Genomic DNA, 72,089 nt, shown 5'->3' on the forward strand with positions numbered 1-72,089 from the left:
ACCAAATTCGAAGCTTTAGACACATTTGCAAAGATCCTTGCATTCCGTTCTTGCCAGATACAGTACACTGTAGCTACGAAACCCAGTTTACGAGAAAAGTTGACAAAACTTTTGCCATGCCAAGAGACAGTGGCCAATCGAATCCATTCATCCAAGCTTTTTGTCATTCTTGGAATGTCGCATCTGTCACAAACATTCCACCATAATTCTATCTATTTGGCTAGAATTCTTTTCCTACAAGGACATGACAGCTAGTTTTGGGAATTTTCAAGTCTTGCAAGGATATTTAATGGGGCAAAAAAACATAGGCGGTATGGACTCCATATTAATGTGGAATTCTTATGGTGTATGGAAACAATTATTCTATCCTTAGGGTATAAGTCCACATAAGGGGTCCATTAGGGTTTGTTTCAGTCTAGAGTCAATCTAGAGTCAGATTAGTAATTCTTCTTGCTTGCCGCACTTGTTGTGATGCGGACCAGCCCAGAAACACCAGCAAGGACCCATTACATGTTCCAAATGGACCAATGACTCGGTCCAAGACAAAGACATTGAAAGACGCATTGAATGCATTGGTTTTGAAGGTTTCCACCAAGTCAGAATTGGAAGGTCCATTGGAGTATCAAGAGGAGATCCTAGTACATCTTATCCATGTGGAAGAGGGGTCCAATACAACCTTATTTGGGCCATGAGATAAGGGCTTTATTTTATTTTGTTAGCTACAGCCCAAGGCTTGTTTGGGCTTAATTCATACTTTGTTTTAAGCTAGGATCCAAGGCTTGTTTGGATTAAGTTATGGGCTTTTCATTTTTGGGTTATGGGCTTTTCATTTTAGGGTTTTTGGGCCAGTTTTGAGTGGACCTCATATAAGTCCACATAAAGGGTCCATTAGGGTTAACTTTTCAAGAACTATTTAAACTCATGGAGGCCAAAATTTCGGCAGCTTTGATGATTATTATTCTGAATTTTTCAGTTTTAACGTGTGAGAGTGATTCTTGCATTCTTCAGTTCTTGAACGAACTGAATCTGACTTATCGATGTTGGATTCCTCCTGCGGAAGCTAGCCATTTGAATATTTCTGGAAAAATCCTTCTCGAACAGTAAGAGCCGCCGGCATATTTCTCCTTCTTCCACCGTTGGATCAAGCTTATTTTTGGATATGTGATGCACCTGGTTATGATACACATTATGAACGGGGGAGATTAGAAATTTAGCCTCCGGCAACGTTTTCTACATGTTCAACAGAAGGTCGTCATTCTCAGGTCAGTTTCGATATAATTAACATCTACGGAGATCCAACCGTTAAACTGTGCTGATTTTTGAATATGTTATACATAACATGTGTATCTACCTTTGAACCGTTGGGCTTCTTAGACTGAGTTTGTTTGTCCTTAGAACATTCTATCTAGTATTTGTATGCTGCCAAATTGTCTTTGTGTTCTGCTGTTGAATTTGTTCCAATGGTTAGCTCTGACATTGAACAACACAATGGAGTTAAATCTGGACATACCTTACAATTAGAGCTCGAAGATATGCTACATAGTCTTGACATGAATCCTGTGTTGGGTTCTAAAGTTGATGAGTTGAATGCTGGGTCTAAGCAACAAGAACAGCTACACCTTAGCCCCAAATTGAATTTTTTAAATGCTTTGAAGGGCTCTGATGTTGATGACAATAAGGGTAGGATGTCCCTTGATATGAATCCAGTCCGTAACTTGCATTTTGCTCCCCCCGCAATAACTGATGGCCGTGTGACAGTAGCTCCTCCACTTGATGTGTTTGAGGATGGCTGTGAACTTTGGAAGTCCACTCTAGTTGGTCATTTTGTGGGTCAAAAATTACCCTATCCTGTTGTTAATTCTATTGCCAAAAGAATATGGGGCTCCCACGGTCTATCCGAAGTTTTATCTTCTGATAATGGTTTCTTTCTCTTCACTTTTGATTCTGTCGACCGCGCCACAAATGTTCTGGAGAGAGCCCCATGGCATATGGCCAACAGACCTTTGGTGCTTAAACGTTGGCATCCGAACATGCAATTTTTGAAAGATGATCTGGATAGAGTTCCGGTATGGGTTAAGCTCTATAATGTTCCTCTCGAGTATTGGACTGTTAAGGGGTTGAGTTGTGTAGCGAGTGCTATTGGGGTTCTCCTTCATGCTGACCTTACTACATTGTTGCGTAAAAGGCTTAGCTACGCAAGAGTTTGCGTTGAGATAGAAGCTTCGAAAACGCTGGTGAAGGAATACGACCTTCGCTGTCCAAATGGGTTATTCATAACAATTTCAACGGATTATGAATGGGTACCGTCAAGGTGCAATAATTGCAATGTCTTTGGACATACCACAGCGATATGTGCTACCAGTAAAGTTGATGATCGTACAATGGGGGCAGAGGGCAAAAGGAAAATAGGAGCTGTGAACTCTAAACCTACAGATAATAAGCAGAATCAGCTTCAATGGCAGGTAGTTGGTAAACGAAATAAGGGTGTTACGATTGGTGAGAATGATTGTTTGGAATCTAAAGAGCTTAATTGTAATGAGAATGGTTGTTTAGCATCTGCTTTACATATTGCTGATTGTCATACGAATGAAACTGCGACATCAGATGTGCCCAATGCTGGTTGTTATGAAGATGAAAATCCTACCTCTCCTATTGTTTTGAAGAGTTTACGAGCAGACATGGTGCCGGAGGAAGGGGCTGCAGGTACTTCTTTAGATCAAAGTTTAACCATCTGTAATACAATTGCTTATGCAACCATGAACCCTGTTAGTCATGAGGTGAATGTTGATATTGGAGCTATGGGAGGTGATACAGGTAAGGAAGACGATGATAAGGAGTCGTCGTCACTGATCCCAACAAGTCTGCAAAGTCCGATTTCTTCTGATGGGGAAACTTTTATTAATCAGTTAGCTAGCAAGGCTAGAGACTCTCTAGAGAAAAAGAAAATGGGTTCTCCAGGCTTTTCAAAGAAGAGTAAGAAATCTGGCTCTTCGAGGGGGGGCAAGTCAAGGTAATCAGTGTGTGGCTGTTTGGTACTCCTCTCTATTTCCCTATGATTATTGGATGTTGGAATGTTAGAGGTTTGAATGATCCCATAAAGCATTCAGAACTGCGTCAGCTCATCCATCAAGAGAGGATGGTTTTTTTTGGTTTGGTTGAAACTCGGGTTAGAGACAGGAATAAAGATAATGTTTCGCAACTTCTTCTGCGTAATTGGTCATTCTTGTATAATTATGATTTCTCTTGTCGTGGTCGTATTTGGGTTTGTTGGAATGCTGATGTGGTGAAGGTGGATGTTTGCGGTATGTCAGACCAGGCTATCCATGTTTCTGTCACTATATTAGCTACCAATATCTGTTTTAATACTTCAATCATTTATGGAGACAATAATGCATCCTTACGTGAGACATTATGGTCTGATATAGTGAGTCGTAGTGTTGCATGGGAGTCAACCCCATGGATTCTTATGGGTGACTTTAATGCTATCCGCAACCCGTCAGAAAGGTCAGGAGGGTCTACTACGTGGGATGGTCAGATGGACAGGTTGGAAACATGTATTCGAGATGCGAAAGTGGATGATCTTCGGTATTCTGTTATGCATTATACATGGACGAACCAATGTATTCAGAATCTGATTATGCGGAAGCTAGATAGAGTGCTTGTGAATGAGAAGTGGAATCTGCACTTCCCATTGTCGGAAGCGAGATTCTTGCCTGCTGGTATTTCAGATCATTCTCCCATGGTGGTAAAGGTTACTGGCAATGTTCAGAACAGAAAGAAACCATTCAGATTCTTTGATATGTGGATGGATCATGACGAGTTCATGCCATTGGTGAAGAAAGTATGGGATCAGCATTTGGGGGGTTGTCCAATGTATCAGTTGTGTTGCAAACTAAGGAAGCTAAAGCAGGAACTTAAACATTTCAATAAGACTCACTTCTCCAATATATCAGATAGAGTCAAAGATGCAAAAGATCAAATGGATAAGGCTCAACAGGAGCTGCATACAACGCCTGAGAATCCAACTTTACGCATGCGTGAAAGAGATGCTGTGCGTAACTATGGTTCTACGGTCAGGGCGGAAGAGAGTTTTTTCAAACAAAAGGCAAGGATGCAATGGCTTAGCTTGGGGGATCAGAATACTAGCTACTTCCACAAATCAGTAAATGGAAGACAGAATAGAAATAAGCTTCTCTCCGTTACAAGGGAGGATGGGGAAGTCGTTGAAGGACACGAGGCAGTCAAATCAGAAGTAATTGCATACTTCCAGCGTGTGTTGGGAGTGAATCAGATGCCTAGGGTCTTGAACGAGGAAGTGATGCAATCGGCAATTAACTTTAAACTGTCTTCGACTCAACAGCATGAACTAGCACAAGAGGTAACAAGGGAGGAGATTAAGAATGCTATGTTTAGTTTGAAAAACAACAAAGCCCCTGGCCCGGATGGCTTCAACGCAGGTTTCTTCAAAAGAATGTGGCATCTAGTGGGGGAAGATGTAATCAAAGCTGTTAGCTCCTTCTTTCAGACTCGTAGAATGCTTAAAGAAATGAATGCTACATCCATTTCCCTTATCCCTAAAGTTGCTAATCCTACGAGGTTGACAGATTTTCGTCCTATATCTTGCTGCAATACAGTATACAAATGCATCGCAAAGATTCTAGCTGGGAGAATGAAAGTTGTTTTGCCGTCCTTAGTAGGTCCGTATCAGACAGCTTTTATCTCTGGACGGAGAATCAGTGACAATATTCTTTTGTCTCAGGAGCTAATGAAAGGCTATCATAAATCTACGGGTCCGGCTCGTTGTGCTATGAAAGTAGATCTGATGAAGGCTTATGACTCGGTTCGGTGGGATTTCGTTGATGCTACGTTAATAAAAATGGGATTCCCTAGAACAGTGGTTGATTGGATCATGGTGTGTGTTACATCGTGTCAATTCTCAATCAACGTCAACGGTGAACTTGCAGGTTACTTTCATGGGGGTAGAGGGCTGAGACAAGGTGATCCATTATCTCCATATTTGTTTGTCCTTTGCATGGAAATCCTGTCAGGGTTGTTCTGCAATATGAGTGCCAATCAAAACTTCAAGTTCCACTGGAGATGCAAGAAGGACAGAATTTCTCATCTTTGCTTTGCCGACGACTTGATGATATTCAGCAAAGGGGATGTACACTCAGTTCGTATGATAAAAAATGCACTCATAGAGTTTCAAGATCTATCAGGTCTATATCCAAATCCAAACAAAAGTGACATCTTCTTGAGCGGTGTGTTAGGTGCTAAGAGGGAACAGATTATCAGTATTCTTGGGTTTAGAGAGGGGGAGCTTCCTATGAAATATTTGGGAGTGCCTCTTATCTCGTCCAGACTAAAGGCTGTTGATTGTAAGGGCCTCGTGGATCGAATTACCGCTAAAGTACGACATTGGACCTGCAGAACACTCTCTTTCGCAGGGCGAGTACAACTGATGAACTCAGTTTTATTCTCCATCCAGGTCTATTGGGCATCTCTATTCCTATTACCTGGGCAAGTAGTGAAAAACGTTGAGCAAATTATGAGATCCTTTCTTTGGTCAGGTTCAGATATGAGCACTACTAGGGCTAAAGTGGCTTGGGATCAGGTATGTCTTCCAAGAAAGGAGGGGGGGCTAGGCATAAAAAGGATAACAGAATGGAACAAGATTGCCTTGTTGAAACACATTTGGAACCTGTGCAATGACTCGGATGGCTCAATCTGGTCTACTTGGATCAGATCCAATCTCTTGCGAGGTAGGAATTTCTGGACAATCAAGGCGCCAGGAAGCTGCTCTTGGGCTTGGGGAAAGATTCTAAAGCTCAGATCCTTAGCATGGCCAAAGATGAAGCACATTATCGGAGATGGAATGACAACCTCTCTATGGTTTGACAATTGGCATCCTCACAGCCCGCTCGCTGATACTTACGGTGAACGATTCATCTATGATTCAGGTATGGAGCACAACGCGAGGGTGAACGTGCTGATTAATAACTTAGAATGGAGAATTCCTATCACTCATGCTATTGGCTGGCACCCCATTATAGAAGCTATTCCTTCCACATCTACTCCTAAGGGGCAAAAGGATGAGATTGTTTGGTTGGATTCGCCAAATCAGAGTTTCTCGGTCAAAGTAGCTTGGGAACAACTAAGAATTCATCATCAGATGGTTGATTGGCATGACATCGTGTGGTTCAAGAATGCTGTCCCAAGACATGCATTTCTTCTTTGGGTGGCTATACAACGGAAACTCTCAACGCAGGATAGACTTCATCAGTTTGGTATTCATGGTCCCAATAGGTGCTCACTGTGTCTCCGCAATAATGACGATCACAACCACTTGTTCTTTGAATGCTCCTTTACGAAAGCATTATGGTGGAATGTTTGTGACAGATGCGACATCCCAAGAATGACAAAAAGCTTGGATGAATGGATTCGATTGGCCACTGTCTCTTGGCATGGCAAAAGTTTCGTCAACTTTTCTCGTAAACTGGGTTTCGCAGCTACAGTGTATTGTATCTGGCAAGAACGAAATGCAAGGATCTTTGCAGATGTGTCTAAAGCTTCGAATTTGGTTTTTGATCAAATCGAATGTATCATTCGCGATAAGCTTGTTTTGATGAGGAATGTTCAACGAACAGATGAAAACATAAGGATCCAAAGACTTTGGAGGGTCAATAACATGGACTCTTAATTTGATGTTTAGCTGGTTGTTTTTGTACCCCTAGCATATCTAGTTGGTCTAAGTTTTTGTTTTGTTATGTGGCTAGCCTGTAGCCATTTGTTGGTTTTCGTTTCTGTTCACATTGTAAATCTTGGGTATGCCCATTATATTCTTTGTATCATTTTCTTTTAATATATAAGTCAGCTTACCAAAAAAAAAAGAATCTGACTTATCGAAGATTAACTGGCTTCGTGGCGTCATTCTACTCATTCCAATAGTGTTGGTGCCTTGGGGCAGGTTTCCATTGTGTCGCACTCATATCAGACCTATTTCGGCTTTCCGGGATCAGATCTCAATCTTGATTGTGGGTTGCGTGACCACGTGATCACGAGGTTCGCATCAGTTGGTATCAGAGCTAGGCTCCGAAACAAGGTCATATCATTCTGTTATTTTCGTTTTTTTTTTTTGTGTCCCTTAAGTTTTTTAGTGTTTGCATCCATCTTCTTGTTCTTCGTGTCTATGTCATCTAAGCAAAAAAAAAAAGTTTATATTTCATCTTGTTACTGCCTCTAATCATATCAGTTTGTTAAAAAGAAAAAAAAAATCAGAAAGAAATAGAGAAAAGAGTGATTAGTTGAAATTTGAAGGATCATTCAATTTTTGCCGCAGAAACACAAATCTTGGTGAACCATAAGCAAACCACCTCGGAATCAATTTAAACTTCATATTCAGTCTATTGGGGGTGGGATCGCATGATATATCAAATTTGGGCTTATTATGATATTATTTGCTTGAGGTTTTAATTCGAGTTTCAATTCTGCCGCAAAACACTACTCTTAGTGAACCCTAGGTAAAACACCTTGGAATCTATTGAAACTTCATATTCTGAGTATTGGGTATGCGATTGCATCACATATTAAATTTGGGATTATTTTGATATCGGTTTCTGGAGGTTTTAATTGGAGGTTCAATTCTGCCGCAAACTGATCATACAAGGGGTTTGGGTACCTAGACATTATAGAGCGACCTATAAATTGATTTTTGGTGTTTTCATAGTATTGCAATACTAAATATTGAATTTGAGGTCATTTCGAGATCGTTTGGTCTGGGTTTCAATTCTGTTATGTAAAATTGCGTAATAGGTTAGATTTGCCTCGAGTTTCAAAACATGATCTTTGCTGTTTAGTTTTGTCCAAATATTTTTGTTTCTGCTATATTTGGATTATCTAGGAGTCAAGTAATTGTTTTCTTAACATTCGCTTCTGTTTTATTTCGTGTCTTCGTTTCGTCCACAATTCGTACGAATTTGCATTGCTACTCGCAAAATCATAATCCTAGTTTTGTTTTGCTTTGTTTTCAGTATATTTATTGATTCTTGAGTTTGAAAATTATATTTAGAGTGCGCTGCGAAGGCTATTGACTTTGATTTGTTGATTTCAGTTCCTAAAGAACCAAAAGAAAGCAAGTTGTGAGGTAAAAGGCGTAGAGAGCTTAATAGAGTGAAAAGCCTTCATTTTTTGTTTGTGTGATACACGAGAGGTGTGAGGATATATTTGTGCTACTGACCAAATTTTGCAGATTCAAAGAATGTCTGAAAACAACGAATCAGCGACACAAAACGTTGACGTAGCTTTTCAATTGCGATCCATAGGCCAGCAACTTGAGCTGTTGTCTAGGACATACAAGGATCTAAAAGATGAGGTGAATTCGATAAAGCAACAGAATAGTGGGGCTGATCGACGGGGAAATACGGTCTGTATGGCTGCACGGAATGTTAGATCTGATTTTGAAGAGTTTGTTGATGAAAACGCAGATGTGGGAGAAGATGACTATGATTGTGCATCAGCTGGCCAAGGAATCAGGTCTGGACCGAATAGGGCTAGGAGGAATGTGAATTTCCGTGGCATGAGCACTTATGAAGATATGGATGGGGACTTGGACACCATTAAACTGAAAATTCCTACCTTTCAAGGTAAAAACGATCCCGAGGCTTATTTGGAGTGGGAGAAAAAGGTAGATTGGATTTTTGATTGCCATAGCTATTCTGAACAGAAAAAGGTGAAATTGGTGATAATTGAGTTTACGGAGTATGCGTTGATTTGGTGGGATCAGATTGTGATCAGTAGGAGGAGGAATGGCGAGCGACCCGTTCAGAATTGGGGGGAGATGAAAGTCTTAATGAGGAGACGATTTGTGCCAAACCACTATTATAGAGACTTATATCTGAAGCTCCAAGGTCTGAATCAAGGTTATAAGACAGTAGATGAATATCACAAAGAGATGGAGATAGCAATGATTCGGGCTAATGTTGTTGAGGATAGAGAAGCCACCATGGCTAGATTTCTTAATGGGTTGAATCGGGACATTGCTAATGTGGTTGAGCTACAGCACTATGTGGAGCTAGAGGACATGGTTCACATGGCGACGAAGGTTGAGAGACAACTTAGGAGGGGGCATGCTCGGCCAGCGTTTAATTCGGGTTCATCATCATCTTGGAAGCCGAATCTAAAGAGAGAGGGCATTGTCCGCCCAAGATCCTTTGGTTCTTCTAGAACTGAACCACCAAAGGCTAAAGTTGATGTCCCTACTGATGCCAAAGGTAAATCTGAAACTCAACCTAAACGTACTCGTGATGTTAAATGTTTCAGGTGTTAGGGACATGGACATTATGCTTCAGACTGTCCAAACAAGAGAATCATGATGATTAGAGATAATGGTGATGTGGAATCTGAAAGTGACAGTTCTGATTGTGAAGGCATGCCACCATTGGAGGATAGTGATGGGGATGAGTTAGCATTACCGGTTGAGGAGTCCTTGGTTATAAGGCGAACACTTCAAGTTCAGGTCAAAGAAGATGATACTAATGAACAAAGGGAGAACATCTTCCATACGCGTTGTTACGTACAAAGAAAGGTGTGTGGTTTAATTATAGATAGTGGAAGCTGTGTTAATGTTTGCAGTGCCACCCTTGTTAGTAAACTGAATTTGTATACTGCTAAGCATGCTAAACCATATAGATTGCAATGGCTGAATGATAGTGGTGAAGTGAAAGTGACTAAACAGGTTGTGGTTCCATTTTCGATTGGGAAATATGTTGATGAAGTTCTGTGCGACGTGGTACCAATGCAGGCAAGTCACATCTTGTTGGGGAGACCATGGCAATATGATAGGAAGGCAATTCATGATGGGGTTAAAAATAGGTATACCATTGTAAAAGATGGTAAAACCATCACTCTTGTACCTCTTACACCCAAACAGGTGTATGATGATCAAATAAAGCTAAAAAGTGAGCATGAGGCGATGGGGAGAGAAAATCAAGGTGAGGAAAAAGGGGAGAGAAGACCATCAGATTCGGCTAGAACCCAAACCACTACAACCCATTCGGCCACCCATCCAAACACAAGCAAATATTCGGCCAACACTCCAAACAAATCAAACCATTCGACCACAACTCAAAAACACCCAAATCTGGCCGAGAGTGGAGGTAAGACAAGAGGAGTGAAGAAAGTCAGCAAGTGTGATGAGAATTGTGTGGAAAAACTAAAAGAAACAACCCAATTTTTTATGCTAGAGAGGGTGAGGTCAGATCTGCATTTTTCACTAACAAGCCAATGATCTTACTTGTGTACAAAGAGGCTTACTTTAATACTAATGATCTTGATCATATTGTGCCTAGTGTTGCTATTTCTTTGTTGCAGGGATTTGATGATGTGTTCCCCGACGATACTCCTAGCGGATTACCACCATTGAGGGGGATAGAGCATCAGATTGATTTCGTACCCGGAGCTTCAATTCCTAACCGACCAGCTTATAGAAGCAATCCCGAGGAGACGAAGGAGCTTCAAAGGCAAGTTGATGAGCTGATGGAAAAGGGCTACATTCGTGAGAGTATGAGCCCGTGTGCTGTACCCGTGCTACTTGTGCCAAAGAAGGATGGAACATGGAGGATGTGTGTTGATTGCCGAGCCATCAACAACATAATGGTAAAGTATAGACATCCCATCCCTAGGCTTGATGACATGTTAGATGAGTTACATGGATCCTGTATTTTCTCTAAAATTGACTTGAAAAGTGGGTACCATCAAATTAGGATGAAAGAAGGTGATGAATGGAAAACAACATTTAAGACTAAGCATGGTTTGTATGAATGGTTAGTAATGCCGTTTGGACTTACAAATGCACCTAGTACATTTATGCGTTTAATGAATCATGTGTTGCGTGCATTCATAGGTAAGTTTGTGGTTGTGTATTTTGATGACATTTTGATATATAGCAAGAACTTAACTAAGCATCTTGATCATTTGCGTAATGTACTTAGTGTGTTGCGTAGTGAGAAATTGTATGCTAATCTTAAAAAGTGTGCCTTTTGCATGGAGAAAATTGTGTTTCTTGGCTATGTTGTAACTGCACAGGGTATCGAGATGGATGAGGAGAAAGTTAAGGCCATCCGGGAATGGCCTACACCCAAATCGGTAAGTGAGGTAAGGAGTTTTCATGGGTTAGCTAGTTTTTACAGGCGTTTTGTGAAAGATTTCAGCACAATAGCTGCGCCCTTGAATGAAGTTGTTAAAAAGTCAGTTGGGTTTAGATGGGGGGAGGAACAAGAGTTGGCTTTTGTTTTTTTGAAAGACAAATTATGTTCTGCACCTGTTTTGGCTTTACCTGACTTTACAAAAGCATTTGAAATAGAATGTGATGCGTCTGGAATAGGAATAGGTGCTGTTTTGATGCAGGATCAGAGACCTATTGCGTATTTCAGTGAGAAGTTAAGTGGAGCGACCTTGAACTATCCCACTTACGACAAAGAACTCTATGCTTTGGTAAGAGCACTTGAGACATGGCAGCATTACTTGTGGCCAAAAGAGTTCGTAATCCATTCGGATCATGAGTCCTTGAAACATCTGAAAGGACAAGGTAAGTTGAATAGGAGGCATGCAAAATGGGTTGAATTCATTGAAACTTTTCCTTACGTAATCAAGTATAAGCAAGGGAAAGAGAACATCGTAGCTGATGCACTCTCGCGCAGGTATGTTCTTTTACACACCATGAATACTAGATTGTTAGGTTTTGAATATGTGAAGGAATTGTATGATAATGATTCTGACTTTGCTGAGATTTATAATGCATGTGGACATTCGGCTTTCGGTAAGTTTTATTTGATGGATGGTTATTTGTTCAAAGAGAATAGATTGTGTGTTTCTGCTAGTTCTTTGCGTGAATTGTTTGTTCGTGAAGCACATGGGGGTGGTTTAATGGGTCACTTTGGGGTTGCGAAAACCTTAGATGTATTGCATGAGCATTTCTATTGGCCAAAGATGAAAAGAGATGTGCAACGAATTTGTGAACAGTGCATTGCTTGTAGAAAGGCAAAATCTAGAGTACAACCGCATGGACTATATACACCACTACCTGTGCCTACTGAACCTTGGGTAGATATCTCTATGGACTTTGTTTTAGGTTTACCTAGGTCAAAGAAAGGTAGAGACTCTATCTTTGTTGTGGTAGATAGGTTTTCTAAAATGGCGCATTTCATTGCATGCCATAAAACAGATGATGCATCTCATATCGCAGACTTGTTCTTTAGAGAGATTGTACGTTTGCATGGCATTCCTAAGAGTATAGTGTCAGATCGTGATGTTAAGTTCCTTAGTTACTTTTGGAAGACCTTATGGGGAAAGTTGGGAACTAAACTCTTATTTTCGACAACATGCCATCCTCAAACAGATGGACAAACTGAGGTAGTGAATAGAACATTATCCCAACTTTTACGTGCTGTAATTCAAAAGAATTTGAAAAGTTGGGAAGAATGTTTGCCTTTTGTTGAGTTTGCTTATAATAGAACTGTGCATTCAACTACTACTTTTTCTCCTTTTGAAATTGTTTATGGTTTTAATCCACTAACTCCTATGGACTTAATTCCTTTACCTTTTGAAGAAAGGGTAAGTTTAGATGGTGAAAAGAAGGCAAAGATGGTGAGAGAACTCCATGAGGGAGTTCGACTACAAATAGAGAAAAAGAACAGACTTTACGCTTCTAAAGCAAATAAGGGACGTAAACTGGTTGTTTTCCAACCCGGTGATTGGGTATGGGTGCACATGCGTAAGGAACGATTTCCTAACCAAAGGAAATCAAAATTACAGCCTCGTGGTGATGGTCCTTTTCAGGTTTTAGAGAGAATCAATGACAACGCATACAAAATCGACCTTCCAGGTGAGTATAGTGTTAGTGCTACCTTTAATGTTGCTGATCTTACTTTGTTTGACACAGATTTTGATTCGAGGTCGAATCCTTTCGAGGAGAGAGGGGATGATGCGGACCAGCCCAAAAACACCAGCAAGGACCCATTACATGTTCCAAATGGACCAATGACTCGGTCCAAGACAAAGACATTAAAAGACGCATTGAATGCATTGGTTTTGAAGGTTTCCACCAAGTCAGAATTGGAAGGTCCATTGGAGTATCAAGAGGAGGTCCTAGTACATCTTATCCATGTGGAAGAGGGGTCCAATACAACCTTATTTTATTTTGTTAGCTACAGCCCAAGGCTTGTTTGGGCTTAATTCATACTTTGTTTTAAGCTAGGATCCAAGGCTTGTTTGGATTAAGTTATGGGCTTTTCATTTTTGGGTTATGGGCTTTTCATTTTAGGGTTTTGGGCTAGTTTTGAGTGGACCTCATATAAGTCCACATAAAGGGTCCATTAGGGTTAACTTTTCAAGAACTATTTAAACTCATGGAGGCCAAAATTTCGGCAGCTTTGATGATTATTATTCTGAATTTTTCAGTTTTAACGTGTGAGAGTGATTCTTGCATTCTTCAGTTCTTGAACGAACTGAATCTGACTTATCGAAGATTAACTGGCTTCGTGGCGTCATTCTACTCATTCCAATAGTGTTGGTGCCTTGGGGCAGGTTTCCATTGTGTCGCACTCATATCAGACCTATTTCGGCTTTCCGGGATCAGATCTTGATTGTGGGTTGCATGACCACGTGATCACGAGGTTCGCATCATGTTGTGTGTTGGTGAGATAATCTCTCTTGGTTCTCTAAAGAACTGACAACGAATTATTGAAAAACAACTAATTTCATGGCATCATCCTTATACTTCCCATTCATGAATTAATATTCGTTGGATAGGGGTTTTCATTTCCAATTGTGTTGGCGCCTAAATACAAGTTATTTTTGTGTCACATTCCAATCAAACTTGATTTATTTGGCTTTCAAATTCTATCTATTGGGGGTGAGATCACAACATATATAAAATCTGGGCTTATTTTGATATCATTTGCTTGAGATTTTAATTTGAGGTTCAATTCTGCCACAAAAACACTACTATTTGTGAACCATAAGCAAACCATCTTACAATCAATTGAAACTTCAAATTAAATGTATTGGGGTGAGATCGCACCACATATTAAATTTAGGCATATTTGGATATTTGTTTCTTGAGGTTTTAATTTGAGGTTCAATCATGCCGCAAACTGATCTTACAAGGGGTTTGGCAGACATAATAGAGCTATAAGCTAAGATTTTTTGTTTATATATTAAGGTCATTTGGATAGCATTTTCTTTAGGTTCCATAACCAGGTTTTGTTTTGCTATAAGAGATCTGTTTTGTGTTATCTTTTAAAACTTGTTTTGTTTATGTTGATTTTATTCCTGCTAGTATATTATCATATCATATTTGGGATATTTGGCTGTTGTTTGACTCATTTTCATCACTTTCACATTTTTTTTTTTGTTTTCGATCACTTCTGGTCTAAACAAAAGTCAAATTTGTAATTTCGAGTCTAAATCAGTGTTCTTCCTGTCGTAAACTCTATTCTTGTTGTCTTCGTCTTCTTCTATTTTTTCTATTTGTGTCATGTGTTCAACAAGTGAGAGGGAATGAAAGAGGATTGTAGCTCAAGGTTGCAGAAAACTAAGCAATGGTTTTAGGGTTTTAGAACAAGTTGATAAAGTGTAGAAGGTTATTCTTTGATCTTCAAGCTTCATGGAAAAGGAGGTACAATGCCAAAAAAATGAAAGACGAAGGAGAGTCGTTGTTGTTATCATTCAAAAGTATGTACGCATGTGGTTCATGCGGCATGCTTATCTAAAATTCTTATAAATCACTATTTCCATATAATTTTGTTGGAGAAAGGTGTTAGCAATAAGGGAATTCTGAAGGCTTAAACAAGAGGCTAATGAAGTCCTTATACCTATTCAAGATTCGAGGGTGAATCTTCTTGAAAAAGGGAGGAAATGATACGGGTTAGCCTTGTGATACGACCCAAGCAAGGTCAGATTTTGTGATCACATGGTCACAAAACCCACACGCAAAGACAACAATTCCTGGAAAGCCAAGTAAATCATGTTTGATAGGAGTGTGACACAAAGATAACTTGTACCTAGACACCAGCACTATTGGAAACTGAGACCCCCACCAACGAATATTGATTCGTGAACGAGAAGTATAAGGATGATGCCACAAAGATAGTTATTCTTCGATAAGTAAAGCTAGTTATTCTTCGATAAGTCATTTTTCAGTTCTTTAGAGAACCATGGAAGGGAGATTATCTCATGAACACACATACACAAAGTGTGGCAAACAAGAAGTTTTATTAATATGAATTGTCTAACTTACATGTCTGGTTATGCCTTTATTTTATGCTGACTTTAGACTTAAATAAACTCTAATGGACTCCCTTTAGTGGATTTATATGAGGGCAACTTACAATTGACCCAAATAAGTAACAATAACCCAAAGTTTAAAAAGAAAATAATAAAAATCCAAAAATTATCATCTTAAATATATGCTAGAATGAGATTTGTCACCCTTAAGAAGTCCCAAATTCCTCCTATGTTGCTGATTTAATTACTTTCCTTACTAGGTTAGGAAAAGCATTAAATACTCATCCCCTTTTTAGGAACAAGATTTGATCAACTTCCTAACATAATTAGGAGAATAAATTGCTGACTTTTTGATACGAACCTCATGATCACGTGGTCACGCAACCCACACACAAAGACACCAATTCCCGAAAAGTCAAGTAAATCAGGTTTGATAGGAGTGCGACACAAAGACAACATGTACCTAGGCACCAACATTATTGGAAACGGAAAACCCCCACCTAACAAGTATTGATTCGTGAATGAGAAGTATAAGGATGACGCCACGAAGACAGTTGTTCTTCGATAAGTCATTTTTTAGTTCTTTAGAGAACCACGGAAGGGAGATTATCTCACCAACATACACACACAAAGTGTGGCAAACAAGAAGTTTTATTAATCTAAATTGTCTAACTTATATGTCTAGTTATGCCTTTATTTATACTCACTCTAGACTTAATTAAATAAATCCTAATGGAACCCCCTTAGGTGGACTTATATGAAGTTGATGTGGACCAGCCCAGGAACACCAACAAAGACCCATTACATGTTCCAAAAAGTCCAATAACTCAGTCCAAGATAAAGACATTGAAAGAGGCATTGAATGCATTGGTTTTGAAGGTTTCCACCAAGTCAGAATTGAAAGGTCCATTGGAGTATCAAGAGGAGACCCTAGTACATCTTATCCATGTGCAAGAGGGGTCTAATACAACCTTATTTGTGCCATAAAGTGAGGACAACAAAGGAAACAAAAGAATCCTACTACAACTTGGAAACAACATGGGTGGCTACCTTTTCCTTTTGTTTATAGGATTAAGGGGCTGCATGGAAGGCTATAAATAAGCCTTGAATCAGTTCTATAATATTTTACTTCATTCTCTTCTTCTTATGGCAGAACAAGGATTTAATATTAGGGGCTTTATTTTTATTTTGATAGCTACAACCCAAGGCTTGTTTGTGCTTAATTAATACTTTGTTTTCAGCTAGGACCCAAGGTGATGCGGACCAGCCCAGAAACACCAGCAAGGACCCATTACATGTTCCTAATGGACCAATGACTCGGTCCAAGACAAGGACATTGAAAGACGCATTGAATGCACTGGTTTTGAAGGTTTCCACCAAGTTAGAATTGGAAGGTCCATTGGAGTATCAAGAGGAGATCCTAGTACATCTTATCCATGTGCAAGAGGGGTCCAATACAACCTTATTTGGGCCATGAGATGAGGACAGCAAAGGAAACAAAAGAATCCTACTACAACTTGGAAACAACATGGTGGCTACCTTTTCCTTTTGTTTCTAGGATTAAGGGGCTGCATGGAAAGCTATAAATAAGCCTTCAATCAGTTCTGTACTATTTTAGTTCATTCTCTTCTTCTCATGACAGAACATGGATTTAATTTTAGGCACACTCTAATTATAATTTTCAGACTCAAGAATAAAAAAAAAATATACTGAAAACAAAGCAAAACGAAACTATGATTACGATTTTGCGAGTAGCAATGCAAATTCGTGCGAATTGTGGACGAAACGAAGACACGAAATAAAACAAAAGCGAATATTAGCGAAAACAATTACTTGACTCCTAGATAACCCAAATATAAGAGAAATAAAAAGATTCAGACAAATCTAAACAGTATAGATCATGCTCTTAAACTTGATGCAAATCTATCCTATTACACAATTTTTACGTAACAGAATTGAAACCCAAACCAAACGATCTCGAAATGACCTTAAATTCAATATTTAGTAATATAATACTATTAAAACACCAAAAATCAATTTATAGGTCGTTCTTTTATGTCTAGGTACCCAAACCCCTTGTATGATCAGTTTGTGGCAGAATTAAAACCTCCAGAAACGGATATCAAAATAATCCCAAATTTAATACGTGGTGCGATTGCATATCCAGTACTCAAAATATGAAGTTTCAATAGATTCCAAGGTGTTTTACCTAGGGTTCACTAAGAGTAGTGTTTCTGCGGAATAAGGGGATTCCGCTCTCTCTCTCTCTCTCTCTCTAATCTGAAGTGTCCCTGATCTCTTTGGTTCACCATTGGATCGTCACCAAATTTAAGCATGTTTCCCATCGGAACATGCTCTACATCTTGACCGAAGGGATCGTCGTTCCAATCAATGAACTGTGAGATAATGGCCTCGTAATTCTGTGAGATAAGGGCGTGCTGGTGAATGTTGCTCGTTCCAACCTGTTCTACACATTGAATGGACGGGTCTTCATTCCAATCAATGAGGTTAGTATCTCAAACGCAAAATTGAATACAACTCATTTGGAAGTTCATTTGCTTGCTGGTTAGAGAGTGGTGTTGTCGAAGCTCGATCTCCTTTGTTCACCGTTGGATCGTCACCATTTTTTAGTATGTTGTTTGTCTAAACCTGCTATACATCTTGACTGAACGAATCGTTGTTCCAATCAAAGTGCACCAGATACGGGACTCGCAATTCTGTACCATAATGTCTTTGTGTTCTGCTATTGAATCCGTTTCAATTGTTAACTCTGACATTGAACAACAAAATGCAGTTAAATCTGGACATACCTTACAATTAGAGCTCCATGATATGCTAATTAGTCACGACATGTTGAGTTCTAAAGTTGATAAGTTGAAGGTTGGATCTCAGCAACAAGAACAGCTAAACCTTAGCCCCAAATTGAATTTTTTAAATGCTTTGAAGGGTTCTGATGTTGATGACAATAAGGGTAGGATGTCCCTTGATATAAATCCAGTCCGTAACTTGCATTTTGCTCCCCCCGCGATAACTGATGGTCGTGTGACAGTAGCTCCTCCACTTTAGCTAGCAAGGCTAGAGACTCTCTAGAGAAAAAGAAAACGGGTTCTCCAGGCTTTTCAAAGAAGAGTAAGAAATCTGGCTCCTCGAGGGGGGGCAAGTCAAGGTAATCAGTGTGTTGTTGTTTGGTACTCCTCTCTATTTACCTATGATTATTGGATGTTGGAATGTTAGAGGTTTGAATGATCCCATAAAGCATTCAGAACTGCGTCAGCTCATCCATCAAGAGAGGATGGTGTTTTTTGGTTTGGTTGAAACTCGGGTTAGAGACAGGAATAAAGATAATGTTTCGCAACTTCTTCTGCGTAATTGGTCATTCTTGTATAATTATGACTTCTCTTGTCGTGGTCGTATTTGGGTTTGTTGGAATGCTGATTTGGTGAAGGTGGATGTTCTGGGAATGTCAGACCAGGCTATCCATGTTTCTGTCATGATATTAGCTACCAATATCTGTTTTAATACTTCAATCATTTACGGAGACAATAATGCATCCTTACGTGAGGCTTTATGGTCTGATATTGTGAGTCGTAGTGATGGATGGGAGTCAACCCCATGGATTCTTATGGGCGACTTTAATGCTATCCGCAACCAGTCAAAGAGGTTAGGAGGGTCTTCTACGTGGGCTGGTCATATGGACAGATTGGAAACATGTATACATGAAGCGAAAGTGGATGATCTTCCGTATTCAGGTATGCATTATACTTGGACGAACCAATGTCCTGAGAATATGATTATGCGGAAACTAGATAGAGTGCTTGTGAATGAGAAGTGGAATATGCACTTCCCATTGTCGGAAGCGAGATTCTTGCCTGCTGGTATGTCAGATCATTCTCCCATGGTGGTAAAAGTCACTGGCAATGTTCAGAACATAAAGAAACCATTCAGATTCTTCGATATGTGGATGGATCATGACGAGTTCATGCCCTTGGTGAAGAAAGTATGGGATCAGCATTCGGGAGGTTGTCCAATGTATCAACTGTGTTGCAAACTAAGGAAGCTAAAGCAGGAACTTAAACATTTCAATAAGACTCACTTCTCCAATATTTCCGATAGTCAAAGATGCAAAAGATCACATGAATAAGGCTCAACAAGCTCTGCATACAGCGCCTGAGAATCCAACTTTGCGTATGCGAGAAAGAGATGTTGTTCGTAACTATGCTTCTACTGTCAGGGCGGAAGAGAGTTTTTTCAAACAAAAGGCAAGGATACAATGACTTAGCTTGGGGGATCAGAATACTAGCTACTTTCACAAATCAGTAAATGGTAGACAGAATAGAAATAAGCTTCTCTCGGTTACAAGGGAGGATGGAGAAGTCGCTGAAGGACACGAGGCAGTCAACTCAGAAGTAATTGCATACTTCCAGCATGTCTTGGGAGTGAAACAGATGCCTAGGGTCCTGAACGAGGAAGTGATGCAATCGGCAATTAATTACAAACTGTCTTCAACTCAACAACATGTACTAGCACAAGATGTAACAAGAGAGGAGATTAAGCATGCTATGTTTAGTTTGAAAAACAACATAGCTTCTGGTCCGGATGGCTTCAACGCAGGTTTCTTCAAAAGAATGTGGCACATAGTGGGGGAAGATGTAATCAACGTTGTTAGCTCCTTCTTTCAGACTCGTAGAATGCTTAAAGAAATGAATGCCACATCCATTTCCCTTATCCCTAAAGTTGCTAATCCTACGAGGTTGACAGATTTTCGTCCTATATCTTGCTACAATACAGTATACAAATGCATTGTGAAGATTCTAGCTGGGAGAATGAAAGTTGTTTTACCATCCTTAGTAGGTCCGTATCAGACAGCTTTTATCTCTAGACGGAGAATCAGTGACAATATTCTTTTGTCTCAGGAACTAATGAAAGGCTATCATAAAACTACGGGTCCTGCTCGTTGTGCTATGAAAGTAGACCTGATGAAGGCTTATGACTCAGTTCGGTGGGATTTCATTGATGCTACGTTAATAAAAATGGGATTCCCTAGAACAATCATTGATTGGATCATGGTTGGTGTTACATCATGCCAATTCTCAATCAACGTCAACGGTGAACTTGCAGGTTACTTCCAAGGGGGGAGAGGGTTGAGACAAGGTGATCCATTATCTCCATATTTGTTTGTCCTATGCATGGAAATCCTGTCAGGGATGTTCTGCAGTACGAGTGCCAACCAAAACTTCAAGTTCCACCGGAGATGCAAGAAGGACAGAATTTCTCATCTTTTCTTTGCCGACGACTTGATGATATTCAGCAAAGGGGATGTACATTCAATTCGTATGATCAAAAATGCAATCACAGAGTTTCAAGTTCTATCAGGTCTATATCCAAATCCAAACAAAAGTGACATCTTCTTGAGCGGTCCGTTAGGTGCTGAGAGGGAACAGATTATCAGTATTCTTGGGTTTAGAGAGGGGGAGCTTCCTATGAAATATTTGGGAGTGCCTTTTATCTCGTCCAGACTAAAGGCTGTTAATTGTAAGGGCCTCGTGTGTAACAACCCGGCTTTCCAAGCCCAAAACACAGTAAATTTTTTATTTTTTTTTATATATATGCATTCAATCCACATGGTGCTGGCAATCAATGGATCTAAATCCTCACATCATCAAAATATAATCCATGCAATCAACATTTCATTTCAAAGTGAAACTTACACAAACGCGTAATATTAAGGTTGCTTGATTTGAAGTTCATATTAAAAATATATACATAGACATGGGTTTGCAATCTTATCCTACTAATAGTCATCACAATTTTAAACAAAAATGATCTAATAAAAGTTATACATTCAGTACATTGATCCATACAAAATACATTGTGATTTAAAATACATCTACATAATTCCTTGCAAAAGTAGGTTCTCGTGTATCGGGTTTCCTAGGCATCTCGTTGGTGTGAAGTCCCTGCAGCACTACAAACATTTAAGAGAATGCAAATACTTAATAATAATAATAATGGTCAAGGAATTGGCAGCGAAAACTGGGTCGCTGCCGATTTCTATATTGGCAGCGAAGACTGCGTCGCTGCCGATCCAAAATCGGCAGCGGAAACTACGTCGCCGGCAGCGGAATCTGTGTCGCTGCCGATCCAGAATCGGCAGCGGAATCTGCGTTGCTGCTGATTTCTGTATCGGCAGCGAAAACTGGGTCGCTGCCGATCCAGAATTGGCAGCGGAAACTGTGTCGCTGCCGATCCAAAATCGGCAGCGAAGTCACTCTTTTATCCCGGCCATCCATTTGGACGCCATTAGCCAAAGCTAATCATTCTTTGTCCCGGCCATCCGTTTGGATGCCATTAGCCGAAGCTAATCAATCCTTTATCCCGGCCATCCATTCGGACGTCATTAGCCAAAGCTAAGCATTCTTTGTCCCGGCCATCCGTTTGGATGCCATTAGCCGAAGCTAATCACTCTTTTGTCCCGGCCATCCATTCGGATGCCATTAGCCGAAGCTAATCAATCTTTAATCAATCTTTAATCAACATTTAAGCGTTCAACAATCTAATATCGGTTCTAACAATATGATAGTACTCAAGTTAAAATATTTCAAGATTCAACGTAAGAAAAAGAAAGGTGCAAGTCACCTACCTGCTCCACCTGTGGGTCGTTCCTGTCTTGATGATGGTCCAATCCCGACCGCACCACCTAAGACATCAATGGTCACAAATCAGCACAGTTGTATTTATTTTATTTTTGAATCATATTCATCATCACACTTATTTCAAGAGTTCATATGTTCACATTCAAGTGTTCCATATTTTACACCATTATATCATGAAATTGTTACTAACATTTAAATCATTCCTGCCTAGGGGGCTTATTGTAGGAATCGGCAGCGAGAACTGGTTCGCTGCGGGCTGCCCACTTCGGCAGCGAGAACTGGTTCGCTGCGGGCTGCCAGTTCGGCAGCGACACCTGTTTCGCTGTTGCATCGCTGTTGGTGCCCCAGTTTCGCTGCACAACGCACAACTCGGCAGCGAATATCAATTCGCTGCAGGAAGTTCAGTTTCGGCAGCAAACCAGAATTTCGCTGCACAACACACAATTCGGCAGTGAATATCAATTCGCTGTAGGAGGTTCAGTCGCGGTAGCGAAACAGAATTTCGCTGCACAACACACAATTCGGCAGCGAATATCGATTCGCTGCAGGAGGTTAGGTTTCGGTAGCGAAACAGAATTTCCCTGCGCAACACACAAATCGACAGCGAATATCAATTCGCTGCAGGAGGTTCAGTTGCGGCAGCGAAACAGAATTTCGCTGCAGGAGGTTCAGTTGCGGCAATGAAACAGAATTTCGCTGCGCAATACACAAATCGGCAGCGAATATCGATTCGCTGCAGGAGGTTCAGTCTCGGCAGTGAAACAGAATTTCGCCGCGCAACACACAAATCGACAACGAATATCGATTCGCTGCAGGAGGTTCCGTTGCGGCAGCGAAACAGAATTTTGCTGCGCAATACACAAATCGGCAGCGAATATCGATTCGCTGCAGGAGGTTTGGTTGCGGCAGCGAAACAGAATTTCGCTGCGCAACACACAAATCGGAACCATCAATTTCAGCACATAGTTCAACAAAAATTCCAGCAACAACATCACAGCAGAACACATTAAATTTCAGCAACAATCATCACAGCAAAACACATTAATTTCAACAGCAACATCACAGCAGAAAACGTTAAATTTCAGCAACAACATCACAACAGAACACATTGATTTCAGCAACAATCATCACAGCAGAAAGCATTAAATTTCAGCAGAACACACACACACATGCATGCTGGCCTACCTCATAGTTAAAGCTAGCCTTCTACCATAATTGTTAGATGTTCTGAAATTGACTTTATTTCACTTATGTTTGCTAGTTCTCCTAGTTAATTTCAGTTTCCCTCATAGCTGGCTTAGGTCTTAGATCAATTTTTCTTAGGGTTTTTCTTCTTCATTTTCGTTTTTGATCTTAAAGGGGAGAGGAAAGGGAGTTTCATGACCCATACCTTCTGAATTTAACTAAGTTTGAGGATGGTTTGACACTATTCTTTTCTCTTCAGCTGCTGGTTCTCCTCCTTCTTCCTCTCACTTTTTCCAGCTCTCTTTTTCCTCTCCTCTATGCAGCTGCCCACTCCTCTCTCAAGGTCTCATCTCTCCCTCACAAGCTCACAAGGTAATCTCTACTAGTTTGATTCACGTTTCTATTGTGAAAGGGGAAGGGAAGGATGGCATGCAGCTGCTGGTTTAGGAAGAAGATGGGTCATTCTCTCTCCCCTCTTTGTATTTATACTACCCATCAAATGAAATGGGTTGTTTGGGGGTTGGTTTAGGTGTGTCCTTATCCTTGTTTGGTTTATCTAAAACCAGTTTTACCCCTCCCTCCCAGCTCTACGTCACTGTTGATTGAGAAATCAGCAGCGAAAACTGCATCGCTGCTGATCCAGAAATCGGCAGCAGAAACTGCTTTCATCATCATCTCTCTCTCTCTCTCTCTCTAAATATATATTTTTTCATTTGGGTGTTTACATCGTGGATCGAATTACCGCTAAAGTACGACATTGGACCTGCAGAACACTCTCTTTCGCAGGGCGAGTACAACTGATTAACTCAATCTTATTCTCCATCCAGGTCTATTGGGCATCTCTATTCCTATTACTTGGGGAAGTAGTGAAAAATGTTGAGCAAATTATGAGATCCTTTCTTTGGTCAGGTTCAGATATTAGCACTACTAGGGCTAAGTGGCTTGGGATCATCTATGATTCAGGTATGGAACACAACGCGAGAGTGAACGTGCTAATTAATAACTTAGAATGGAGAATTCCTATCACTCATGCTATTGGCTGGCACCCCATTATAGAAGCTATTCCTTCCACATCTACTCCTAAGAGGCAAAAGGATGAGATTGTTCGGTTGGATTCGCCAAATCAGAGTTTCTCAGTCAAAGTAGCTTGGGAACAACTAAGAATTCATCATCAAATGGTTGATTGGCATGACATCGTGTGGTTCAAGAATGTTATCCCAAGACATGCATTTCTTCTTTGGGTGGCTATCCAACGGAAACTCTCAACACAAGATAGACTTCATCGGTTTGGTATTCATGGTCCCAATAGGTGCTCACTCTGTCTCCGCAATAATAAAGATCACAACCACTTGTTCTTTGAATGCTCCTTTACGAAAGCATTATGGTGGAATGTTTGTGACATATGCGACATTCCAAGAATGATAAAAAGCTTGGACGAATGGATTCGATTGGCCACTGTCTCTTGGCATGGCAAAAGTTTCATTAACTTTTCTCGTAAACTGGGTTTCGCAGCTACAGTGTATTGTATCTGGCAAGAGCGGAACACAAGGATCTTTGCAGATGTGTCTAAAGCTTCGAATTTGGTTTTTGATCAAATCGAATGTATCATTCGCGATAAGCTTGTTTTGATGAGGAATGTTCAACAAACAGATGAAAACATAAGGATCCAAAGACTTTGGAGGGTCAATAACATGGACTCTTAATTTGATGTTTAGCTGGTTGTTTTTGTACCCCTAACATATCTAGTTGGTCTAAGTTTCTGTTTTGTTATGTGGCTATCCTGTAGCCATTTGTTGGTTTTCATTTATGTCCTCATTGTAAATCTTGGGTATGCCCATTATATTCTTTGTATCATTTTCTTTTAATACATAAGTCAGCTTACCAAAAAAAAAAAGTCAGATTCAGTTTGTTCAAGAACTGAAGAATGCAAGAATCACTCTCACACGTTAAAACTGAAAAATTCAGAATAACAATCATCAAAGCTGCTGAAATTTTGGCCTACATGAGTTTAAATAGTTCTTGAAAAGTTAACCCTAATGGACCCCTTATGTGGACTTATATGAGGTCCCCTCAAAACTGGCCCAAAACCCTAAACTGAAAAGCCCATAACCTGATCCAAACAAGCCTTGGATCCTAGCTCAAAACAAAGTTTTAATTAAGCCCAAAAATTAAAGAAAATAATAAAAAAACTAATCTGTCATTAAATACCATCAGCCCTTCTTTCCTTGTGGAGCTAGGATGAATAAGGAATCCTTATAAGAAAAGGATTCTGAAACATTAATGAATCACCGCCACACTTTTAGATTATATTGCAGCTCATTAAAGATCCTTGTGGAACTAGGAAATTCCCAAAACCAGCTGCCACATCCTTGTAGGAAAAGAATCCTAACCAAATAGAAAGTCCACAAGTCAAATGGAAGAAAATAACAAAATTCGTACAGCCTCCGTTGACCAGTATTGCGGTTCCTTCCAGACTCAGATTGACTTGAATTTTTAACCCAAAAGAGTAGAACATGTCTGGAGAGTCCACATAAAACGGTTATTGAGGATTATGACTGTTGCCGTGAACCTGGACTGCTGCGCTTTTTACGCCAAAATCCAAATCTGACCTTACTTGGGTCGTATCACAGGGCTGAACCGTATCAATCTCTTTTCTAAGCTTAGCCCTCTCTTTGTCTTCTCAATTTTTGTAGTTAAACTCATCAATCAATCCCTTGATTTATGTGATAGGCCTGCATTTAAAATGAACATTTACCATAAATTAAAGGTATCTTATATTATTAGATATGTTATTATAAAACATGCTCTAGCTAAGGAGTTATTGATATTTCAAGTGCAAAATGATGATATAAAACCTTAATAAAAATACACTTTTAAGTACTAATCACACCCCCCCAACCAGCTTATTACTAGTCCCTAGTAATCAAAGCGTTTAAAATAGAAAAATAATTTTCAAGTTCTATAAAGCAAGACATTCATCATTCATCTTCCATTAATCTATTCAAATAAATAAATTCTCATTAAATTTATATATCTGCTCAATACCTCTTAAATAAAATATTAATAAACCTTTCTTTGTATGTGCTTAATGTATGGGGCTTTTATTAGAAGAAAACAATATTTTGTTCATATATATATATATATATATATATATATATATATATATATATATATATATATATAACTTAAAACACAATACATCTTTAACCCATGCAACGAGCTTAGTAACTCGGCTTGCAGATACTGATACATAGATGATGCAGACCAGCCCAGAAACACCAGCAAGGACCCATTACATGTTCTAAATGGACCGATGACTCGGTCCAAGACAAAGACATTGAAAGACGCATTGAATGCATTGGTTTTGAAGGTTTCCACCAAGTCAGAATTGAAAGGTCCTTTGGAGTATCAAGAGGAGACCCTGTTACATCTTATTCATGTGCAAGAGGGGTTCAATACAACCTTATTTGGGCCATGAGTAAGGACAGCAAAGGAAACAAAAGAATCCTACTACAACTCGGAAACAACATGCTGATGTGAATTATAATCCATCTCGTAAAGTTGAATCTAATATGCAAGAGGGTGCAGATGGTCCAATGACAAGAGCGAGAGCAAAACAACTACAACGGGCCATGACGAATCAAATTGCAATGATTGAAGCTGCTTTGGAGTTAAAAATTAGCAATCAATTTGAAATTGGTTCAAGGGTGCTTATTTGCCTACAATTGGAACTTGGAGATGGGAAAAGCCCTTAATCAACTTGGGCATACTTGTATTTGGATTGATAATGCAAGTGAAGGAATTGATGTTGTTTACGGTCAGAACAGTAGATGGATTTGAACCCGAATTTTAAGTCATCCAATGCATGTGAAAACACGATTTATGTAGGTAAAATTGAAGTTCAGAACGTGATCTTTCTATATTGTCCAACCATGATTGCATTGGACTTTTGTGTCAAAACCCAAGGCTTGTTTGGGCTTAATTAATACTTTGTTTTAAGCTAGGATCCAAGGCTTATTTGGATTAAGTTATGGGCTTCTCAGATTAAGGTTTTGGGCTAGTTTTGAGTGGACCTCATATAAAGTCCACATAAGGGGTCCATTAGGGTTAATTCTTCAGGAACTATTTAAACCATGTAAGCCAAAATTTCGGCAGCTTTGATGATTATTATTCTGAATTTTTCAGTTTTTACGTGTGAGAGTGATTCTTGCATTCTTCAGTTCTTGAATGAACTGAATCTGACTTATTGAAGCTTAACTAGCTTCGTGGCATCATTATAGTCATTCCAATAGTGTTGGTGCCTTGGGGCAGGTTTTCATTGCGTCACACTCCTATCAGACCTATTTCGGCTTTCCGGGATCAGATCTCAGTCTTGATTGTGGGTTGCGTGACCACATGATCACGAGGTTCATATCAGTTGGTATCAGAGCTAAGCTCTGAAACAAGGTCATACCATTCTGTTATTATTTTTTTTTTTCTTTAGTGTTCCCTTAAGTTTTTCAGTGTTTGCGTCCATCTTCTTGTTCTTCAAGTCTGCGTCATCTAAGCAAAAAAAAAAAAAAATTTATATTTCATTTGGTTACTATCTCTAATCATATCAGTTTATTAAAAAGAAAAAAAAACAGAAAGAAACAGTCAAGTAATTGTTTTCGCTAATATTCGCTTTTGTTTTATTTCGTGTCTTCGTTTCATCCACAATTCGCACGAATTTGCATTGCTACTCGCAAAATCATAATCGTAGTTTCGTTTTGCTTTGTTTTCAGTATATTTTTTTGATTTTGAGTCTGAAAATTATAATTAGAGTGCGCCGCGAAAACTACTGACTTTGATTTGTTGATTTCAGTTCCTAAAGAACCAAAAGAAAGCAAGTTGTGAGGTAAAAGGCGTAGAGAGCTTAATAGAGTGAAAAGCCTTGATTTTTGTTTTGTGTGAAACACGAGAGGTGTGAGGATATATTTATGCTACAAACCAAATTTTACAGATTCAAAGAATGTCTGAAAACAACAAATCAGTGACACAAAACGCTGACGTAGCTTTCCAATTATGATCCATAGGCCAGCAACTTGAGTTGTTGTCTAGGAGATACAAGGATCTGAAAGATGAGGTGAATTCGATAAAGCAATAGAATAGTGGGGTTGATCGCCAGGGAAATACTATTCATATGGCTGCACGGAATTTCAGATTTGATTTCGAAGATTTTGTTGATGAAAACGCAGATGGGGGTGAATATGACTATGATTTTGCGTCAGCTAGCCAAGGAATCAGGTCTGGACCGAACAGGGCTAGGAGGAATGTGAATTTCCATGGCATGAGCACTTATGAAGATATGGATGGGGACTTGGACACCATTAAACTGAAAATTCCTACCTTTCAAGGTAAAAACGATCCTGAGGCTTATTTGGAGTGGGAGAAAAAGGTAGATTGGATTTTTTATTGTCATAGCTATTCTGAACAGAAAAAGGTGAAATTGGTGATAATTGAGTTTACGGAGTATGCGTTGATTTGGTGGGATCAGAATCGCGAGTGACCCGTTCAGACTTGGGGGGAGATGAAAGTCTTAATGAGGAGACGATTTGTGCCAAACCACTATTATAGAGACTTATATCTGAAGCTCCAAGGTCTAAATCAAGGTTATAAGACAGTAGATGAATATCACAAAGAGATGGAGATAGCAATGATTCTGGATAATGTTGTTGAGGATAGAGAAGCCACCATGCCTAGATTTCTTAATGGGTTGAATCGGGACATTGCTAATGTGGTTGAGCTACAGCACTATGTGGAGCTAGAGGACATGGTTCACATGGCGACGAAGGTGGAGAGACAACTTAGGAGGGGGCATGCTCGGCCAACGTTTAATTGGGGTTCGTCATCATCTTGGAAGCTGAATCTAAAGAGAGAGGGTACTGTCCGGCCAAGATCCTTTGGCCCTTCTAGAACTGAACCACCAAAGGCTAAAGTTGATGTCCCTACTGATGCCAAAGGTAAATCTGAAACTCAACCTAAACATACTCGTGATGTTAAATGTTTCAGGTGTCAGGGACATGGACATTATGCTTCAGAGTGTCCAAACAAGAGAATTATGATGATTAGAGATAATGGTGATGTGGAATCTGAAAGTGACAGTTCTGATTGTGAAGGCATGCCACCATTGGAGGATAGTGATGGGGATGAGTTAGCATTACCGGTTGAGGAGTCCTTGGTTATAAGGCGAGCACTTCAGGTTCAGGTCAAGGAAGATGATACTAATGAACAAAGGGAGAACATCTTCCATACGCGTTGTTATGTACAAAGCAAGGTGTGTGGTTTAATTATAGATAGTGGAAGCTGTGTTAATGTTTATAGTGCCACCCTTGTTAGTAAACTACATTTGTGTACTGCTAAGCATGCTAAACCATATAGATTGCAATGGCTGAATGATAGTGGTGAAGGGAAAGTGACTAAACAGGTTGTGGTTCCATTTTTGATTGGGAAATATGTTGATGAATTTCTGTGCGACGTGGTACCAATGCAAGCAAGTCACATCTTGTTGGGGAGACTATGGCAATATGATAGGAAGGCAATTCATGATGGGTTAAAAATAGGTATATCATTGTAAGAGATGGTAAAACCATCACTCTTGTACCTCTTACACCCAAACAGGTGTATGATGATCAAATAAAGCTAAAAAGTAAGCATGAGGCAATGGGGAGAGAAAATCAAGGTGAGGAACACCCCATTCGACCACCCATCCAAACACAAGTAAATATTCGGCCAACACTCCAAACAAATCAAACCATTCGATTGCAACTCAAAAACACCCAAATCTGGCCTAGAGTGGAGGTAAGACAAGAGGAGTGAAGAAAGTCAGGAAGTGTGATGATGATTGTGTGGAAAAACTAAAGAAACAACCCAATTTTTATGCTAGAGAGGGTGAGGTCAGATCTGCATTTTTCACTAACAAGCCAATGATCTTACTTGTGTACAAAGAGGCTTACTTTAATACTAATGATCTTGATCATATTGTGCCTGGTGTTGCTATTTCTTTGTTGCAGGGATTTGATGATGTGTTCCCCGACGATACTCCTAGCGGATTACCACCATTGAGGGGGATAGAGCATCAGATTGATTTCGTACCCGGAGCTTCAATTCCTAACCGACCAGCTTATAGAAGCAATCCCGAGGAGACGAAGGAGCTTCAAAGGCAAGTTGATGAGCTGATGGAAAAGGGCTACATTCGTGAGAGTATGAGCCCGTGTGCTGTACCCGTGCTACTTGTGCCAAAGAAGGATGGAACATGGAGGATGTGTGTTGATTGCCGAGCCATCAACAACATAACGGTAAAGTATAGACATCCCATCCCTAGGCTTGATGACATGTTAGATGAGTTACATGGATCCTGTATTTTCTCTAAAATTGACTTGAAAAGTGGGTACCATCAAATTAATGAAAGAAGGTGATGAATGGAAAACAACATTTAAGATATGAATGGAATGTTGATGAAAACATAAGGATCCAAAGATTTGGAGGGACATGGACTCTTAAAGTTGTTTTTGTACCCCTAGCATATCATTGTAGCCAATTTAATTCTTTGTACATAAGTCAGCTTACCAAAAAAAAATGGTTTGTATGAATGGTTAGTAATGCCGTTTGGACTTACAAATGCACCTAGTACGTTTTATGCGTTTAATGAATCATGTGTTGCGTGCATTCATGGGTAAGTTTGTGGTTATGTATTTTGATGAAATTTTGATATATAGCAAGAACTTAACTGAGCATCTTGATCATTTGCGTAATGCACTAGTGTGTTGCTAATGTACTCTCGCGGCGCAGGTATGTTTTTTTACACACCATGAATACTAGATTGGTGAAGGTTTTGAATATGGTGAAGGAATTGTATGATAATGATAATTTGAACTTTGCTGAGATTTATAATGCATTGGACATTCGTTTCTTTTTGGTAAGTTTTTTATTTGATGGAGTGGTTATTTGTTCAAAGAGAATAGATTGTGTGTTCCTGCTAGTTCTTTGCATGAATTGCTTGTTCGTGAAGCACATCACATGGGGGTGGTTTAATGGGTCACTTTGGGGTTGCAAAACCTTGGATGTATTGCATTGAGCATTTGCCGCAAAACACTATTGGCTAAACCTTGGAATCTATGAAAAAAGATTGGATGTGCAACAAATTTGTGAACAGTGCATTGGTTGTTGAAAGGCAAAATCTAGAGTACAACCGCCGCTAGTTTTGTCCAAATATATACAGTCAAGTATTGTTTTCCATTATTTCGTGTCTTCGTTTTCCACAATTCGTACTTGCAAATCCTTGGGTAGATATGCGCTCTATTTGGACAAGTTTTGAGGTAAAAGGCGGAGAGCAGCCCAGGATAAACACCAAATTTTGGCAGATTCAAAGAAGCAAGGACACAAAATTACATGTTTTGCGATCCAATCCAACTTGAGCTGTTGTCTTGGACATACAAGGATCTGAAGATGAGGTGAATTCGATAAAGCAACATAATAGTGGGGCTGATCGGTCATGTTAGATCTGATTTTGAACATGAAAACGCAGATGCGGGAGAAGATGACTATGAGAGCTGGCCAAGGAATCAGGTTGAAATGGCATGTGGTGGTTTATGAAGATATGGATTTGGACACCCACCAAGTCAGAATTGGAAGGTCCATTGGAGTATCAAGAGGAGGTCCTAGTACATCTTATTCATGTGGAAGAGGGGTCCAATACAACCTTATTTGGGCCATGAGATAAGGGCTTTATTTTATTTTGTTAGCTACAGCCCAAGGCTTGTTTGGGCTTAATTCATACTTTGTTTTAAGCTAGGATCCAAGGCTTGTTTGGATTAAGTTATGGGCTTTTCATTTTTGGGTTATGGGCTTTTCATTTTAGGGTTTTGGGCCAGTTTTGAGTGGACCTCATATAAGTCCACATAAAGGGTCCATTAGGGTTAACTTTTCAAGAACTATTTAAACTCATGGAGGCCAAAATTTCGGGAGCTTTGATGAATATTATTCTGAATTTTTCAGTTTTAACGTGTGAGAGTGATTCTTGCATTCTTCAGTTCTTGAACGAACTGAATCTGACTTATCGAAGATTAACTGGCTTCGTGGCGTCATTCTACTCATTCCAATAGTGTTGGTGCCTTGGGGCAGGTTTCCATTGTGTCGCACTTATATCAGACCTATTTCGGCTTTCCGGGATCAGATCTCAATCTTGATTGTGGGTTGCGTGACCACGTGATCACGAGGTTCGCATCAACTTTGTTTTAGTTTTACCTAGGTCAAAGAAAGGTAGAGACTCTATTTTTGTTGTGGTTGATAGGTTTTCTAAAATGGCGCATTTCATTGCATGCCATAAAACAGATGATGCATCTCATATGGCATACTTGTTCTTTAGGGAGATTGTACGTTTGCATGGCATTCCTAAGAGTATAGTGTCAGATCGTGATGTTAAGTTCCTTAGTTACTTTTGGAAGACCTTATGGGGAAAGTTGGGAACTAAACTCTTATTTTCGACAACATGCCATCCTCAAACAGATGGACAAACTGAGGTAGTGAATAGAACATTATCCCAACTTTTACGTGTTGTAATTCAAAAGAATTTGAAAAGTTGGGAAGAATGCTTGCCTTTTGTTGTGTTTGCTTATAATAGAACTGTGCATTCGACTACTACTTTTTCTCCTTTTGAAATTGTTTATGGTTTTAATCCACTAACACTCCTATGGACTTAATTCCTTTATGTTTTGAAGAAATGGTAAGTTTAGATGGTGAAAAGAAGGCAAAGATGGTGAGAGAACTCCATAAGGGAGTTCGACTACAAATAGAGAAAAAGAACAGACTTTACACTTCTAAAGCAAATAAGGGATGTAAACTGGTTGTTTTCCAACCTAGTGATTGGGTTGTGTACATGCGTAAGGAACGATTTCCTAACATTGAATGCATTGGTTTTGAAGGTTTCCACCAAGTCAAAATTGAAAGGTCCTTTGGAGTATCAAAAGGAGACCCTAGTACATCTTATTATGTGCAAGAGGGGTCCAATACAACCTTATTTGGGCCATGAAGTGAGGACAGCAAAGGAAACAAAAGAATCCTACTACAACTCGGAAACAACATGGTGGCTACCTTTTCCTTTTGTTTCTAGGATTAAGGGGCTGCATAAAAGGCTATAAATAAGCCTTCAATTAGTTCTGTACTATTTTAGTTCATTCTATTCTTCTCATGGCAGAACATGGATTTAATATTATGGGCTTTATTTTATTTTGTTAGCTACAACCCAAGGCTTGTCTAGGCTTAATTAATACTTTGTTTTAAGGTAGGATCCAAGGCTTGTTTTGATTAAGTTATGGGCTTCTCAGATTAGGGTTTTGGGCCAGTTTTAAGTGGACCTCATATAAGTCCACATAAGGGGTCCATTAGGGTTAATTCTTCAGGAACTATTTAAACCATGTAAGCCAAAATTTCGGCAGCTTTGATGATGATTATTCTGAATTTTTCAGTTTTAACGTGTGAGAGTGATTCTTGCATTCTTCAGTTCTTGAACAAATTGAATCTGACTTATCGAAGATTAACTAGCTTCGTGGCGTCATTCTACTCATTCCAATAGTGTTGGTGGCTCAGGGCAGGTTTTTATTGTGTCACACTCCTATCAGACCTATTTCAGCTTTCTAGGATCAGATCTCAATCTTGATTGTGGGTTGCATGACCACGTGATCACGAGGTTCGCATCAGTAGATAATGCAATGTTTGATTCCCTTAAGCTTTTCTCCTTTACTCATGTAACAAGCACTTGGCCAACAACTCCCAAGTTAGGGTATTAGGTGTTGAAACACCCATTCGGGCTTAATTGCTTATTTTAGGGAGGCTACAAAACCAAACTTATCTACTTTTTATTATCATCAATATCATCAATTTGTTTTTTTTTTTTTTTTTGCAAATTATATACCATCCATTTCCCTTAATTGCTACCTTTAACAAAAGAACATAACTAATGTAATAATCCAATGTGCAACCGACAATCATATGTTAAAGTGTGTGTGAAAATAAAGGTTTCAGAATACTTGTTAAATGATTATATGAGTAAAATCAATTGATGATAATGCGAGAGTTTCTAAACTTGAACATTTCAAGAAGTATTCTGATAGACCTTGTTAAGAATGTGTTTCAAGAGTCACTTTAACGAAAGAACTCATTTACTCTATCATCCTAGTAACAACAGTTTTGCAAATGTTTTATGAAATAGAAAACATGGTTAGTTTTTTTTTAATATCAACTACTACCCTTTCCCCCCAACCAAAACGAGACATTATCTTCAATGTCCTAAGGTAGAAAGATAGAGTATAGAAGACATCACCTAAAACAGCGAACACTGACAAACCTGAAACACACTTGAATAAATATAAGAACTCGTTTTTTTTTTTCTAGGATTGGATTCACCGAAAACACAAATATTTCTGATGTGATGACTTGAGGAACCTACCATTTCTACACATTTCTATAGTTGTTGAATGTATGGGTTGAGTAGAAATGAAGTAAAGGAAGAGAAGATTTTATAGATGAGAAATTGAAAATGCAATCATACCACCTTTATGTACGTCAGCTGGAGTCTCTCTCTCTCTCTCTCTCTATTTATTTATTTCAAAAAAAGCATGTGTATGTACAGGTAGTAGTTGTGATTATGGCTCACATCTTCGATTGGTTTTACATCCAAGAAGGCTATAAAAAAGCCTTGAATCAGCTCTGTAATATTTTACTTCATTTTTTTCTTCTCATGGCAGAACATGGATTTAATATTAGGGGCTTTATTTTATTTTGTTAGCTACAACCCAAGGCTTGTTTGGTCTTAATTAACAATTTTGTTTTCAGCTAAGAGTCGAGGCTTATTTGGATTAAGTTATAGGCTTTTTAGTTTAGGATTTTGGGTCAGTTTTGAGTAGACCTCATTTAAGTCCACGGTCCATTAGGGTTAAGTTTTCAAGAACTATTTAAACTCATGTAAACCAAATTTTGGCAGTTTAAGGATTATTACTTTCTGAATTTTTCAGTTTTAACATGTGAGAGTGATTCTTGCATTCTTCAGTTCTTGAACGAACTGAATTTGACTTATCAAAGATTAACTGGCTTCGCAACGTCATTCTACTCATTCCAATAGTATTGGTGCCTTGGGGTAGGTTTCCATTGTGTCACACTCATATCAGACCTATTTCGGCTTTTCGGGATCAGACCTCAATCTTGATTGTGGGTTGTGTGACCATGTGATCATGAGGTTTGCATTAATTGGTATCAGAGCTAGGCTTCGAAACAAGGTCATATCATTCTGTTATTTTCCTCTTTTTTTTTAGTGTTCCCTTAAGTTTTTCAGTGTTTGCACCCATCTACTTGTTCTTCGTGTCTGCGTCATCTAAGCAAAAAAAAAGTTTATATTTCATCTTGTTATTGTCTCTAATCATATCAGTATATTAAAAAAAAAAAAAGAGAAAGAGGGATTAGTTGAAATTTGAAGGACCATTCAATTTTGCCGCAGAAACACAACACTTGGTGAATGATAAGCAAACCACCTCAGAATTAATTTAAACTTTATATTCAGTCTATTAGGGGTGAGATCGCATCATATGTCAAATTTGGGCTTATTCTGAATTGTTAGCTTGAGGTCTTAATTCTACCACAGAAACACTACTCTTAGTGAACCATAAGCAAACCACTTTAAAATCAATTGAAACTTCATATTCTGTGTATTGGGAATGATATCGCACCATATATTAAATTTGGGCTTATTTTGATATCGGCTTATGGAGGTTTTAATTGGAGGTTTAATTCTGCTGCAAACTGATCATACAAGGGGTTTGGGTACTTAGACATAAGAGAACGACCTATAAATTGGTGTTTTCATAGTATTATAATACTAAATATTAAATTTGAGGTCATTTCAAGATCGTTTGGTCTGGGTTTCAAGTCTGTTACGTAAAAATTGTGTAATAGGTTAGATTTGCGTGAAGTTTCAAAACATGATCATTACTGTTTAGTTTTGTCCAAATCTTTTTGTTTCTACTATATTTGGGCTATCTAAGATTCAAGTAATTTTTTTTGCTAATATTCACTTTTGTTTTATTTCGTGTCTTCGTTTCGTCCACAATTTGTACGAATTTGCATTGCTACTAGCAAAATCATAATGATAGTTTTGTTTTGCTTTATTTTCAGTATATTTATTGATTATTGAGTCTAAAAATTATAATTCAAGTGCACTGCGAAGGCTACTGACTTTGATTTGTTCATTTCGGTTCCTAAAAAATCAAAAGAAAGCAAATTGTGAGGTAAAAGGCGTAGTGAGCTTATTAAAGTGAAAAGTCTTGATTTTTTTTTTTGTGTTATACATGAGAGGTGTGAGGATATATTTTCTGCTACTAATCAAATTTTGCAGATTTAAAGAATGTTTGAAAACAACAAATCAACGACACAAAACACTGACGTAGCTTTCCAATTGCAAGCTTAGATTTGTGTCCAGTTTCAAAACATGATATTTACTGTTTAGTTTTGTCCAAATATTTTTGTTTCTACTATATTTGGGTTATCTAAGAGACAAGTATTTGTTTTTGCTAATATTCACTTCTGTTTTATTTCGTGTCTTCGTTTTGTCCACAATTCATACGAATTTGCATTACTACTAGCAAAATCATAATCATAGTTTTTTTTTTCTTTGTTTTCAGTATATTTATTGATTCTTGAGTCTGAAAATTATAATTCAAGTGCGTTGTGAAGGCTATTAACTTTGATTTGTTCATTTCAGTTCCTAAAGAATCAAAAGAAAGCAAATTGTGAGGTAAAAGGCGTAGTGAGATTATTAGAGTAAAAAGCCTTAATTTTTTTTTGTGTGATACACGGGAGGTGTAAGGATATATTTTTTGCTACTAACCAAATTTTGCAAATGCAAAGAATGTCTAAAAATGACGAATCAGCAACACAAAACCCTGACGTAACTTTTCAATTGCAAGCTATAGGCCAGCAACTTGAGATGTTGTCTAGGACACGTACTAGGATCTAAAAGATGAGGTGAATTTGATAAAGCAACAGAATAGTGGGGCTGATCGCAGGTGAAATACAGTTTGTATGGCCGTACGGAATGTGAAATCTGGTTTTGAAGAGTTTGTTGACGAAAACGCATATGCGAGTGCAGATGAATATAATTTTGCATCTACTGGCCAAGGAATCAAGTCTGGACTTAATAGGGCTAGGAGGAATGTGAATTTCCGTGGCATGAGCACTTATGAAGATATGGATGGGGACTTGGACACCATTAAACTTAAATTTCCTAACTTTCAAGGTAAAAACGATCCCGAGGCTTATTTGGAGTGGGAGAAAAAGATAGATTGGATTTTTTTATTGCCATAGCTATTCTGAACAAAAAAAGGTGAAATTGGTGATAATTGAGTTTATAGAATACGCATTGATTTGGTGGGATCAGATTGTGATCAGTAGGATGAAAGTCTTAATGAGGAGACGATTTGTGCCAAACCACTATTACAGTTACTTATATATGAAGCTCCAAGGTCTCAATCAAGGTTTCAAGACAGTAGATGAATATCATAAAGAGATGGAGATAGCAATGATTCGGGCCAATGTTGTTGAAGTAGAGAAGCCATCATGGCTAGATTTCTTAATGGGTTGAATCGGGACATTGCTAATGTGGTTGAGCTATAGCAGTACGTGGAGCTAAAGGACATGGTTTACATGGCTACAAAGGTGGAGAGACAACTTAGAAAGGGGCATGCTCGGCCAACATTTAATTCGGGTTCTTCATCATCTGGGAAGCCGAAACTAAAGAGATAGGGTATTGTCCGGCCGAGATCCTTTGTTACTTCTAGAATTAAACCACCAAAGGCATCGTCCCTACTGATGCCAGGTTTCAGGGACATGGACATTATGCTTCAGAGTGTCCAAACAAGAGAATCATGATGATTAGAGATAATGGTGATATGAAATCTGAAAGTGACAAATCTGATTGTGAAGGCATGCCACCATTGGAGGATAGTGATGGGGATGAGTTAGCATTACTGGTTGAGGATTTCTTGGTTATATAAGGCGAACACTTCAGGTTCAGGTTAAGGAAGATGAAACTAATCAACAAAGGGAGAACATCTTTCATACACGTTGTTATATCCAAAGCAAGGTGTGTGGTTTAATTATAGATAGTGGAAGCTGTGTTAATGTTTGTAGTACCACCCTTATTAGGAAACTGAATTTGTGTACTGTTAAGTATACTAAACCATATAGATTGCAATGGCTGAATGATAGTGGTTACATGAAACTGACTAAACAGGTTGTGGTTCCATTTTCGATTGGGAAATATGTTGATGAAGTTCTGTGCAACGTGGTACCAATGCAAGCAAGTCACATTTTGTTGGGGAGAGCATGGCAATATGATAGGAAGGCAATTCATGATGGGGTTAAAAATGGGTATACCATTGTAAAACATGGTAATACCATCACTCTTAATTTCTCTTACACCCAAACAGGTGTATGATGATAAAATAAAGCTAAAAAGTGAGCATGAGGCGATGGGGAGAGAAAATCAAGGTGAGGAACAAGGGGAGAGAAGACCATTAGATTCGACTAGAACTCAAACCACTACAACCCATTCGGCCACCCATCCGAACACAAGTAAATATTCGGCCAACACTCCAAACAAATCAAATCATTCATGATGCGAACCTCATGATCACGTGGTCACATAACCCACACGCAAATACACCAATTCCTGGAAAGTCAAGTAAATCAGGTTTGATAGGAGTGTGACACAAAGATAACTTGTACCTAGGCACCAACACTATTGGAAACATAAACCCCAGCCACGAAGCTAGTTGTTCTTTGATAAGTTGTTTTCAGTTCTTTAGAGAACCAAGGAAGGGAGATTATCCCACCAACACAAAACAAGTGCAGCAAAGTTTACTGATCTGAAAATTGCGTAACCTTACATGTTTGGTTATGTCTTTATTTATACTGACTCTAGACTTAAAGAAACCCTAATGGACCCCCTCTTTAGGTGGACTTATATGAAGCCCACTTACAATTGACCCAAATAAGTAATAATAACCTAATAAACTAAGAAGAAAAATAAAAATCCAAAAATTACCATCCTAAATATGCTAGAATCAAATTTGTGTTGTTGCCCCCTTTCCTTTGATGTCCTTGATTAGCTTGGATTTCCTTGTTTAACTTGGACAAATAAGAAAACAAATTTCCTCCTTTGTTGTTGATTTAATTACTTTCCTTCCTATGTTAGGAAAAGCATTAAATAGTCCTCCCCTCTTTAGGAATAAGATATGGCCAACTTCCTTACTTAATTAGGAGAATAAATAGATGGCTTTTTTATGATGCGAACCTCGTGATCACGTGGTCACGCAACCCACAATCAAGATTGAGATCTGATCCCGGAAAGCCGAAATAGGTCTGATATGAGTGCGACACAATGGAAACCTACCCCAAGGCACCAACACTATTGGAATGAGTAGAATGACGCCACGAAGCCAGTTAATCTTCGATAAGTCAGATTCAGTTCGTTCAAGAACTGAAGAATGCAAGAATCACTCTCACACGTTAAAACTGAAAAATTCAGAATAATATTCATCAAAGCTGCCGAAATTGTGGCTTACATGAGTTTAAATAGTTCTTGAAAAGTTAACCCTAATGGACTCCTTATGTGGACTTATATGAGGTCCACTCAAAACCCTAAACTGAAAAGCCCATAACCTGATCCAAACAAGCCTTGGATCCTAGCTGAAAACAAACTATTAATTAAGCCCAAACATGAAGGAAAATAATAAAAATAAGTAACTTGTCATTAAATACCACCAGCCCTTCTTTCCTTGTGTGGCTAGGATGAATAAGGAATCCTTATAAGAAAAGGATTCTGAAACATTAATGAATCCTTGCCACACTAGGAGATTATATTGCAACTCATTAAATATCCTTGTGGAACTAGGAAATTCCCAAAACCAGCTCCCACATCCTTGGAGGAAAAGAATCCTAATCAAATAGGAAGTCCACAAGTCAAATGGCAGTAAATAACAAAATCCGTATAGCCTCTGTTGACCAGTATCGGGGTGCCTTCCCGAACTCCGATTGACCTGCAATTTTAACCCAAGGTAGTAAGATATGTCTGAAGAGTCCACATAAAATATTAGCCCGATCCAACGGTCAGATTGATAATTATGATTGTTGCCGTAAACCTGGACTGTTGCGCTTTTTATGCCAAAATCCGAATATGACCTTACTTGGGTCGTATCACAGGGCTGAACCGTATCATTTTATCCTTGTAGCAAGGAATAAAACAAGCCTCACAAGGCTGGTATTGGGCCGGACATATCAAACTCTTGTTCCACACGAATTGGGCTCTTCTTGGACCTGAACTAGATGAATTAAAGGTTGTCCTTCATACTCCTTAAATGTCCCAAGCCCTTCTAGGTCCATCTTGCTCCATAAATTCTGAACAACCCATTCAATGCTTCTTTAAGCTTCTTTGCCCTAGCTCTTGTGATTGGCCCAATTGGCACCTCCAATGGATCGTTGGCATGATTATGCTTGATGTTGGGTTGATCCGTATCATCCTCTCTTTCTTTAAAAGGATTTGACCCCGAATCATCGCCTACATCAAACGGAGTAAGATCAGAAACATTAAAGGTAGCACTAACACCATACTCACCTGGTAAATCAACTTTATAAGCATTGTCATTGATCCTCTCAAGGATCTGAAATGGCCCATCTCCTCGTGGTTGTATCTTTGATTTCCTATGGGCCAGAAATCTCTCCTTGCGCATATGCACCCAAACCCAATCTCCGGGCTGAAAGACAACATGTTTGCGCCCTTTATTGGCTTTGGTCGCATACACCCGATTCCTTTTTTCAATCTATTACCGCACACTCTCATGGAGTGTCTTCACCACCTGTGCTTTACGATTACCATCCAAACTAACCCTTTCATCAACATGCAAGGAAATCAAATCCATTAGAGTTAAAGGGTTAAATCTATACACAATTTCAAATGGTGAAAATTCAGTAGTAGAGTGCACACTACGATTATATGCAAACTCTATAAATGGAAAACAATCATCCCAATTCTTTAAGGAACTTTTGAATGACAGCACGCAGAAGTTGTGTTAAGGTCCTATTAACTACTTTGGTTTGTCCATTTGTTTGGGGGTGACAAGTAGTTGAAAACAACAGTGTAATACCCAATTTCCCCCATAACACCTTCCAAAAATAGCTAAGGAACATAACATCTCTATTAGAAACAATGCTCTTAGGGACCCCGTGAAGTCGTACTATCTCTCTAAAGAAAAAATCAGCAATGTTAGTGCCATCATCGGTTTTATGACATGGAATAAAGTGTTCCATCTTTGAAAACCTATCAACAACTACAAAGATTGAATCCCTACCCCATTTTGACCTAAGTAAACCTAAGACGAAATCCATCGAAATGTCTACCCATGGTTCCTTAGGTACAGGCAAAGGGGTATACAAGCCATGTGGTTGAGTCCTAGACTTTGCTTTCTTGGAAGTTATGCATTTATCACATATGCACTGCACATCTTTTTTCATTTTAGGCCAATAAAAATGCTCTTGCAACACATCCAGAGTCTTAACAACACCAAAATGCCCAATCAACCCGCCCCCATGTGCTTCACGTACAAGCAATTCACGCATATTACTTAATAGAACACATAATCGACTCTCTTTAAACAAATATCCATTAAGTCTATAAAACTTCCCAAAAGCTGAAGTTTTGCAAGCATTGTAAACATTAGCAAAATCATTATCATCCTTGTACAATTCTTTTATGTGTTCAAATCCTAGAAATCTAGCATCCAAAGCAAATAAAAGAACATACCTGCGTGAAAGTGCATCAGCCACAATGTTTTCTTTTCCTTGCTTATACTTGATCACATACGGAAAGGTTTCAATAAATTCCACCCATTTGGCATGTCTCCTACTCAACTTACCTTGCCCTTTCAAGTGCTTCAATTATTCATGATCAGAATGTATCACAAACTCCTTGGGCCACAGGTAATGCTGCCATGTCTCTAGAGTTCTTACCAAGGCATAGAGCTCTTTGTAATATGTAGGGTAATTCTTAAGTTTTTCGTTGAAATACACAATGGGCCTTTTATCCTGCATTAACACTCTAAGTACATTACACAAATGATCAAGATGCTAATTTAAGTTCTTGCTATGGATCAAAATGTCATCAAAATACACAACAACAAACTTACCTATAAATGCACGCAATACATGATTCATTAAACGCATAAATGTGCTAGGCGCATTTGTAAATCCAAACAGCATGACTAACCATTCATACAAACCATGCTTAGTCTTAAATGCAGTTTTCCACTCATCACCCTCTTTCATCCTAATCTGATGGTACCCACTTTTTAGGTCAATCTTAAAGAAAATACATGATCCATGTAACTCATCTAGCATGTCGATACTTTACCGTTATGTTATTGACGACACGACAATCAACACACATCCTTCATGTTCCATCCTTTTTAGGCACAAGTAGCACGGGCACAACACAAGGACACATACTCTTATGAATGTACCCCTTCATCATCAACTCATCTACTTGCCTTTGAAGCTCCTTTGTCTCCTCGAGGTTGCTTCTATAGGCTGGATGGTTAGGAATCGAAGCTCCGGGCACAAGGTCAATTGATGTTCAATCCCCCCTTAATGGTGGTAATTCATTAGGGATGTATTCAGGAAATACATCATCAAACTCCTGCATCAAAGAAACAGCCACACTAGGAATAGCAGAATCAAGATTGTTAGTGCTAAAACAAGCCTCCTTGTACACAAGTAAGATCATTGGCTTATTAGTGAAAAATGCAGATCTGATTTGAGATCCTTTTGCATAAAAATTAGGTTGTTTCTTTAATTTTTTCCACACTACTATCATCACGCAAGCTTACTTTCTTCACTCCTCGATTTTTACCTCCACTCTTAACCGGTTTAATTAATGATTTAGGTAATGCGAACATCGTGATCACGTTGTCACGCAACCCATAATCAAGATTGAGATCTGATCCCAGAAAGCCGAAAGAGGTCTGATAAAAGTGTGACACAATGGAAACCTTCCCCAAGGCACCAACACTATTGAAATGAGTAGAAGGACGCCGCGAAGCTAGTTAATCTTCGATAAGTCAGATTCAGTTCGTTCAAGAACTGAAGAATGCAAGAATCACTCTCACATGTTAAAACTGAAAAATTCATAATAATATTCATCAAAGCTGCCGAAATTTTGGCTTACATGAGTTTAAATAGTTCTTGAAAAATTAACCCTAATAGACCTCTTATGTGGACTTATATGAGGTCCACTCAAAATTGGCTCAAAACCCTAAACTAAAAAGCCCATAACCTGATCCAAACAAGCCTTGGACTGTTGCTCAAAACAAAGTTTTAATTAAGCCCAAACATTAAAGAAAATAATAAAAATAACTAATCTGTCATTAAATACCACCAACCCTTTTTTCTTTGTGTAGCTAGGATGAATAAGGAATCCTTATAAGAAAAGGATTCTGAAACATTAATGAATCACTGCCACACTTGTATATTATGTTGCAGCTCATGAAAGATCCTTGTGGAACTAGGAAATTCCCAAAACCAGCTGCCAAATCCTTGTAGGAAAAGAATCCTAACCAAATAGGAAGTCCACAAGTCAAATGGAAGTAAATAACAAAATTCGTATAGCCTCTGTTGGCCAGTATTGCAGTTTCTTCCTGAACTCCGATTGAGCTGAAGTTTTAACCCAAGGTAGTAAAACATTTTTGGAGAGTCCACATAAAATATTAGCCCAATCGAACGGTCAGATTGAGAATTATGTGTAACAGCCCGGCCCGACTTGCCATATATTGTCTGCTTTGGGGCTTACTGCCCTCACGGTTTTGTTCCTAGTGACGCGAGCCCACTTCTGAGCCTGACGCCCCAAAACGCGTATAACAAGTTGGCAACCAGCACCACTTATAAGGCCAGCAACACACCCCTTACCCGCCGATGTGGGATCTTACAATCCACCCCCCTTAAGGAGCCCGACAACCCCGTCGGCACAACCGGACAACCAGTAAGGTCAGCTTTGATACCAAATGTAACGGCCTGACCCAACTTGCCATATATTGTCCGCTTTGGGCCTTACCGCCCTCACGGTTTTGTTTCTGGTGACGCGAGCCCACTTCTGCGCCTGAAGCCCCAAAACGCGTATAACAAGTTGGCAACCAGCACCACTTATAAGGCCAGCAACACACCCCTCACCCGCCGATGTGGGATCTTACATTATGATTGTTACCGTAAACCTGGATTGTTGCGCTTTTTACACCAAAATCTGAATCTGACCTTACTTGGGTCGTATCATAGGGTTGAACTGTATCATTCCCTTCCTCTTCAAGAAGATTCGCCCTCGAATCTTGAATAGGATTAATAGCGACTTCAGTAGCCTTTTATTTAAGCCTTCGAAATCCCCTTATTGTTAACACCTTTCTCCACCAACACTGTATAGAAGTAATGACTGACAAGAATTTCAAATGAGCACGCTATACTAACCACTTGCGTATATAATTTTGAATGATAACCACAACGACTCTTCTTCGTCTTTCATCCTTTTGGCGCTGTACCTTTTTTTCCCATGAAGCTTGAAGATCATAGAATAATCTTCTACATTTATCAACTTCTCGTTCTAAAACCCCCAAACCATGGCTTAGTTTTTCGCATCGTTGATCTACAATCCTCCTCTGTTCCCTCTCCCTTGGTGAATACATGACACAGATAGGGGAAAAAAACAAGAAGATGACGAAAAGAATAGAGTTGATAACAGGAAGAACTCTGATTTAGATTCGAGATTACAAATCTGACTTTTGTTTGGACCAGAACTTATAAAAAAAAAACAAACAAATGTGAAAGTGATGAAAAGGACTCAAACAACAACCAAATATCAAAATATAATGATAGTATAATGGCATCAACGAAATCAACAAAAACAAAACAAGTTCTGAAAGATGACAAAACAAGACCCAATTCATGAACCTAAAGAAACCTATCCAAATGACCTCAAATTTAATATTTAGTATTACAATATTATGAAAACACCAAAACTCAATTTATAGGTCGTTCTCTTATTTCTAGGTACCCAAACTCCTTGTATGATCAGTTTGCGGCAGAATTGAACCTCCAATTAAACCTCCTGACGTCGATATCAAAATAAGCCCAAATTTAATATATGATGCGATCTCATCCCCAATACACATAATATGAAGTTTCAATTGATTCTAAGGTGGTTTGCTTATGGTTCACTAATAGTTGTGTTTTTGTGACAGAATTGAACCTCGAATTAAAACCTCAAGAAAACAATATCAGACTAAGCCTAAATTTTACATATGATGTGATCTCACCCCTAATAGACTGAATATGAAGTTTAAATTGATTCTGAGGTGGTTTGGTTATGGTTAACCAAGAGTTGTGTTTCTGCGGCAAAAAATTTAATGATCCTTCAAATTTCAACTAATCTCTGTCTCTCTCTCTCTCTCTCTCTCTCTCTCTCTATTTATATATATATACTGATATGATTAGAGACAGTAGCAAGATGAAATATAATTTTTTTTTTCGCTTAGATGACGCAGACATGAAGAACAAGAATATGGACGCTAACACTGAAAAACTTAAGGGAAAACTAAAAAAAAAAAACAAAAATAACAAAATGATATTACCTTGTTTCGGAGCCTAGCTCTGATACCAACTGATATGAACCTCGTGATCGTGGTCACGCAACCCATAATCAAGATTGAGATTTGATCTCAGAAAGCCAAAAGAGGTCTGATAGGAGTGTGACATAATGGAAACCTACCCCAAGGCACCAAAACTATTGGAATGAGTAGAAGGAGGCCACAAAGGCAGTTAATCTTTGATAAGTCAGATTCAATTCGTTCAAGAACTGAAGACTGTAAGAATCACTTTCACACGTTAAAACTGAAAAATTCATAATAATATTCATCAAAGCTGCCGAAATTTTGGCTTACATGAGTTTAAATAGTTCTTGAAAAATTAACCCTAATAGACCCCTTATGTGGACTTATATGAGATCCACTCAAAAGTGGCCCAAAACCCTAAATTGAAAAAGCCCATAACCTAATCCAAACAAGCCTTGGACCCTTGCTCAAAACAAAGTTTTAATTAAGCCCAAACATTAAAGAAAATAATAAAAATAACTAATCTATCATTAAATACCACCAGCCCTTCTTTCCTTGTGTAGCTAGGATGAATAAGGAATCCTTATAAGAAAAGGATTCTGAAACATTAATGAATCACTGCCACACTTGTAGATTATATTGCAGCTCATTAAAGATCCTTGTGGAACTAGGAAATTCCCAAAACCAGCTGCCACATCCTTGTAGGAAAAGAATCCTAACCAAATAGGAAGTCCACAAGTCAAATGGAAGTAAGTAACAAAATTCGTACAACCTCCGTTGACCAGTATTGTGGTTCCTTCCCAAACTTCTTTGGAGAGTTCACATAAAATATAAGCCTGATCCAACGGTCGGATTGAGAATTATGATTGTTGCCATAACCCTGGATTGTTGTGCTTTTTATGCCAAAATCTGAATCTGGCCTTACTTGGGTCATATCATAGGTCTGAATCGTATCATTAGGTTTAGCCGAATCTAATGGTTTTCTCTGACCATTGTCCTCACGTGAATTTGCACCCTTCCCATCCTCACATTCTTTTTTTTTTTTTTTTTTTAATTTCATTTGATCATCATACACTTGTTTTGGAGAAAGAGGTACAAGAGTGATGGTTTTACCATCCTTTACAATAGTGAACCTATTTCTAAACCCATCATGAATCGCTTCCCGATTAAACTGTCATGGACGCTGATTGGTACTTAAAAGTGCAAATTTATCAAGGTTTTATATCATCATTTTAACATGTTTTATAATAAGTCTAATACTATAAAATGTCTTAAAATATGGTAAATGTTCATCTTAAATGCAGGCCTATCATATAAATCAAAGGATTGATTGATGAGTTCAAGTATGGAAATTAAAAGGACAAAGAGAGGGATAAACTTAGAAAAGAGATGTTGGTGCAGTCCAAACTGGAACACTGTTCGGTAATTGGGTCATATCTCGAGTTCTAGATGTCCAAATGACCTCAAATTTTTACATAGATTTGGTAAGCCATAGGCCTATAAATAGAAGTCCAAATGACCTCTATTTTTTTTCTTGAAAAGCTGAGTCAATTTCCTACAACTTTCATGTTTTCCAATGGACCCATTTCTAATGCTAGCATTTTTGTTTTATTCAGACAAGAAGATAAGGATTTTCACAAAGTCAAGAGTTGGCCACCCACTCAACAATTAGTCATCAAATCAATAATTCTGAATTTTGGCCTATAAAAAGGAGGCATTTGCCATGTATTTAGGGGCTTGGTTGTTCAGATCAAGTTCATGCTCTTTATTTCGCTCTTTATTTTTTTTGTAATTCTTAAGTTTTACTTTCATTAATTTCTTGTTTATGCTTTTCATTTCCTTTTCTTTCCTTAGTTAACTTGTATCTTATTTATGTTCTTGTTTTGTTTATTTATGTTTCTCTTCTTCATTATGTTCAGCTAAGTTTATTATGTCAATGTGATAAGGTTACACTAATGGTGTAAGAACAAGTATGGTGTAAACTCAACATGGACCTTAATGTTTAATATTAACATGTTTTATCTTTTTATCTTACTAATTCTTAATACCTTGCTTGTTAAATGGTTAATCTAGATTTGTGTTGTATAATACTTGGTACAACAAATGCTTGGCACTCTCATAGCCCAACCGTATGGTATTACCTACACCTAGGCTATGAAAGGAACTTGATTTGTTGTTAACATCATGAATTCCTGACAATATTTAAAAGTTTGGTGTGATGTAAATAAGATAATTAATATGATCATGTTAATAATTTATAATGAGCTATTAATAACAAATCATCCGATTGGAACATTCTTCGTGTGTGGTTTCCAAATTGAGTAATAAGAGTTTATACTATACTTGTTTGAAATACCATTGGTGGATCCTCTAACCTTGACATTTGTTTTTATCATTGTTTAATCCTTACATTAATCTTCCATCTCAAAGTTCTCATTAATTTCTTCCTCCTCTTCTTTTTTATTGTTGTTATTATTATTATTATTATTATTATTATTATTATTTACATTCTTGTTATATTTTATGTACGTTAAGTATTCTTTGTGTTTGATCAAGGATCCTAATATTGTTGGTCTTGCCTTGTTCATTCGCATCAAAAATCTGTTTCTATTATATAATATATCTCTTTGATCTTTTCATAAACTCAGTGTATAGGCTGGAAACCTGTGACCCGGTCTTTTAGATCATTCTCAGGTATAAGAACACCATGTACTGAGTATTATTATTATTATTATTATTATTATTAGTACTACTACTACTACTACTACTACTACTACTACTATTAAAATTATTATTACTATTGCTATTATTGTTATTATTATTGTTATTATTTTTGTTATTATTGTTGTTGTTGTTGTCTTGTTATTTATAATTTATACAATTAACCTCTCTGTGGTTCGACCCCGATCTTGCCGGGTTATATTACTTCGACACTCCTGCACTTGGGAGAAGACATCAATTTTTTGGTTGTCAAGTTTTTGGCACCGTTGCCGGGGAGGTAAATTCTTGTACAAATTATAGTATTTATTTTGTTTTTTCTTTTCACTTTTCTTGTATCTAACTTTGTTTCCTTTTCTTTTGTTTTCTTCTTCCTTTTATTCTCTTTCTACATGTGCATGAGTGTTTGGTCACGTACATTAAGTGGTAGACTTTGTAGGGTATCCTCATCATTTTTAGAAAATATGGCCGAAGAAGATAACCAGTCACTTCATAATGAGAATAATGAGAATAACCGTGTTAGGAAACTTAGAGACCACATGAATCCCACAAGAACAAGTGCACCCTCATACATAGTTTTCCCTCTTGATGCATCCCATTTTAATTTTAAGTCAGTCATTATTCAACTTTTACCTTCTTTTCATAGTGATGCGGACCAGCCTAGAAACACCAGCAAGGACCCATTACATGTTCCAAATGGACCAAGGACTCGGTCCAAGACAAAGACATTGAAAAACGCATTGAATGCATTGGTTTTGAAGGTTTCCACCAAGTCAGAATTGGAAGGTCCATTAGAGTATCAAGAGGAGATCCTAGTACATCTTATCCATGTGCAAGAGGGGTCCAATACAATCTTATTTGGGCCATGAGATAAGGGCTTTATTTTATTTTGTTAGCTACAGCCCGAGGCTTGTTTGGGCTTAATTCATACTTTGTTTTAAGCTAGGATCCAAGGCTTGTTTGGATTAAGTTATGGGCTTTTCATTTTAGGGTTTTGGGCCAGTTTTGAGTGGACCTCATATAAGTCCACATAAAGGGTCCATTAGGGTTAACTTTTCAAGAACTATTTAAACTTATGTAGGCCAAAATTTCAGCAGCTTTGATGATTATTATTCTGAATTTTTCAGTTTTAACGTGTGAGAGTGATTCTTGCATTCTTCAGTTCTTGAACGAAATGAATCTGACTTATCGAAGATTAACTAGCTTCGTGGCGTCATTCTACTCATTCCAATAGTGTTGGTGCCTTGGGGCAGGTTTCCATTGTGTCACACTCATATCAGACCTATTTCGGCTTTCCGGGATCAGATCTCAATCTTGATTGTGGGTTGCGTGACCACGTGATCACGAGGTTTGTTGGCTGTTAATGAACCATGGAATTCCTGAAGATATTCGTTGGCTGATTAAAATAAAGGTCCGATTATCAGGTGAGTTCTCCAATTCTTTCATTTCACACATGCCTGGAATAGGTAAAAGCACTTTTCCAAAGAAACGTCGTGCAAAACAACTAAAAGTCTGTCACAGATATGCCAGATGGACTTGTAATGCGATATGTTGTTCTTTAAGAATGGTATATGTAAACCGTGAAGATAAAATACAATTCATTAAGGATGGCCTGAGTAAGGGGTCTTTAGATAATCTTCTATCGACTCTTGAGACGCACCCTAGTGGAGATGTGCATCGTGTAATTTATGATTTATGGCCACAATTCCATAAAGAACATGCTCGACTTAGTCTTGGGAATCTGACTAAAAAAGACCATGTTTGCCAGTTTTTAAGAAAACTGGATGGGAAGCCTATCCCCGACCCATAGAGGGCGTTTAAGCCGTTCTTGGACGTAAAACCAAGGAAAGATGTGAGTCACAATCACAACTACCTATACATACACATGCCTTTTCAAAATAAATAAGAGAGAGAGAGAGAGAGTGAGACTACAACTGGCCTACATATAGGTGGTATGATTGCATTTTCAATTTCTCATCTTAAATTCTTCTCTTCCTTCTCTTCATTTCTACTCAACTCGTACATTCATCAAATATAGAAGTGTGTAGAAATGGCAGGTTCCTCAAGTCATCACATAAACAATATTTGTGTTTTCGGTGGATCCAGTCCTGGGAAAGAAAAGGAGTTTTTAGAATCAGCAAATCATCTTGGTCAGGTACTAGCTGAGCAAAAGATTCATTTAATGTATGGAGAAAACAGCCTTGGGTTAATGGGGGGAGTGTCAAAAGCTGCATTTTTATGAGGTAGTCAAGTTTCGGGGGTTGTCCCCAAAGCTTTAGCACAAGGGGACATCATTGGAAAAATAATTAGAGAGGAATTACAGGTCTCCACAATGTCTGATCGACTGAATGCAATGTTTAACCATGCTGGTGCCTTCATTGCCTTACCAGGTGGTTTGGGCACATTGGAAGAGATCTTTCATATATTCTCTTGGGCCCAACTGCACATTCACCATAAACCTATAAGTTTGTTAAATGTTAATGGTTTTTATGATAAGTTGTTGTCTTTTCTTGATCATGATGTGGAACAGGAATTTCTAACATCTTCAGCACGACAAATCATAATCTCTCTTGCTACTACTGAACAATTGATTGACCAACTACAATCTTTAATCCCTGTAATTAATCCCTCCATGAGTCGCATAAATTGGTCAACTAAGGAAAGTCGTAAAAAGCTTAGATTGGATTTGAGCCTTCGTTTGTAAAAACTTTGTGTCTTTTGGTTTTATTATTGTGTTTGTTGTTTCTTATATTTGTTTAAGTGTGTTTTAGGTTTGTCAGTGTTTGTTATTTCAGGTGATGTCTTGTATACTTTATCTTTCTAACTTTAGACATTGAGGACAATATCTCATTTTGGTTGGGGGGAAAGGGTAGTAGTTGATATTTAAAAAAAAAACTGTGTTTTCTATTTCATAAACTATTTGCAAAACTGTTGTTACTAGGATGACAGAGTAAAAGGAGTTCTTTTGTTAAAGTGACTCTTGAGACGCATCTTAGTAAGCATTCTTAACAAGGTCTATCAGAATACTTCTTGAAATATTAAGGTTTACAAACTCTCGTATTGCTAGCACTTGATTCTGCTCATATGCTCATTTAACAAGTATTCTTAAATCTTCATTTTCACACACACACTTTAACATATGATTGTGGGTTGCACATTGGATTATTACATTATTTATGTTCTGTTGTTAAAGGTAACAACTAAGGGAAAGTGATACGATCCAGCCAAGGTCAAATTCGGATTTTGACGTAAAATGCGCAACTATCCAGTTTTACAGAAATAGTCATAATTCTCAATCCCACCGTTGGATCGGGCTGAAATTGTACGTGGAGGCTCCTGACATGTTTTCATACCTTGGGTTAAAATATCATGTCAATCGGAGTTCGGCAAGGCATCCAAACACGGGTCAACAGAGGCTGTACGGGTTTTGTTATTTACTTCCTTTTGACTTGTGGACTTCCTATTTGGCTAGGATTCTTTTCCTAAAAGGATGCGGCAGCTTATTTTGGGAATCTCCTAATTCTACAAAGATCTTTAATGAGCAGATATATGAATTTAATGAGTTTGTTTATCTGGATAGATTAATGGAAGTTGAATGATGAATGCCTTGCTTTATGGAATTTGTAAATTGTTTTTCTATTTTAACGCTTTGATTACTAGGGACTAGTAATAAGCTGGTTGGGGGTGTGATTAGTACTTAAAAGTGCATATTTATCAAGGTTTTATATCATCATTTTGCACTTAAAGTATCAATAACTCTTTAACTAAAGCATGCTTTATAATAACAAGTCTAATACTATAAAATGCCTTAATATATGGTAAATGTTCATCTTAAATGCAGGCCTATCATATAAATCAAAGGATTGATTGATGAGTTCAAGTATGGAAATTGAAAGGACAAAGAGAGGGCTAAACTTAGAAAAGAGATGTTGGTGCAGTCCAAACTAGAACACTGTTCGGTAATTGGGTCATATCTCGAGTTCTAGATGTCCAAATGACCTCAAATTTTTACACAAATTTGGTAAGCCATAGGCCTACAACTTTCATGTTTTCATCAAGATCTAAAACGTTTGTTTACAAGTCCAAATTATAGCAACAACGGAGAAGTCCGAATCTGTCTTGCAGCCCAAACACTGTTCAGTGTTTGGCCCATATCTGGAGTTCTAAAAGTCCAAATGATCTCTAATTTTTTTTTCTGGAAAGCTGAGTCAATTTCCTACAACATTCATGTTTTCCAATAGACCCATTTCTGATGCTAGCATTTTTATTTTATTCAGACAAGAAGATAAGGATTTTCACAAAGTCAAGAGTTGGCCACCCACTCAACAATTAGTCATCAAATCAATAATTCTGAATTTTGGCCTATAAAAGGAGGCATTTGCCATGTATTTAGGGGCTTGGTTGTTCAGATCAAGTTCATGCTCTTTATTTCTCTCTTTATATTTTTTGTAATTCTTAAGTTTTGCTTTCATTAATTTCTTGTTTATGCTTTTCATTTCCTTTCCTTTCCTTAGTTAACTTGTATCTTATTTATGTTCTTGTTTTGTTTATTTATGTTTCTCTTCTTCATTATGTTCAATTAAGTTTATTATGTCAAGGTGAAAAGGTTACATTAATGGCGTAAGAACAAGTATGGTGTAAACTTAACATGGACCTTAATGTTTAATATTAACATGTCTTCAGTTTGGACACTGAGATGCCATGTGCCCCTTCCCTAAACACTTAAAGCATTTAATATCTCTATCACGAGTAGGCTGATATTCAGATTTACCTTTCCCATCTATATGAGTATCCTTTTTGGCCTTAGGTGGTTCGGCCTTTGGCTTTGGTTGGGCAACTCCCTCTCTCTTCAAATTCAGCCTCCATATTAAGGAAGATGAAGTCGAATTGGTCTGAAAACATGTACTGCCCCTTCTCTTTATTTGCCTCACCACCATGTCCTTCAATTCCACACAATGTTGTAATTCTACAACATAATGTCTCTATTTAGCCCATTTAGAAATCTAGTCATAGTAGCTTCCCGATCCTCAATCACATTGGCCCGAATCATGGCGATCTCCATCTCCTTGAAATACTCATCCACAGACCTAGAACCCTGATTCAAACCCTGCAATTTCAGATACAAATCTCTATAATAGTGGTTAGGCACAAATCGCCTTCTTATCAACACTTTCATCTCCTCCCACGAAACTACCGACCTCTCTCCACTCCTTCTTCTACTAATAACATTCTGATCCCACTAAATTAGTGCATAATCCATGAATTCGATGACAACCAATTTCACTTTCTTTGCCTCTGAATAGTTATGGTAATAAAAAATCCAATCCACCTTTTTCTCCCACTCCAAATATCCCTTGGGATCGTTTTTACCTTGAAAAGAAGGTATTTTCAGTTTGATAGCATCCAAATCACCATCTAAATCAGCATGTCCCCTAACACTACGAAAAGTTTCCCTTTGGCTGAATTGGCCCCTAGTTCTATTCCCAAAATCCCTTTAATTTCTAGGCTACCGAAAACCTTCCCAACTATGGCCTCATCCTCAAAACCACCATAATAAATATCATCAACGGCCTCCTCAAAATCCTCATAATTAGCCCACCTTGCGGCCCTACTGCCACATTTTGCTATCGATTCGGCCCCAAGCTTCCTCACATTTTGGGTGCTTGTACCAGCCTCATTACCACGTTTCTCCACCTTATCAAGTCTGTCACACACATTTCCCATCACAAAATTCATCATCTCTCCATCATCTATGTCATGGCTTGCATTTGGAACGTAAAGCTTCAATTCCTAACCGACCAGCCTATAGAAGCAATCCCGAGGAGACAAAGGAGCTTCAAAGGCAAGTTGATGAGCTGATGGAAAAGGGCTACATTCGTGAGAGTATGAGCTCGTGTGCTATACCCGTGCTACTTGTGTCAAAGAAGGATGGAACATGGAGGATGTGTGTTGATTGCTGAGCCATCAACAACACAACGGTAAAGTATAGACACCCCATTTCTAGGCTTGATGATATGTTAGATGAGTTACATGGATCTTGTATTTTCTCTAAAATTGACTTGAAAAGTGGGTACTAATATGACCAAAAGCTTGATGTCTTCTCCCAAGTGTAGGAGTGTCGAAGTAATTAATAACTCGGCAAGACCAGGGTCGAACCACAAAGAGGTTAATTGTATAAATTATAAATAACAATACAACAACAACAAACAATAATAACAATAGTAATAGTAATATTAGTAGTACTCAGTACGTGGCGTTGTTATACCTGAGAATGATCTAAAAGATCGGGTCACAGGTTTCCAGCCTATATACTGAGTTTATAAAAAGATCAAAGAGATATATTATATAATATAAACAGATTTCTGATGCGAATGAACAAGGTAAGATCAACAATGTCAGGATCCTTGATCAAACACAGAACATACTTGATGTACATAAAATATGACAAGAATGTAAATAATAATAATAATAATAATAATAATAATAATAGTAATAATAATAGTGTTAGTAGTAATAATAATAATAACAATAAAAAGAAGAGGATGAAGAAATTAATAAGAACTTTGAGATGGAAGATTAATGTAAGGATTAGAGGATCCACTAATGGTATTTCAAACAAGTATAGTATAAACTCTTATTACTCAACTTGGAAACGACACACTAATGCAACCATATTATTCGATAGTTTCACCCACATTTAACTAGTGTTTTGCCTATGTTTTTGTATAAAATGCCTTGATATCCTTTGTTTTATGTTTTGAAGGCACTTTTGGATGAAAGATGCAAAAAGAAGTAAATTGAAGGTAATTGGCAGATTTGACGTTTAGTCGATGTTTTGTGCAGAACGTGAGCTCTAAAGGTCGAAATTAAGTGATTCTAGTGGCATTAAAAAGCTAACATCCATACATTTCTGGACATCTAAGGCAAGACAATAAAATAAGGAAGAGCATGGAAATCACAGCTTTCAAAGTCAAATCTCGTAATTTGCCAGTGTTGACCTTCGGTCATTCCAACTTGAATATCTAGAGCTAAAAAAAGTCCAATTGATGCAAACTAAATTTATTTGGATTCCTGACTCAAAGGCCTATAAACTCTCCAAATATCAGCCAAAAACGATGTCATATGAGGGAGATATGATTTTTCAAAGATGACAACTGAATTCTGCTAGCAAACACGTTTCGTGAAGAAACGAGTCCAAATTACATTCCGAAGCATCTAAACCGACATCCAAGTTTTTATTTCAGCAATGTAGCTCCTCTAAGTCAAAGCTTGAAGATTTCATGTAAAGCTATTTCTTCTTTTTTAGGAAAATAGTTATTAAACTACTTAAATGTAAATTGTCTACTTAAGGGAGGACTATTTTGTAAAATAGAGATTAGGGTTTCCTAGCATATAAAAAGAATGAGAGAAGAGAAGGGGGGCAGCCACCCAAGAGGAGAAAAACGCCCCCCTACTCTAAGAAACCCTAAATCATGCATTCTTCCATCTTTTTGATTAGTTGTTCAACAAACATGCAAGGCTAAACTCATTTTCTTGGTTGCAAGGACACGGAAACCGTCAGATTTCAAGAACTGTGAGATCTATTTTACCTTTTCTTTTCAGTTTATATGATGAATATGTTTGTTCTCTTATGCTTATTTTTCTTATGATTGTTTATTTTAATTGCTAGAGCGGACTTTAAGTTATTATTGTAGACAATTTATTGGTAAGTTTGATATCAAAACCGGAGTTGTGGTATATGAACTTGTGAAGAAACTGAGTTTATCTAGATCTACGTTATTAATCTTAGGGAGAACATTCGATCAAAGCAACATAAGCAGACAACTTAGTTGTTAAGATTAATGAATTTATCTAGATCTTAAGGCTGCCATTGGATTAAATCATTAGTGCGGACACTGTGATTATTTGTTGGTTAGGGTTAGTTATACGGTAGATCCGTTAATTAACCAACGTTAAGAAAAGATAAAAATTCAGAATATAAACTGGAGTTTCGTTTCAAGGATCAGTTATGATTTCTATAGGTGGATGTGTGATTGCGACCAAGGTTTGTTCTCTTGATAATTTTCTGATTTTATTAAATTTTGTTTTTTGTTTTTTGTTTTCTTTTGCTTTAGCCTAGATAACATCCAAACCCTCCCCAAACTGCATAACGTATAGCATAAAAATTTGAACTAAATCTTCCTCGTGGGATCGATCCCTTGCTTGCTCTATACTATCTTGTGTGTTGTGTTTGAAGCTAGGGTAATTAATTTGTGCGACCGCTACATCGCAACACACACGAAGGAGGTTCCAATCAGATTATAAATTGTTAACATGATTACATTACTTATCTTATTCGAATGATGCTAATACTTGTAAATGTTGTCAAGCATTCATGATTATAACTTAAATTAACAACAAATCAAGTTCCTTTCATAGATTTGTTATGCCAAGTGTTATACAACATAAATCTAGATTAATCATTTAACAAGCAAAGTATTAAAAGTGAACAAGGTAACAAATATAAAACATGTTAATATCAAACATTAAAGTCCATGTTGAGTTTATACTATACTTATTCTTACACCATTAGTGTACCCTTTTCAACTTGACATAATAGATTTAGCTAAACATAACGAAAGAAAGAAACATAAATAAACAAGATAAGAACATAATTATACAAATAAAGGAAAGGAAATGAAGAGCATAAACAAGAGATTAATATAGCATTAAATAAAAGTTAAACATTACAAAATACAAAGAAAGAGAGCAAGAGCATGATCTTGATCTGAACACCAAGATGCCTAAATGCATGGCAAATGCCTCCTTTTATAGGCCAAAATTTGGAACTATTGATTTGATGAATAATTGTTGAGTGGGTGACCTGATACGATCCAACCAAGGTCAAATTCGGATTTTGACGTAAAATGCGCAACTATCCAGTTTTACGGAAATAGTCATAATTCTCAATCCCACCGTTGGATCGGGCTGAAATTTTATGTGGAGGCTCCTGACATGTTTTCGTACCTTGGGTTAAAATATCATGTCAATCGGAGTTCGGCAAGGCATCCAAACACGGGTCAACAGAGGCTGTACGGGTTTTGTTATTTACTTCCTTTTTGACTTGTGGACTTCCTATTTGGCTAGGATTCTTTTCCTAAAAGGATGCGGCAGCTTATTTTGGGAATCTCCTAATTCTACAAAGATCTTTAATGGGCTTGCAACATAATTTTCAAGTGTGGCAAGGATTCATAAATGTTTCAGAATCCTTTTCTTGCAAGGATTCCTTATTCATCCTAGCTAGAAAAAGGAAAGAAGATTTCAGAACTAATTCTACCTTCAGATTTGATTCTCCTAGCTTATATAGGACTTCTAAAGGGCTACAAATCTGATCCTATCATATTTAGGATATTAAATTCGGATTTTTTTATTTTAATGTTATTTTCTTCTTAGTTTAGGGTATATTTATATTATTTGGGTTTAATTGTAAGTGGGCATCATATAAGTCCACATAAGGGGTCCATTAGGGTTTATTTTAGTTTGCAGTCACTATAAATAAGGGCATAACCAGACATGTAAGAAGACAATTCATATTAATAAAACTTCTTGTTTGCCGCACTTTGTGTGTGTGTTGGTGAGATAATCTCCCTTCCATGGTTCTCTAAAGAACTGAAAACGACTTATCGAAGAACAACTGTCTTCGTTGCGCCATCCTTATACTTCTCGTTCGCGAATCAATATTCGTTGGGTGGGGGTTTACGTTTCCAATAGTGCTGGTGCCTAGGTACAAGTTATCTTTGTGTCACACTCCTATCAAACCTGATTTACTTGGCTTTCCGGGAATTGGTGTCTTTGTGTGTGGGTTGCGTGACCACGTGATCACGAGGTTCGCATCATGACCACATCTTGACTTGGTGAAAATCCTTATCTTCTTGTCTGAATAAAACGTCATTGCTAACATCAGAACTGGAACCATATGAAATCATGAAAGTTCTAGGAAATTATCTTAGCTTTCCAGGAAGAAAAAATGAGGTCATTTGGACTTCTAAAACTCAAGATATGGGCTGAACACTGAACAGTGTCTGGGCTGCAGGACAGATTTGGACTTCTCCGTTGTTGCTATGTTTTGGACTTGAAAACGGCCTTGTTAGATCCTGGCCTCCACATGAAAGTTGTAGGCCTATGTCTTACCAAATCTGTGTAAAAGTTTGAGGTTATTTGGACATCTAGAACTCGAGATATGACCCAATTACCGAACAGTGCTCTAGTTTGGACTACACCAACATCTCTTTTCTAAGCTTTACCCTCTCTTTATCTTCACAAATTTCAGTAGTTGAATTCATCAATCAATCCTTTGATTTATGTGATATGCCTGCATTTAAAATGAACATTTACCATATATTAAGGTATCTTATAGTATTAGACTTGTTATTATAAAACATGCTTTAGTTAAGGAGTTATTGATACTTCAAGTGCAAAATATTGATATAAACCTTTAATAAACATGCACTTTTAAGTACTAATCACACCCCCCAACCAGCTTTTTACTAGTCCCTAGTAATCAAAGCGTTAAAATAGAAAAACAATTTGCAAGTTCCATAAAGCAAGGCATTAATCATTCAACTTCCATTAATCTATCCAAATAAACAAACTCTCATTAAATTTATATTCCTACTTCATACTTCTTAAACAAGATATTAATAAACCTTCTTTTTATGTGCTCAATGTATGAAAACATAGATGATGGGGCTTTTGTTGGAAGAAAACAATATTATGTTCGAATGTTTAAGGTTAACTTCCTTGGGTTGGGATTATTATTATTATATATTTTTTCTTTTTTTTTTTATTTGTATACACATACAACTTAAAACACAATGTATCTTTAACCCATGTAACGAGTTTTAGACTAATGACTCCCAGACAAGTTGGTCTTAGGGCATTAGGTGTTGAGACTCCCCTACGAGCTTAGCAACTCGGGTTGCAGATACTGATACGTAGATAGTGCAATGTTTGATTCCCTTAAGCTTTTCTCCTTAACCCATGTAACAAGCTTTGGGCCAATAGCTCCCAAGTCAGTTGACTTTAGGGTATTAGGTGTTAAAACACCCCTTCGGGCTTAATTGCTTAGTTTAGGGAGGCTACAAAACCAAACTTATCTACGTTTTTATTATCATCAATATTATCATCATTTTTTTTTTTACAAATTATATACTATCCCTTTCCCTTAGTTGTTACCTTCAACAAAAGAACATAATTAATATAATAATCCAATGTGCAACCCACAATCATATGTTAAAGTGTGTGTGTGAAAATGAAGGTTTAAGAATACTTGTTAAATGAGTATATGAGCAGAATCAAGTGATAACAATGCGAGAGTTTGTAAACCTAAATATTTCAAGAAGTATTATGATAGACCTTAGTAATGATACTTACTAAGATGCGTCTCTAGAGTCAATAAAATTTCCTCCTTACTCTGCCATCCTAATAAGGTTACTTACTATGATGCGTTTCAAGAGTTAATAAAACTAACTCCATACTCTGCTATCCTAATAACAATTTTGTCAAATGGTTTTAATAATAGCAAAAACAGTTAGCAAGTTAGTTTTTTTTTTTTAACTACTACCCTCTCCCCCCCAACCAAAATGAGACATTGTCCTTAATGTCCTAAGGTAGAAAGATAGAGTATAGAAGACATCACCTGAAACACACTTAAACAAATATAAGAAATAACAAAAAATATATATATATGTTATTAATAAAACCACAAGACACAATGTTTCACAAATGAACGCTCAAATCTAATCTAAGCTTTTTATGGCTTTCCTTAGTTGACTCATGTAGGGATCAATGACAGGGACGAAAGATTGTAGTTAGTGAATCAATTGTTCAACAGTAGCAGTAGAGATTATGATTTATCGTGTCGAATATGTTAGAAATTCTTGTTCCACAGCTTGATCAAAGAAAGACAGCAACTTATCATAAAAACCATTAACATTTAACAAACCTATAGGTTTATGATGAATGTGCAGTTGGGCCTAAGATGAAATATGAAAGATCTCTTCCAATGTGCCCAGGCCACCTGGTAAGGCAATGAAGGCATCAGCATGGTTAAACATGGTATTCAGTCGATCAGACATTGTGGAGACCTGTAGTTCCTCTCCAATTGTTTTTCCAATGATGTCCCCATTTGCTAAAGCTTTGGGGACAACCCCCAAAACTTGACTGCCTCCTAAAAATGCAGCCATTGACACACCTCCCATTAACCCAAGGTTGCCTCCCCCATACATTAAATGAATCTTTCTCTCAACTAGTACCCGACCAAGATGATTTGTTGATTCTAAAAACTCTTTTTCTTTCCCAGGACTGGATCCACCGAAAACACAAATATTTCTTATGTGATGACTTGAGGAACCTGCCATTTCTACACACTTCTATATTTGATGAATGTATTGGTTGAGTAGAAATGAAGGGAAGGAAGAGAAGAATTTATAGATGAGAAATTGAAAATGCAATCATACCACCTATATGTAGGACAACTGTTGTCTCACACTCTCTCTCTTTATTTATTTATTTTGACAAAGCATGTATGTACAGGTAGTTGTGATTGTGGCTCACATCTTCCCTTTGTTTTATGTCCAAGAACGGCTTAAACGCCCTCTATGGGTCGGGGATAGGCTTCCCATCCAGTTTTCTTAAAAACTGGCAAACAGGGTCTTTTTAGTCAGATTCCCAAGACTAAGTCGATCATGTTCTTTATGGAATTGTGGCCATAAATCATGAATTACATGATGCACATCTCCACTAGGATGCGTCTCAAGGGTCAACAAAAGATTATCTAAAGACCCCTTACTCAGGCCATCCTTAATGAATTGTATCTTATCTTCACGGTTTACAGATATCATTTCTAAAGAACGACATGTTGCATTGCAAGTCTATCTGGCACATCTGTGACAGACTTTCAGTCGTTTTGCACGACGTTACTTTGCAAAAGTGCTTTTACCTGTTCCAGGCATGTGTGAAATGAAAGAATTGGAGGACTCACCTGATAATCGGACCTTTGCTTCAATTAGGCAGCAAATATCTTCAGGAATTCCATGATTCATTAACAACCTCAATCTTGCACACCTAGCACGGTAAATTTTATGATACGATCCAGCCAAGGTCAAATTCGGATTTTGACGTAAAATGCGCAACTATCCAGTTTTACGGAAATAGTCATAATTCTCAATCCCACCGTTGGATCGGGTTGAAATTTTACGTGGAGGCTCCTGACATGTTTTCGTACCTTGGGTTTAAATATCATGTCAATTAGAGTTCGGCAAGGCATCCAAACACGGGTCAACAGAGGCTGTACGGGTTTTGTTATTTACTTCCTTTTGACTTGTGGACTTCCTATTTGGCTGGGATTCTTTTCCTAAAAGGATGCGGCAGCTTATTTTGGGAATCTCCTAATTCTACAAAGATCTTTAATGGGCTGCAACATAGTTTCCAAGTGTGGCAAGGATTCATAAATGTTTCAGAATCCTTTTCTCGCAAGGATTCCTTATTCATCCTAGCTACAAAAAGGAAAGAAGATTTCAGAACTAATTCTACCTTCAGATTTGATTCTCCTAGCTTATATAGGACTTCTAAAGGGCTACAAATCTGATCCTATCATATTTAGGATATTAAATTCGGATTTTTTTATTTTAATGTTATTTTCTTCTTAGTTTAGGGTATATTTATATTATTTGGGTTTAATTGTAAGTGGGCATCATATAAGTCCACATAAGGGGTCCATTAGGGTTTATTTTAGTTTGCAGTCACTATAAATAAGGGCATAACCAGACATGTAAGAAGACAATTCATATTAATAAAACTTCTTGTTTGCCGCACTTTGTGTGTGTGTGTTGGTGAGATAATCTCCCTTCCATGGTTCTCTAAAGAACTGGAAACGACTTATCGAAGAACAACTGTCTTCGTGGCGTCATCCTTATACTTCTCGTTCGCGAATCAATATTCGTTGGGTGGGGGTCTCCGTTTCCAATAGTGCTGGTGCCTAGGTACAAGTTATCTTTGTGTCACACTCCTATCAAACCTGATTTACTTGGCTTTCCAGGAATCGGTGTCTTTGCGTGAGGGTTGCATGACCACGTGATCACGAGGTTCGCATCATTTTATTAATCGCATTTGGAGGCAAAGCGGGAAAATACCTTTTAAACTTTTCAAGAGTGGTGTCCATTTTCAAAGAAGAATTGGGGAAAGATTCAAAGAAGGGAGAAAGAGCAGAGAATTGTACAAATATATACAGGTATCAGTTATTTGGGAAATTGAAAGAATCGACTTAAGTCACGGAGTACTGTTATCCACCATTTGACTGGGGTGAGAGAGAGACTAGCAAAACAATAGATACACCAAAACAAAACACAAAACAATGTGAGATAAAGAATCAATCTTTATATACAGGATCACTCAATTCAATAGAGTCATTTTCAACCAAAAAATTGTCAAAATAAACTTTCAAACGATGCCCATTTACCTTGAAAACATTGCCATTATTTGGATTCTCAATATCACAAGCCCCATATGGATACACATGTTTCACAATAAAAGGACCGCTCCATCTTGATCTTAGTTTTCCAGGAAATAAATGGAGTCGAGAATTATAAAGCAAGACTTTTTAACCAACATTGAATATTTTTCTCAGTATTTTCTTGTCATGAAACTCTTTGATTCTTGCTTTATGAATTCTTGAATTGTCATATGCATCATTTCTTATTTCCTCAAGCTCATTTATTTGCAATTTTCACAGCTGACTAGCATCATCAAGGTTTGAATTGAAAGCTTTAATAGCCCAATAAGCTTTATGTTCAATTTCCACAGGCAAGTGACAAGGTTTTCCATAGACTAGTCTATAAGGTGACATACCTAATGATGTTTTATAAGCAGTTCGATAAGCCCAAAGTGCATCATTAAGTCTTAAAGACCAGTCTTTCCTATTAGGGTTCACTGTTTTTTCCAAGATTTGTTTGATCTCCCTATTAGCAAGCTCTACTTGTCCACTTGTTTGAGGGTAATAAGGGGTGGCAATTTTGTGTGTGATTCCATTTTTCTTCATTAAAGAATCAAATGGCTTGTTGCAGAAATGTGTTCCATTATCACTTATCATGGCTCGAGGGATTCCATTATCATTCAAAAACTTTCTCACTGTTTTGTGATCATTGTTTCGACTTGGAATTGCCTCTATCCATTTTGAAACATAATCTACTACGACTAATATGTACACGAAACCAAATTGACGCAAACCTCATGATCACGCAACCCATAATCAAGATTGAGATTTGATCATGGAAAGCCGAAATAGGTCTGATATGAGTGTGACACAATGGTGATACGGTTCAGCCCTGTGATACGATCCAAGTAAGGTCAGATTCGGATTTTGGCGTCAAAAGCGCAACAGTCCAGGTCAATCGGAGTTCGGGAAGGCACCCCAATACTGGTCAACAGAGGTTGTACGGATTTTGTTATTTACTTCCATTTGACTTGTGGACTTCTTATTTGATTAGGATTCTTATCCTCCAAGGATGTGAGAGCTGGTTTTGGGAATTTCCTAGTTCCACAAGGATCTTTAATGAGTTGCAATATAATCTCCTAGTGTGGCAAGGATTCATTAATGTTTCAGAATCCTTTTCTTATAAGGATTCCTTATTCATCCTAGCTACACAAGGAAAGAAGGGCTGGTGGTATTTAATGACAAGTTACTTATTTTTATTATTTTCTTTCATGTTTGGGCTTAATTAATAGTTTGTTTTCAGCTAGGATCCAAGGCTTGTTTGGATCAGGTTATGGGCTTTTTAGTTTAGGGTTTTGGGCCAGTTTTGAGTGGACCTCATATAAGTCCACATAAGAGGTCCATTAGGGTTAATTTTTCAAGAACTATTTAAACTCATGCAAGCCACAATTTCGGCAGCTTTGATGATTATTACTCTGAATTTTTTAGTTTTAACGTGTGGGAGTGATTCTTGCATTCTTCAGTTCTTGAACGAACTGAATCTGACTTATCGAAGATTAACTGGCTTCGTGGCGTCATTCTACTCATTCCAATAGTGTTGGTGCCTTGGGGCAGGTTCCCATTTTGTCGCACTCATATCATACCTATTTCGGCTTTCCGGGATCAGATCTCAATCTTGATTGTGGGTTGCGTGATCACGAGGTTCGCATCAGTTGGTATCAAATGATTCTTGCATTCTTCAGTTCTTGAACGAACTGAATCTGACTTATCGAAGATTAACTGGCTTCGTGGCGTCATTCTACTTATTCCAATAGTGTTGGCCTTGGGGCAGGTTCCCATTGTGTCGCACTCATATCAGACCTATTTCAGCTTTCCGGGATCAGATCTCAATCTTGATTGTGGGTTGCGTGACCACGTGATCACGAGGTTCGCATCAAATGGAAACCTACCTCAAGGCACCAACACTATTGCAATGAGTAGAATAACGCCACGAAGCCAGTTAATCTTCGATAAGTTAGATTCAGTTCGTTCAAGAACTGAAGACTGCAAGAATCACTCTCACACGTTAAAACTGAAAAATTCAGAATAATAATCATCAAAGCTGCTGAAATTTTGGCTTACATGAGTTTAAATAGTTCTTGAAAAAATAACCTTAATGGACCCCTTATGTGGACTTATATGAGGTCCACTCAAAAGTGGCCCAAAACCCTAAACTAAAAAGCCTATAACCTGATCCAAACAAGCCTTGGACCCTAGCTCAAAACAAAGTTTTAATTAAGCCTAAACATGAAAGAAAATAATAAAAATAATTAATCTATCATTAAATACCACCAGCCCTTCTTTCCTTGTGTAGCTAGGATGAATAAGGAATCCTTATAAGAAAAGGATTTCAAAACATTAATGAATCATTGCCACACTTGTAGATTATATTGCAGCTCATTAAAGATCCTTGTGGAACTAGAAAATTCCCAAAACGAGCTGCCACATCCTTATAGGAAAAGAATCCTAACCAAATAGCAAGTCCATAAGTCAAATGGAAGTAAATAACAAAATCCATACAGCCTCCGTTGACCAGTATTGCAGTTCCTTCCCGAACTCCGATTGACCTCAATTTTTAACCCAAGGTAGTAAGATATATCTGGAGAGTCCACATAAAATATTAGCTCAATCCAACGACTGTTGCCGTAAACCTGGACTGTTGCACTTTTTACGCCACAATCCGAATCTGGCATTACTTAGGTCGTATCACAGGGCTGAACCGTATCACAAATAATGGAGGAAATGGACCCATGAAATCTATACCCCAACAGTCAAAGATCTCAATGATAAGAATAGGATTTAAAGGCATCATATGACGTTTTCAAATAGATCCCAATTTTTGACAATTTTCACAAGTCTTGCAGAATGCATGTGAGTCCTTGAACATGGTGGGCCAGTAAAATCCACTTTGTAAGATTTTGGCAGTTGTTTTTTTCGAGGAGAAATGACCCCCACATGCCTCAGAATGACAAAATTTAATGACACTACTTACCTCATTGTTAGGAATGCATCTTCAAAATATTTGATCAGAACAATATTTTGATGCAGGTTCGGAGACCTATTCTGTATTTTAGTGAGAAGTTAAGTGGAGCGATGATTAGTACTTAAAAGTGCATGTTTATCAAGATTTTATATCATCATTTTGCACTTGAAGTATCAATAACTCATTAACTAAAGCATGTTTTATAATAACAAGTTTGATACTATAAGATACCTTAATTTATGGTAAATGCTCATCTTAAATGCAGGCCTATCACATAAAAAAAAGGATTGATTGATGAGTTTAAGTATTGAAAGTGAAAGGACAAAGAGATGGCCAAACTTAGAAAAGAGATGCCGGTGCAGTCCAAACCGGAACATTGCTCGGTAAATGGATCATATCTGAAGCTCTAGATCTCGGATTTAGGTCCATTTTATATGGATGGAAAGGTAAGACAAAGGCCTACAACTTTCATGGGAGCCCAAGATTTAAAAAGGCCGTTTTGAAGTCCAAACTGAAGGAACAACGAAGAAGTCCGAAGCTGTCCTGCAGCCCAAACACTATTTAGTGTTCAGCCCATATCTCGAGTTCTAGAAGTCCAAATGACCTCATCTTTTTTTTGTTGGAAAGCTGATACAATTTCCTAGAACATTCCTGAGGATTCTGGGCAAATTATGATGTTATCAATGACGTCTTGTTCAGACAAGAAGATAAGGATTGTCACCAAGTCAAGATGTGGCCACCCATTCATCAATTAATTAACAAATCAATAGTTTTAAATTTTGGCCTATAAAAGGAGGCACTTACCATGTATTGAGGCATCTTGACTTCCAGATCAAGATCATGCTCTTGCTTTCTCTCTTTGTATTGCTTATGTTTTGCTTTCATTAATATCAAGTTTATGCACTTCATTTCCTTTCCTTTACTTAGTTAACTTCTTTCTCATTTATGTTCTTATCTTGTTCATTTATGTTTTTTTCTTTCATTATGTTTAGCTAAGTTAATTATGTCAAGGTGAAAAGGGTACACTAATGGTGTAAGAATAAGTATAATATAAACTTAACATGGACCTTAACGTTGGATACTAACATGTTTTATATTTGTTATCTTGTTCTCTTTTAATACTTTGCTTGTTGAATGGTTAATCTAGATTTATGTTGTATAACACTTGGTACAACAAATACTTGGCACTTTCATAGCCCATACTGTATGGTATAACCCACACCTGAGCTATGAAAGGAACTTGATTTGTTGTTAACATAAGTTATAATCATGAATGCCTGCCAACATTTACAAGTATTAGCTTTATTCGAATAAGATAACTAATGTAATCATGTTAACAATTTATAATCTGATTGGAACCTCCTTTATGTGTGGTTTTCAATTGAGTAATAAGAGTTTATACTATACTTGTTTGAAGTACCATTAGTGGATCCTCTAACCTTGACATTTATTTTTATCGTTGTTTAATCCTTACATTAATCTTTCAACTCAAAGTTCTCATTAATTTCTTCCTTCTCTTCTTTATTATTATTGTTGTTGTTGTTGTTGTTATGATTATTATTATTATTATTATTATTTGTTCATAAACTCAGTATATAGGCTGGAAACCTGTGACCCGATCTTTTAGATCATTCTCAGGTATAACAACGCCACGTACTGAGTATTATTATTTTTATTATTATTACTATTACTAGTACTACTTTTGTTATTATTATCATTATTATTGTTATTGTTGCGTTGTTATTTATAATTTATACAATTAACCTATCTGTGGTTCGACCCCGGTCTTGCCGGGTTATTTATTACTTCGACACTCCTGCACTTGGGAGAAGACATCAAGCTTTTGGTCGTGTCAAGTTTTTGGCGCCGTTGCTGGGGAGGTAAATTCTTGTATAAATTATAATATTTAATTTATTTTCTCTCTTCACTTTTCATTTTATCTAACTTTTGTTTTGTTTTCTTTTGTTTCTTTTTCTTCTCTTTTCTTTTCTTCCTTTTATTCTCTTCTTACACGGCATGAGAGTTTGGTCACGTACATTAAGTGGTCGACTTTGTAGGGTATCCTCATCATTTTCAGAAAATATGGCCGAAGAAGATAATCAATCGCTTCATAATGAGAATAATGAGAATAACCGTATGAGAACACTTAGAGACCACATGAATCCCACAAGAACAAGTGCACCCTCATGCATAGTTTTCCTTCCTGATGCATCTCATTTTAATTTTAAGCCAGGCATTATTCAACTTTTACCATCTTTTCATGGCTTAGACTTAGAAAATCCATACTTGCATTTAAGGGAATTTGAGGAGGTCTGTAATACCTATAATAACTCAAATTGTAGCATGAACACCATTCGATTAAAGCTTTTTCCTTTTTCATTAAAAGATAAAGCTAAAACATGGCTACAAAATTTGAGATCAGGATCCATTCGTGCTTGGGATGAAATGCAACAACAATTTTTAAAGAAGTTTTTTCCATCTCACAGAACAAATTCTTTCAAAAGACAAATCATCACTTTCACTCAAAAACCAGGAGAAACATTTTACCAATGTTGGGATAGGTATCGAGATTTGCTTAATACTTGCCCTCATCATGGTTTTGAAACATGGAGATTGGTTTCACATTTTTATGAAGGTTTAACACCTAAAGATAGACAAATGATTGAATTGATGTGCAATGGAACTTTTGAAGATAAAGACCCTAATGAAGTAATGGAGTACCTAGACTTGCTAGCCGAAAATGCTCAAAATTGGGACACCACAGGTACTTATGAGGCACCAAGTAAAACTCAACCTCATACATCTAGTGGAGGTATGCATAACCTTAGGGAAGATCATGACCTCCAAGCCAAGTTTGCATCTTTAGCTAGAAAAGTTGAAGCACTTGAATTGAAAAAGAGTGGTCAATTAAAATCTGTTCAGGACATTGTGTGTCAAATCTGTGAAACCAAGGAACACTCAACAAATGATTGTCCAACTTTGCCTTCTTTTAAGGAATGCCTCCATGAACAAGCCCATGCTTTAAACAGTTTCCAAAGACCCAACCATAACCCATACTCCCAAACGTATAACCCTGGTTAGAGAAATCACCCAAATTTTAGTTGGAAGAGTGATAGCAACAATGCACAAACTTCACAGCCACCGTTTCAAGCACACCATAATTTCCAAAATTCTCATGGATATGCACCTCCTTATGCTCCATCTCCTATAAGAAATTTTGAGGAAACATTGCATGCATTCATTGAAAAGCAGGAGACAATCAACACTCAACTTGCTCAAAGCATGACCGATTTTAAAGATGCTCTTGCAAAATTAACATCTGCTCTCAGTTTCCAAGAGAAAGGTAAGTTTCCATCTCAACCACAACAAAATCCAAAAGGGCAATACAATGCAAATGCGAGTTCTGGAAGCCAACACATGGATCAAGTCAAATCAGTCATCACTCTTCGTAGTGGTAAGGTTATTGAAAAACCCATTCTTGAACCTTGTGAGAAAGATGATGAGTCTATCTCTGAGGGTAAGGAAGGGGTTGAACCTGAACATTGCAAAGAGAAGGCTGATTCCCCACTAGCGCTTCCATTTCCTCATGCCATGACCAAGCAAAGGAAAGTCAATCACAACTCTGAAATCTTTGAAACTTTCAAATCGGTAAGGATCAATATACCTTTGTTGGATGCTATTAAACAGGTTCCTTCCTATGCTAAATTTTTGAAAGATCTGTGCACCGTGAAGAGAAAACTGAATGTGAAAAAGAAAGCCTTTTTAGCCGAACAAGTAAGTGCCATTCTTCAAAACAATAATGCTTTGAAATATAAAGACCCTAGTTGTCCTACAATTTCTTGCTTGATTGGAGAACATAAAATTAAAAGAGCCTTACTTGATCTTGGAGCTAGTGTGAATTTACTTCCATATTCAGTCTTTCAAAGTCTCAATCTAGGTGAGTTAAAACCAACTTCTTTTACTCTTTTACTTGCCGATAGATCTGTAAAAGTGCCTAGAGGAATAGTTGAGGATGTGTTAGTACAAGTTGATAAATTCATTTACCCTGTAGATTTTGTTGTCTTGGATACACAACCTGTTGAAGCATGGAATTCAATTCCTTTCATTTTAGGACGTCCATTTCTTACCACTTCTAATGCATTGATTAATTGTAGGAATGGACTGATGAAGCTATCATTTGGAGACATGACATTGGAAATGAATATTTTCAACATTTACAAGCAACCTGGAGATGATAATGATTTACAGGAAGTGGACTTTATTGAAAAATTAGTTCATGATCAATTTCAAACCACTTCTAGTGAAACTGAGATTGATGAATCTGATGATTTGCAAATGGTCTACTTTCAGGAATCAAAGGCATGCAATTGGAGACCACAAATTGAAGAATTGCCACCATGATCAATTGAGCCCATACCTTCAAGTGTTCAACCACCAAAACTTGAATTGAAGCCGTTACCATTTAATCTCAAATACTCATTTTTGGGAGAAAATGAAACTTTTCCGGTAATAATCTCTTCCAAACTTAATGCACATCAAGAAGGTAAGTTATTACAGACTCTGAAAATGCACAAAAATGCATTAGGATGGACCATAGCTGATATAAAAGGAATTAGCCCTTTGATTTGCACACACAGGATTTATTTGGAGGAAAATGCTAAACCCTCTAGAGAAATGCAACGAAGGCTTAATCCTAATATGAAAGAAGTAGTGAAAAATGAAGTCATTAAGCTTCTAGATAATGAAATCATTTATCCTATTTCTGACAGCAAATGGGTAAGTCCTACCCAAGTTGTACCCAAAAAGTCTGGAGTTATTGTGATAACAAATGAGAAGAATGAGTTAATTCCAACGAGGACTATTACTGGTTGGCGCATGTGCATTGACTATAGAAAACTTAATTCAATGACTAGAAAAGATCATTTTCCTTTACCTTTCATGGATCAAATCCTAGAAAGAGTTGCAGGTCATGAATTTTATTGTTTCCTAGATGGCTATTCAGGTTACAATCAAATTGAAATTGCATTGGAAGATCAAGAGAAGACTACTTTCACATGTCCATTTGGTACTTTTGCATATCGAAGGATGCCTTTAAGATTATGTAATGCACCAGCCACGTTTCAAAGATGCATGCTTAGCATATTCAGTGATATGGTTGAACGTTTTCTTGACATTTTTATGGATGGTTTTTATGTTTTTGGTGATTCATTTGATGATTCTTTGACTAACTTAGAAAAGGTTTTGAGCAGGTGTGAAGAGAAGAATCTTGTATTGAATTGGGAAAAATGTCACTTTATGGTAACAAACGGCATTGTACTTAGTCACATTGTTTCATCGAAAGGAATTGAGGTTGACAAATCTAAAATCGAGTTAAATGCCAACTTAGCAACACCAAAATCTGTTAAAGATGTTAGATCATTCTTAGGACATGCTGGTTTTTACAGAAGGTTCATCAAAGATTTTAGTGTAATATCTAAGCCCTTGAGTAACCTTCTAACAAATGATAATATTTTTGAATGGACTGAACATTGTGAAGAAGCCTTTGTTAAACTTAAAAACTTGCTTACTTTTGCTCCTGTCATTCAACCTCCTGATTGGTCATTACCTTTTGAAATAATGTGTGACGCTAGTGATTATGCCGTGGGTGCTGTCTTGGGACAAAGAAAAGATAAGAAGCCTTATGTGATTTACTATGCAAGTAAAACTTCATATAGTGCTTAAATGAATTACACCACCACTGAAAAAGAATTACTTGCAGTAGTATTTACTTGTGATAAATTCAGATCTTATCTTGTTGGCTCATGATTAGTACTTAAAAGTGCATTCTCATTAAGGTTTTATATCATCGTATTGCACTAAAGTATCATTAAATTCCCTAACTACAACATGTTTTATAATAACAAGTCTGATAATATAATATATCTTTAATTTATGGTAAATACTTATTTTGAATGCAGGTATATCTCACAATTCAAAGGATTTATTGATGTGATTAACTATTGAAAGTGAAGAGACAAAAAAGAGGACTAGGCTAAGAGAAGAGATGCTGG

General features: G+C 37.6%; 1 pseudogene; it reads left to right on the plus strand.

Moving 5' to 3' along the window:
- Positions 1–8,593: 8,593 nt before the first annotated feature.
- On the plus strand, positions 8,594–37,928 carry LOC140954401 (uncharacterized; annotated as a pseudogene).
- The last annotated feature ends 34,161 nt before the right edge of the window (positions 37,929–72,089 follow it).

The sequence above is a fragment of the Populus alba genome, chromosome 13, assembly GCF_005239225.2.
Source record: "Populus alba chromosome 13, ASM523922v2, whole genome shotgun sequence".
NCBI classification, from domain to species: Eukaryota; Viridiplantae; Streptophyta; class Magnoliopsida; order Malpighiales; family Salicaceae; genus Populus; species Populus alba.